This window comes from Pezoporus occidentalis, unplaced genomic scaffold (assembly GCF_034315485.1).
Source record: "Pezoporus occidentalis ecotype Australia unplaced genomic scaffold, CSIRO_AGI_Poc_V1 ctg168, whole genome shotgun sequence".
Classification (NCBI taxonomy): domain Eukaryota; kingdom Metazoa; phylum Chordata; class Aves; order Psittaciformes; family Psittacidae; genus Pezoporus; species Pezoporus occidentalis.
In genome coordinates this window covers 160963-232185 of record NW_026913510.1, presented here as the reverse complement: position 1 = coordinate 232185, position 71223 = coordinate 160963, and the positions used below count along the sequence as shown (strand labels likewise).

Here is a 71223-nt window from a genome sequence, read left to right as displayed (position 1 = left end):
TGTACCAATTACTTTTGTCAGATTTATCAGCATCATCTGCATCAAGCATCTATACTCTCAGCAGTGTTTCAGATGGGTTGCTGACACTGCCCATCACTCTTCCTTGTCGAGTGATGAGAAGTTGCTTGTTATTGCCAGAAGCAAGCTGTCAGGCTCCCCATATAATGAGACTTCAAGAACAGGGGATATATATACTTTTTAAGGTGCACTTTTTATTTGTGCTCTGGTTCCTAAGCCTTAGGACTGTTATGAAGTTATTTAGTGCTCCCTAGGAAAGTGTGGAAGTGCTGGCCACTAAAGCATCAGGACCAGGCATGAGTCTGAGCAACAAGGTCCAAACCACAGTTCAGACCTGGCCTGGAGGTGTCTGTAAATATGGATTTGACCCATCCAAAGTAAAGAAACCACCCTTGGAAACCACCATATGAAAAAGAAAATTAGGAAATGGAGTAGGGAGTTGGACAGTTCTGAGGCTGCTAACAACTATAGCAATTGTTTGGCTGGAGCATGCTGGGAGAGGAAGGTTTGGGGGAGACCAGAGCAGCCTGCACCCAGCAAAAAGCATTCTCATGTCACTCAGGTACATCTTTAGCTGGTCCCGGTAAGGTAAGGCTGGGTTTGTGTCCAGTGTGTCCAGAAAGGTAAAAGAAGGTTGCAGTGTCTTTACCAAGGCAGTGGTGGGCTTCACTTCTCCATCTTAGAGATGGCCCTGACATCAACATCAATGGACCATTTTGCCACCGGCAGCCACACTACACAGGCTCTTGCAGAGAAACCCATGTGTCATCCTTCTGTCCAGGTGCCCCAAACACATGGGGTGTCTCAGGGAACCAAGGCACACAGATACTGACAACCTAATGAAGATGATAAGGGACATTTTCCCTCCTGGACAGCTCAGCTGCAAGGCTGCACACTGCAGGCTGTACCAGACTTAGGTACTTACAGGGAGGCCATATATATCTTGCAGACAGGTGCCAAATCAACACCATTTTGAAGGCATTGGCGCCGTGAGAGATGCTCCCCAGCTGTGCTTGTGGGATAACACACAGGCAGCCGCCGGCTCGCAGACAGCAACTGCTGCCTGACAGCTGGAGCAGCCGTGGCCAGAGGGTTATAGAGCTGCTTTGGGGTTATCCCCCAGGGCACAGTTGGCAGCCAGCAGCTCCTCCTCCTCCTGCCTGCAGGGCAGCTGCAATCAGCAAGAGAGCAGCTTCACCGCAAGGGCTTGGCCTCATCCTGCCCTGTGCAGCATGGACTGGAGCATCCTCCAGCTGCAGCATCCCCATCCCAACAGGCTGCAGGCTCAGCCCATGGCCCCATCCAAACCATATACCTGGGTAGGTCAGATCAGGCATGATGGGGGTAAGCACGTGATGGGCATATGTTCTGTGGCTGCTTCTTCTAGACATGGTGAAGGTACCACGCATTCATGTTTTAAAATGAAACAAGGTAGATTTAGAGTAGATCTTAGGCAGATGCTCTTCCTGTGAGGGTGCTGAGGGTGCCCAGAGAAACCCCATCCCTGGCAGTGTTCAAGGCCAGGTTGGACACAGGGGCTTGGAGCAAGCTGCTCTAGTGGAAGGTGTCCCTGCCCATGGCAGGGAGTTGGAACTGGATGAGCTTTAAGGTCGCTTCCAACACAAATCATGCTGTGATGCTATGCAACAGCCAGCAGTACATGTGGAAACACCGGGTGCAACCATTGGCCGTGCCACGATTCATCCCACCAGGAGGAGCAATGAAGAGCAGTGCAGAATAAAAGACATGGTTTGGACAATATGGAAATCCAAGCAGATGTTATGGGCCCTGCATTTATGTGCCTTTGATATCATAGACTGAAAGCAATCAATTTTCATGGCTTGTTTAACCTTGGTTTTGTTGGTGATGCACCATCCCATTCTTCTCCAGCTTGGTGCTGGCATTTAAACCAGGTGAAAACGGTTTGAAGAGCTCAGATATGGCATCATGGAATGACAGCATCATCACTAAAACAACCAATCAGATAACAGCTAAAGAATTACATGTCTAGGGAACTAAATATGCTTTTGTGTTTTTAGCACCATTGAGACATTGAAGGGACACATTAAGGGACACATTAAGTCAGATCACATTAAGACCATAGCTTAAGAGTTCTTGAAAGACCAGTAGCAATATTCTCCTTTTAGCTGAAATCAGATCAATTGTGTGAGTTTAAATGTATCCCTGAAGCACTCAGAGAGGGTGAGACTGCAAACCAAAGGGGAAACCCCACTGCTGTGCTGGTTGTCCCAGTCTTTGCACTACCCGAGAATCTCACCACGGTGCCTCATCTCTGTCTCATTTATATCACCCACAGCCTTCTAACACCACACAGGGTGGGAAATTTGCTTTTAATTGATTGTTAACCTACCAGTGTTCCTCTGCGTGCCTTTTATTTACATTAGCAGCCTGAAAGAGCAAAGTATTCCCCTTCAGGTTTCATTCTGCTGGAGAAACGGGTTTGCTGTCATCACTCCTCATAAGCACAGCCTGAGACCCGCTTTCCTAAGTCTCTGCCTTCCACTATTTGTCTTTACTACCTCATAGCTGTCAGTTTTTCTTCTTGCTGCTACTATGAAATGAGCACAGGGTTGTTTTGGCCAAAAATCACTCAATAATCCACAAGGAGAGGAGGAGGGGAGCAATTACTGCTGTTCGAAGGGAAAACTTCCCTGGGATGATATCCTTGATACCATAGTGCAACCCCCTGATTTGAAATCATCATTAATCCCACTCAACAAGAAATTCAAGAGAATTATAAGCGATAATTTATTCCCGCATCACCAAAATTCCCAATTACTTCTGTCAAAAAGAAACCTCTCCTGAAACAATTCGATACATGGAGAAGCCCTAAAGTGGCTCTCAGTTCTCTTATTTCAATAGCCACATGAAACAAAGCTTGAAAGCACTTACCCTTATCCAACAAAATTGTCCTTAGGGAAGTTATTTCATCCATGCTGCCTCAGTTTCCCCCTATGTCAAATGGACATAGTCATAGCTGCTGGTTTGACAGTGGGAGATGTTGCCCAAGGAGGAACCATGTTTTCTATGAGCTGGTTGGTTTTGTTTCCCCAGCTGAATAGGTCTTCAAACATAGAAAGTCAGGTGAGAAATACACCCAAGGATCTGGGAGAAATAAATAGCTCATAATACTACAGAGAGCACCCTTGTTGGACCACCCCATGAGAAAACAGAATGCCATGTTCAGGCTCTTTCTGTTGGTGTGATAGATGCTTTATTAGACGATCAGATTAATGCATTTATTGTCCCTGAAGAAAGAAACCTTGTGCAGAAAAGTCTGCTATATCTTCATGTCACTGCAACTTGCACTTGGGCCAGAAAAGTCTAAACATTTCTTTCCACATCCTTGGCTTCCCAGAGGGTGTTTTTCCTAATGGTCAGTGAGAAAACAGGCAAATGTGTCAAATATCACCAGGACTCCAGAATGAAAGAAGCCATCCGTCGAGACAAGGAAAAGAAGGCGCCTTCCTTTACCCTGTTCAAGTTCCTTGGCATCCTGCTGAGTAATTTACCCCTATTTTGGGGATGCAGGATGAACCCTAAGAAGATTTTAAAAGGGAAGGAAGCTGAATTCTCACTTTTGTGTGAAGTCCTGGGTAAGAACAGCCCATCAGATGTGAGGCTGGTGCACTACGTGATTAGATACAACCAATGATAAAACAGCACTCTGAGAGCCAAGCAAGACCCAGTGAGCACTGGTGGTCTGGACCATCACCCACTTATGTGATGCTGGGTGCTGTCACTCGTCTACCTGCCAAGCAGTGAGGATGCTGATGGTGCCGCATGGCAGTAAATCAGTGCCCTTTGCAGTGGAGCCCCCCTGCTGCCATACATCATCCCAGCTGCCCGAGCAGCAACCCTAACCTGGGTCCGTACGTCAGGGCGGCCAGCACGGAGCCAGGCTGTCCCCTCGCTCCCCTGCTGCTGGCAGTGAGGACTTTGTGTCCTAAAAGCTCATTCTTTCCATAGCGTAAAAAATAAACCAGCATGTGCTCCCTCTCCAACGCCTCCCGTCTCCGCAACGGCCCCGGGTGGGTTGTTGTTGTTGTTGTTGTCGTCCGTCTCTCCTTAAATAACAGAATTAACAGCGGGTCTAATCCTGCAAAGTGCTGAGTAACAGCTCGTTCCCAATAAATTAAGCAGGCACTCAGCACCACAGCCTGATATTTGTATCCATGTCCTCCCGGATTATCAGTCTCTCCTCCTCGCTCCCTCCCCGGCCCCTCGGGGAGCAATTATCTGTGAATGAGAACAGAATAACTCTTTTAGCAGAAGGTTTCCACACTGGCGCACAAGGAGCGCTCTGAATGGATTTATCATGCTCGCTAAAAAGGGAGGCGGAAAGCAAAATCCCTCTTCTCTTCTTTTCCTTCTTCTTTGAAGGAGAAATCCCTAAAGCAGCAGCCGGTCCTTGGTGGCTCCGTGCACTGGAGGGGGGGGGGAGGAAGAAAAAGGGAGGAAAAAAAAATGGATATAGTAAAACTGTTTAAGGGAGGCATGAATCGGTTCTTCAGAAAAACAAGGCAGCGGTGCCAACTGGAAATGTTTGCTTTGGGGGTGAGTTAGATGGCTGGCGTCAGCCAGGGCTAAAGACATGCCAGTGGAATGCAATATTGGGGAAGCAGCAGGTCACTCAATCACTGGCAATTTGCCCAGGAGCAACTGGATGCCTTCAGATTTTTTTTCTTCTTGTGTGTATATGTTGCCTTTTTTTTTCCCCTTTTTTTTTAACCCCTTTCCCAGGCAAACAGAGCTCCAGCAGTTCTGGGGCCAGGGAGCTGGAGAATGGGATTTCATGCAGGAATACCCCCATGCTCTGCGCAGTGGTAACATCTGGCAGAGGAAGCTGTATTTCGATGGGTGAGGTTGGATCCTGCCTCCATGCATAAGGCAGAAGTTGCAGTGCTGGGGCAGTGGGCAGCCCCAGGGAAGGGATGGGGCAGTACCAATGCCTCCAAAGATACCCTCCAGCAAACAAGCATAGCTTTTCCTCCAGTAATAAGTACCAAAAACTAGAAAAGAGACTGCTGTTTATATTCTGGGGAGGCAATAGGGTTTTCTGTCAAGGTTAACTTGCCTACAGGAGTGGAGAAAGTAGGTAAAAGAAAAAAGAAGTATTTCTCCACATGAAAAATGTCCATTAACTCCCCACAGCACAGGAGGAGGCATTCTTGTCTGCACATCTGTAGTTTTTCATTGCTGTATTGTTCATGCTGGGTGCCAGGCTGCATACAGAGCCTAAATAACCCGGGGAGGGAGGGCATCCCAGCTGGAGAGGCTCTGAGCAAGCTGGTGACCCGACTCACAGTGACCACTATTGATAGGGATAACCCCTTTTTGCTAAGGAGGGAAATCAGTGTTCAGCCAGCAGCTGAATGCAGCCCAATCACCAGAACATGATGGGCTGATGTCACTTCTCCAGAGATAAAAAGGAGCAATAAAATTGCCCTTATTGTTGCCTTCTCCATCTATATAGGTAAAACCCAATGTGTGAGAGGGAGGGGAGCTCTGGTGAAATCACACCCAGGGACCAAGCTGTACCTGTGACTCCAAACCACAGGGCTCAATACTCTTCAGAAGCATTTTCGCAGTTAAACATAGCATCATGATGCCCATCACCAGCACCCACCCATCTTCCACTGCAGTGTCACCACTCCACAGGGCAAAGCCACCCAAGGAGACTGCCATTGCAGATGGAGAAGAGGTGGCACAGGCAAATCTGATCAATCCATAAAGAAACTGGATAGAAACTATAGATCCTCAGGGACAGATCCCAGCTATGATCTGCAGGTGGGGATCCCTGAGGGGGTCTCCTAGGTTGGGTGATGATTTAAAGATGATTTCAGCTCGACCACTCTTGTCTCTCCATCAACTCCTTTCTTTTTATACTTTCCCCCTGGCTTTGGACCTGTTGTACAGGCGACAACAAAGCAAAGTGCATCCAGTATCCCAGCTCTCCATCGCTCTCCTTTTCTGCGTCCTTTTTCACCTTAAGAGATTCACACTTGGAACAAGAGCTTGGCATTAAATCACTGGACAAGGGCTTTAGTTAAAATGGATTGCATTCCCAGCTCAGTCACCAGTTTCTTGTGTGATTGTGAGAAGAATCCCTTGTCCCAGATCCTTCTAGCGTAAGATAGATATTACTAACTTTTCTTTTCCTTGCTGTGCTTTTTGTAGCCTTAAGGGCAGAAAGAGACTCTGTTTCACAAAGTGCATGGACAGGAAAACAGTGAGAATTATTTGGGTTTATTGTAAAGTATCTCTAACCGTTATTTAATAAAATACCCACATTTCTAAGAACGTCTTAGGGAAAAAAAACATTTCCCCAACTTCTTTTCTAGATGTTTAATCCTTCTATAAAGGATCACATCCAAATGACCAGCCCATGCAACCGTACTAGAGGCTGTAGCTGTCTACTGAACCATAACACCTAATGGCCTGCCCTCAAGTGCCTCTTTCTTCGCTGGAACTCCTTCAACGTGGTTCAAGGGGAGCACTGATGGACAGCGATCACCCTGAAGGATAAATGTCACAGTCAGCTCTCCCACCTAACCCTGTGCTCCAGCACTGCAGCACAAGGCAGGGTAGCCAAGGGACATGGGCAGGATGAAGCCCTTCCCTGCTCTGCCTCAGCGCTGCTGTGTAACTCATGGAAATCAGTTTTGCTTCCCATACCTCAGTTTCCCCATCTGGAACATGGAAATAATGATCTTGGCTTCTTTTTAAAGCCCTTTGAGATGAACAGCCCTTTTAAAGAGGTAAGTAGTATTATAAGCAACAGATTCTCACGTCTGCCAAGAACCAAAAGTGATATGAGGGTGATGAAATTCAGGCCACCTCATCAGCAAAGCATGTTGTCCTGGCCTTCAAGACAAGGTTAGGGCTCTTAGAGAGAGCCCGTTCCTTTTCAGGACAGAAAGGAGGGACGCAGACCCAGCACATGCTTTCCTATTCTTAGTCATTTGTATCCATGTATCGCCGCAAATGCATGCAGCCCTCAAAAACCCAACCGAAGCAAGTGTGTAGCCTAAAGCCATCTGACACAGGAGCTCAACCACACACTCTGGGCTCATTAAAAGCTGCCAGGTAATTTCCCCATGACAGCTCAAGTAGGATGGATGCAACCAGCCCTCAACAAGCCTGCGAGCCCCAGCATCTCAATAAGCCTTATTGTTAGACTGGAGGGTGATAAGAGCAAGCAGAGAGACTTGCCTAGGGACCGCAGCAGGAGAGTACGGCATCTCCAGAGGACCAGGCGAGACAGGATGGTGACGCACAGTTTGGCTGGGGAAGAAAGCTGGAAGGAGGCGAGATGCAGGCACAGGCGAGGTTGGTGAGGACCTCGCAGACAAGGCTGGAGGCACGACTCTGAGCTGCTTTGCACGACAGGGCCAAATCCAACCCTGGCACAGCTCCGCTGCGGCCGCCTCCATGTGTTTGTGTAAGGATCCAGCTCTGTCCACGCTGGGAGGCACCGGCTGCGCGGGGCTGGCGTGCCAGCACAGAGACCCAGACACGAGGACAGCGCCAGATGCCGGGCATGTTTTGTCAGCTGCACAGGCTGCGGGTTGTCACACAGGGCTCGGCGTGCACCTGCGTGACCCTGAGCCCCACTGTCAACAGCCGGACACTGCACTCTGATGCCGTATTGCTGACCGCTCCATTCCTGAGCCGGGGGATAAATCAGTTGCTCCATGGACAACCCTGGGGCTTTTCTGAAGCAGGGGTTGATGCAAATGCTAACACACCTCATGCTATACAAGTCTTTTGATCCATGTGGGATTCGGCAGCGTGTAGCCAGCCCGGCTCCATCATGTCCCACAGCTCGGGGTTGCTGCTTGTGGGATGCGCATGCTCCTGGATCAGCCCCTTGAGTCAATGGGGTTCTAAGGGTCTCTTGATGCAGTTAATGAATGTTTGGGGTCCTCCAAGTAGAGATGAGACCAGAACAGATTTCTGGGGGAGGAGCTAACATGGGGAGTATTAACACAAGCTGGGAAGTCACTGGGATGTGTTTGAGGACATATAAAGCACCCAGAGGCAGGAGCTGGAGCAGGCACTGAGTATCAGGGGACTAAAACCTTCTCAGACATAGGGGATAGCATCTGAAGGGGTCAGGGAAGGAGGCACTGATGGAGAAAGCTGCATTCACCTCTTTCCTTACTCCTGCACCAACCTAAGCACTAGTCCTGTATGCTCAGAAGAAAAGTCCTGCCACATCCAAGAATGCAAGAAACATTCAATGGGCAATAGCCTTCATGTTCTCTCTCTTCTTTCACTGCTGACTCAAAATAAGCACAATCAGACTAATTAAAAGTGCTAGTTAGCACCAGGATGAAACATCCAACATACACTGCAGACTCTTGAGCAATAGATTTCGATGCCTCGGGACACAGAAAGATGATTTCCCAGGCATCATGCGCACAGCACAGCCGGCTCTGTGTCTTTTCCTCTTTTTCCTCATCAGTGTTCGGTTCTAGCACAAAGATGATTTTTAATGCCAAAGCATTGTGCTTCCTCCCTCTTTATTTCAGGCCGCAGGCTCACCACATTCTGGACTGGTTGCAACCCATCTGGTTTCACTAACACTTCTAATATAATATTTATAACTAGCTGAGGGCTGATCATATGACGGGTGTAATCAATAAGTCATGTGCCAATTGTGGTTATTCTACATCTCAAGCCATTTTTATGTGTTTTGCTGTCCATAGCCTGCTGGGGTACATTTATGTGGTGCTGCTGTTGCACCTTTCCTCCTTTGCAGCCTGGCATTAAAGAAGGCTGCCTTGAGTCTCAGTATCTGAGAAAAAAGAAAGAAGAAACACCACTTTGTTTGCACCCAACAAATCAAATGAGATGTGAGAGTCAACCAAAGGCTCTGCTTGCCAGATACCACTTTGCCATCAACTCTAGCTTTGCTAAAGGGACTTGCACTCAGGGAAGTTGTTCAGTCTAAACAAAATCATCTTCTCAACAATCATCTTCTTCCCACTGCCAGAAAGATCACCCAACAGTAACCAAATCCAGGTCTGACAGTTTTAGCTCACCTGTAGCCAGCTGTGGCAGACCAGCTTCGTCTTCAATGGGCAGAAGTTATTACCTAGCAGACCATCAAGTGGGAGAGAGAAAATATCCCCTATATTAAAGGGGGAGTTCCTGTTGCATGCAGATACCTTCCTCTTGTTCTTTCTGCCCTTCCCACCCTATGTGGCTAGGATGGGCTAGTGGGAGTAATGTCTAGATAGATGCTCAGATACACTAAGAGGTGTTCTTGGCCCTCCCAAAAAGTACTTTATAAAATATCTTCAAGAAGCTTTGGTTGAAACAATCTTTGAGAGAGTGTGGGGGAATAAAACAAGCAACACTTTTAGCTTAATTTAGAAAAGAGCAAATATTCTTGATGTAAAACCACTGGAGTGGAACCAGGCTAGGATCTGACCATGTGTGGCTGTGTGGAGGCAGAAGGAGAGTGAAATCTCCCTTTCCACGGGTGCTTATAGCTGGCCACAGCCTGTAAAAGCAGATGATTTAATGATTCATACTGGCAAGCAGGGAAAGATGACTTCAGGTTTGAGCTTCCCACATCACTTCTACCAGCTCCCCCCAGAGAGCCGACACGTCGGTGGCCAAGATGCCTGCATGCCGCAGAGCCAAGTGGTGCTGCCTTCTCAGCAGCATGAAGGAGGGTCCCTCTGTGACACATGGGAATTAAGCAGCAAAACAGAGGCTGTGCATCAGCCCCAGGAGGACAAATTAAACATCTTCTTATGCAGAGGCTTTCAGCAGTGACAGCCACTACCTTGTGAGTCGGTTTATTCAGGCTCTGCACTAACGGATTAACAAGCTCTTTACTGCTTGGATCGCTTCACAGTGCGAAGATCCAAAATCAACTGATGGAAACAAGGATAATTCCTCCTGTGGAGGGAGCAAGATTGTTTGTGGAACCAAAGGATCAAACAATGACTCGGAGAGCTGCAAGTAGGCCATGCATGGAGACACGTACCCAAATGTGATGATGCAGGCTCACCATGTCGTCCCATGGTTGGGATCCTGTGCCCTACACTTGAGTGCAGCTCTGTGGGAAGTCCTGAAATGCTCCAGCACTGCTTCTGCTAAGCAGTCACAAATAACACGTATCCATATCCACCATGTAAAACACTTTTCTTTGCAGAATGGGGTGTCCCCGTCCCCACGCACGCTGCATGGCTTTGTTCCTTGCTCAAACCCTTCGCTCCAGGGAGAAAGATACTCTCAAGTTCCTTCAACACCAGCCTTGCCAAACTAATTTTCTGGTTCATCCAGCTCTCATAGGGTTTGGAACTGAAGAGGGTGAATTGGCTTAGATCAGCACCAGCAGGCACCTAGAGTTTGTGACAGAAGAGCAAGGCATGTTGTGGAGACCCATCAAGACTCCATCATCAAGCATGGGAGTCACTCAACTGGCCTTGTTTCCTGCTCAGGCTGTATCTCAACCATTTGTCACACAGCACAAACAAACCCAGGGCCTGGCCTGCTCAAGGCATCGTGTGTGTGGTCCACTGATCTCAACATGGTACACATGGTCAGAGATGGGTAGGACACCAAAGTGCTACACTTGGGTAGGAATGAGCTATCTTGTCAGCGCCAAAAGCAGCTTGGCATCCACTGTTTAAGAAAGAGGAACAAAGACCCTTCATGATGCAAATGTTTTGCTCTAAAGACAGTCAAACATTTAACATGTGAGGTTTCATACATGCCCTGTTTTCCGTGGGTCTCTCCCATGGCAGGAAGTGAAGCCAAGTGACAGGCATGAGCCAGACCTATCTAGCCAGGACCCTACTAAGGGTTTTCAGTGTTCACACAGAGCTTGACGCTTCAGAATGCCATTATTCAGGCTTTTCTCCACCTGAAAGAGTGGATAGACCACAGCTGGTCTCAAAATGAAGTTTTCTTCTTCTCTCTCAAAAATTCTAACTTTTACTTTAAAAAAAAAGAAAATAGAAACAGCTGAAAATAAACTTCCTGCTTTTAGCTGAAAATCTTCAGTAAACATCTGAAATTTCATGCTGAAAACAGACACTTGTCAAAAAAAAAGTTGCTTAATCCATAATGACATTTTCTGTCAGAAAACATTTGAGAGGTAAACATTTTGCAACAGCTCTTTTGCCTTGCTCAGTTCAGTGCACATTAACCACTTTAAATATCAGTTGAAACAGTCATCTGGAACTTCAGCAACAGAGCTTCATAGTAGCTCCATGGCTTTCCTCCCACCCCATTTCCACCTTGATTGTGATTGTGTTTAACAGTTACCAAGATATGTACCTCTAGATTTGAAAGTGAATGAGTTTCGGGGAATCTGAATGTCATTAGGAGCAATCAGTAGCAGGAAAATGGTTGGAAGTTAGGGTGAATGCTACAATTAAAGGGCCTCAATGCCTTGTTTGTTGGCTCTGCTAAAAGGTGGGTGGAAAGCACAAGAATAAAAATGTCCCCATGAAAACTGGACTCAAGTTCACACCACATATTTCAGTAGGCAAGCTCCCGTTTCAGGGTGGCTAAGGTTAGCTTTCCAACCCAGCCTGGTATCACAAAGAGAAACACTATCAGCTCTTTCTGTTGTGTTAATATCCCGTTTATTTTTCAGCAGTGCAATTTCCTGCCTGCTCTTTGAACAGCTATCAAAGGACAAGACACCGCATCACGGCAGACATTCTTCTAGTGGTGACATCTGCTAAAGTAGTCAGGCTGTTCCTATACAGCCCACTCAATGCATCCTAAAATATTTTATAAGCCACCAGTGGAACAGAGAATGGTAATATGGGTCCCTGACCTTTAATTGAGCCACCTTGATGTTCAGTACAGATGGGGAACCACACTCCAGCAGCCAGAATTTTTGGGTCTATTCAGCTGAGGGTTTCTGTCTTACCTCCAAACCCAATAAATTTCACTTAACACCATCTGGCACTTCATATCCTTCACTGTTTTTCATCTGAGAGCACTGGCAAATCTGCATATGAAGCTTAATCCAAAAGCCTCTGGAAACCAATGGAAAGATGGTTTTGGATCATGCCTGAAAGTGTGAGACTTTATTTAGAAACACGCTTTTGACAGCTTTGCTGGAAGATGCTCCTCCTTTGAACAACCACCCAACCCGCAGTGAACACAGTCCAAGTAAACATCTGGATACCCAGGAAAAGGTTGTTCGAAATTGCATTTAGAGAAGGTAAGAAATACCACTAATAAGCTATTACCCAAACTCTTACGTGTTACCTCCATTGCTAATTTTGCTTTGGGCAACACCACTGATACCATGAGTATCGATGTCTTTCACAAACACAGCCAAGTACTGCTGGGGACTATTCACAGCTAATTTTCAGAGTTATTCATAGGACCTACAGTTTCTGCGTCACTGCCTCTCCTGTGTTCTCTGGCTATGTCCCAAAATGTTTCCCATACTAGTGCTGACTTCTGCCTGAATTTTGTGTTCTGCAGCCAAGAAGAAAAAAACAAATGTGCCCAAGCACCTGAGAGTTTTCATGTAGGTTCCATTGGAGGTTTGCCTCAAGCAGTCACTATTCAAGAAGTCCTTCTCACTGTTCTCTGCTCCTCGCCATCCTTCTGGGTTATGATTGCTCCTCCTGAGCATGATTTCTGCTACGCTTGAACCCTGGTCCACATCCGCCTGACCACACTCCCATTCTGTCTAGTCCTTGTACTGGATCCTCTCCTATGTCACTGCTCTTCCTCATCTGCAACTTAATACCAGGTTAAACTTTCGTTTTCATCTTAAAAGAGCTCCTAGACATACCTTGGCCTTTCATCTCGCTTATCTGGACCACTGTATTCTTCAGCTTCACATCCATTAACCACACTTGCCCTCACTGACTTCTTTTGAGCCTTGCCTGACCCTGACCACCTTGCTGAGACCTCTTAACAACCAGAGACCTGGTTAAGGGACATGGCTGATCAGCAATGCCATTGCTTGTTCAATAATCAGCATGCTTAGTTATCTTTTCTTCCAAACACAAACCAAGCCAAGAATCTATGAGGCTGACTGTACAGCAGGCTGGAGGAAGAAAGAAGGCTTGCTCAAACTTACACCCAAGACCATTCAAGAACAACAGTGAAAACTGCAGTTGCATGCAGAATGATAAATGAAACAGCTAAAGGCCATTTTACAGCTACGATGTCAATTGTCTTGGCATAATGTGGGTCCAGATGGCTAAATGCTACTCACCCAGACCCAAGGGGGAAAAAAACAGAAAAAAGAATGGAAAACCCCAATGTTGGCCACATAAAAATTGTCCATTGGGAATCAACCCTGTTTCAGGCTATCCCCAAAGTGTGCTCAGGCATTGCCTGAGAAAATTCACTTGGCCCAGACCAAACCCGCCCAACAGAGCATACTTGTGATTTAACAGTATGGGTAACAGCTTGTCCTCTGACGTGGTGTGCACTTCTGTGTGCAGGCTGGAGGATTGTCCTGGTTTGGCATCTACCTGCCCTCCTGGGAAAGTTTCAATGGTAGGAAAGAAAGGCTTGGCTGGTGTGTTGACATAGTCCTACTATGAGTGTCCTCACCAGGCTGATGGGACAGGAATGAATTCAACAGCAATAACAAACCAATCCATCTTCATACAGCTGAGAGACCACCACTCCTATCACTAGCCAAGGAAGAAAGTGTCAAACCACAGACATGGCAATAGAGAATCAACCTCTTCACGCTGTCTCTATGTCACCCAGATGGATGGATGTCCAATTCTCAGAACTGAACAGCTCGCATGCAAGAAAGCAGGATACCCAAACCTAACCCTGAAGGCAGAAAAGCTGCTAAGGCAGCTTTGTATTTGTCAACAGGTCATCAAATCTTGGCCAAATCTCAGTCCTTCAGCAGCTCCAGCATTCTGGTCTTTAGAGAGAGACTTGGAACATGTTGACGACTGTACTTCAGCCCACCACTGATTTCTCTTTCCCCATCTCTTTTGCTACACTACCCACCATGTTCCTGATCAATGTAGAAGCTCACAGTCCAAACTGTCAGAAAGTTGATAATATCCACAAAGCATTCATTTGTGTGCTGTGAATCATGTTAAGAGGCCAAAGTGGAGTAATTGCATTTCAGAACTGGCTTGAATATTGGAAGGGGTCATATTTTATATCATACTAAACCTAGGAAGACATTTACTGACTAGTACTAAACCAAGTCGTGCAGCAAACTGATGTATAGGTTACCAATCACATCTTTTATATATTAAATAACAGAGCTTTTTCTGTATGTGTAGGATGCTGACAGGCAATAACCCAAAACTGGAGAATTGTACTGAAAGGAAGTTGAAAGGGGAAGTTAGGAGTTGAAGGATTTCAGGACTCACAGTGTTCATTTCAATCCTAAATTACATTTTCAATCTTAAATATTAATAAAATGAACAACAGAATAAAGTCTATTCAAAAGTGAAATGTGGGAATAAAGTTCAAAAGGGGAATATAGGGAAACCATGCACATAGGTAAGCCAGTGTTATAAAATAATATCAATCTATTAAAAAGCATTCAGAAGAGCAATTTCCTAAAGCTCTGAAAGTTAATAATAAAAACTGCTCCAAAACCCTCAAAGCGAGTAGTTTGCCAGCCAGCTGTTCAGACTACTAGATGATCAATACATGATAGATGAGCACTCAAGACACATTATCTCATGATAGCAAAGTCAAATAAATACTGTAGATGCATCCCACACTACAGCCTTCCCTTACAGGGAGCACATCTGAAGAGATATCTCAAATTGAAGTGTCAGTAGAAAAGATTTTCAAACAAGCTGATAAAGTGAATAAGACAAATCTGCAAGAGCAGATGGTATTCACCCAAAAGCTCAATGGAAATCCAAAGAGGAAGCTGCTGAACAGTTCTGTGGTGCAGAGCCAACCTGCTGTTTAAATCAGCCTACAGCAAAAGAATAGAAGCCGTAAACGTGGTGCAAAATGAAATAGCAGTTTCCAGAGATGGCTCATTGAAGAAATAAATACAGACAAGTGTGATTTTGTATAGGGCAAGCTGATAAATACTCAGCAAACAAAAAGAGTGTTAGACACATCAGGGAGCAAGACATCCTGGGGAAGAGTCCAGTACAGGTGGAAGTCATGCCTCACAAATAAAGATCTTTGAGGGTGTTACTGAGTTTTGGGGGATGGTGTTCTGAATAACACAGTTCTCTTGGATTCTCAATGTGGGAACCTATAGAATCATAGAATGGCTTGGGTTGGAAAGAACCTAAAGATCATCCAGTTCCAACCCCCTGCCATGGGCAGGGACACCTCACACTAGACCATGTCGTCCAAGACTCTGTCCTTGAACACTGTCAGGCTGTTCTTGAACAGTTCTAATGTGGCTCAATAACTGGTTAAAGCTAGGAGATCAAACAAGAAATAATTGGATGAGGTTCTATGCTGCTAGGACCTCTGGTGCTCGACATATATTTATTCCAGAAGAGCAGGGGGATAACTTTTTCTGATGATACTAAACCATCTAAAATAGTCCAAATTAAGTCATGAGCAAAGAAATTCAGAAGGACTTACAGTGCTAAACGACTGTGCAATAAAATGGAAAACAGCATTCAGAATAATATAAGTAATGAGAAAAAAGCAATCATAGAATCATAGAATCATAGGGTTAGAAAGGACCTTAAGATCATCAAGTTCCAACCCTAAGGGCACATCCACAAGAATGAGCACTGAGTGAGCTTCCACTGTTAGGAATAAATCCTGGAGCTACTCTGAATGGTTTCCTAAAAATGAGAACTTAGTGCTCTGTGGGGATTAAAAAAGCAAAGAGAAAATTAAAAACTAGTAGGAAAAAAATTCAGAGCAATATAAAGAGTTTTTGCTCATAGCTCCAGTGCACCAATCTCATACAGGATAGAGCAGAACTACAGTAGGCAATAAAGGGCAACAAGACACCAGAGATGGGGAACAGTTTCCAGACAAGATGAACCACAATGGGCTAAAAACCTTTAACTGGGGAGAAAAGAAGGTAGAGGGGATCTGAGAGAGGTCTCTGAAGTCACGAGTTGCATGGAGAAGGCGAATAGGAAATAATTGTGCACCATTTCTGAGAACATCAGGGGACAGAGAAACTATCAGTGGGTTTAGAACAGGAAGAAAGACATTTCTCTCACAAATGAGATACGGGACTCAAAATATTACAAATGAGTCCAAATGGGCTTAAAATAGTAATGGGGGTGAGCTCCAGCGTAACTACTAAATTGAGAACGTTGGGGCTGTTCAGCCTGGAGAAGAAAAGGCTGCGTGGAGACCTCATAGCAGCCTTCCAGTAGCTGAAGGGGGCCTACAGGGGTGCTGGGGAGGGACTCTTCATTAGGGACTGTAGTGACAGGACAAGGGGTAATGGGTTAAAACTTAAACAGGGGATGTTTAGACTGGATATAAGGAAGAAGTTCTTTACTGTGAGGGTGGTGAGGCACTGGAATAGGTTGCCCAGGGAGGTTGTGAATGCTCCATCCCTGGCAGTGTTCAAGGCCAGGTTGGACGAAGCCTTGGGTGAGATGGTTTAGTGTGAGGTGTCCCTGCCCATGGCAGGGGGTTGGAACTGGATGATCTTAAGGTTCTTTCCAACCCTAACTATTCTATGATTCTGTGATACTAAACACCACAGTCCAAACTCAACCTTTAGTTCAAGAGTTCCCTTAGCTGTTGACTAAGCTGGGATGATATCCCATGGGTAGGACCGCTCTGCACAGTTTCTTACAATCTTTCTACTACAAAACAGTATGAGTTTGGACTCCCATGTCTCTGTTCACTAATATGCCTCTAAAGTAATGGATCCCAGCGTGAAGTTCAAACCTAACCAGAAACAGGCTGCTACATGAAGTTTTGCATGAAAATACCAAATTCAGCCCTTCTGATGAATGGTTAATAGTAGAAAATAATAAACTTTAGCAGGTGATAAGACCTCCTTCATGAAGATAAACCTCTCTGGGAACCCCCTACCTTCTCAAACCTCCTTTTCTGCACCATCATTGTGGTTGCCCACAGGAGATGTAGGCACATGGCTTACATTAATGAAGCTCCCATAGTAGTACTCTTCCCTCCTCACCATTAAAAGCTCTTTTACACCTGAAGCATTTGACTAGAGAGTTTATAATAAAAGTGTCTCTAATTTTGCTCTCTTTATTGTAACCACTAAGAGAATTGTAACCACTTTGGAATTTTTGGGCCTTTGCAAACTACATTCAACAGCCACCACTAAAAAAATCTGGCAAACAAGTGCTTTGCCCTCACCCACAGAAGTAAACTTCCATCCAAAATACATAGGTTTGAACTCAAAAAGAGACTGTACCTGTGTTCTACTTAAGGTCCACTGTCCTTTTTCTAGCCCAAAAGAATATTAAGTGAAAGACTTTGCCACCTCATCCTTTTTTGTTCTCTTTTCTGCCACAATTTCTCCATAGAGATTTTTAGTACTGGTTTTGCCATGGCATTTGTCACTATGCATACACTGTCACTGAAGACACCTTTATTCAAGGTCATGTTAGCCTCTTGTCTATCGGCATTTCAGAGCTGGCCAAGAACTTGAGTAAACCAAGTGGTGCAGGAACAGGGCAGGATTTGTGGCTGACCAGGAATATCAAGTGATGGGGAGACAAGAGGAACAAGCTTGCTTTCACTGACTAGGGAAAAGCAATGCTGGAGGGAGATAGGCTGAGAAAGGGGACCTGACACTCCAAAGAGAAGATCGGCAAAGCTCAAAGGATGCTCAGTGGGGAAACTAAGCAGATGGAAGCCCGAGGCTGTTTGCATGATCCTGTGTATCTTTTGTCTAGATGTAAAGAGTAACTGTTTGACAAGCCTAGAAAATACTACCTACTTCAGCTCTCACTGCCTTGACTGGTTAAAGGAGGAGGAGTTTGAGCTAATGCTGACACTGGGTATCTTGTTGGTGCTGTAGGGCACAGGGACCACAGTGAGGAGTTGGGTCAGGGTGAGGAAGGACAGGGTACTGCTCCGTGCCAGAGTCCACAAGAGACCAGAAGCACCAGAGGGAGCAACCCACAAGAGAAGTTTTGGCAGAGCTGGGACTACCTCGTGTCCACCTCTACACACAACCCCTCTCCTGACCACACGAACAACCTAAACAAACAAATGGGAGGACTTTTACTGGTGTCAGTGATGGATGAGGTCAGATCGGGCTGAAGCCAGACCACCTGGCAGTACAACTGCATAAATCTGTGGATTAGCTCATGGATGGAGAAAAAGTTGAGGGTTTTGCAGGTCCTTCCCCAGCTATCCAACATCCCATCTCACATCCCTGCAATGCAGGAGACCTTATCCGCTCTTGCTGAAGTCAATGGAAGAGTTGTCCTTGGACTTGGTGGCTCCAGGGTCACTGTATAACACATGGCTCAGCCTTCTGGCAGGTTAGAGGAGATGCATCTTTCACCTTGCTACAGCAGGAGGGAGGCATTGAAGCACTGGTCTGGGTAACACAGTCCTTCCACTGGGGCTAGGCTGAGAACTTCAGGCTCTTAAAGATTCTAAACAAAATGGCTCTTATAAAATTGAGCCTCTTGATGTGCAGCAGAGTTCATCCAAACCAACCTGCAAGGCTACCGAGCACCCAATGCCTTCCAACAACACGTGCACTGATGTTTCAGAAAGTCAGACACCTGATTGGGATTCAAGGCTATTGCAGCCAGGGGGATGCCGCATCAGCATTTAGCCCAGCTTTCCACATAAATTCATACCACAACTCCTGCAGCAAGTCCACAGCTTAAACCATAACATACTTTTAAAAGATGTCCAGCTTTTGCTTACAGAATTCAAGCAGCACAGAGTCCTTTAGGTAATATATTGCAAAGATTGTTATGTTCAGCATAACTACATAGCTCTTATCACAAGCCTCATTTGCTCTGCCTCTGGAAATTGTTGCACTTCTTTCTGATGGGCTAGAAAGCGACTGAGCAGCAGCGATGTGAATGGGCCATGAGCACCTCACGCTTTGTTCTTTGCTGAGATACACTGCCAACACATATTGTTCAGACCTTGGATCACTGTTACAGCCCCTCTTTAAGCTGAGGAGAGGAGAGGAGAGGAGAGGAGAGGAGAGGAGAGGAGAGGAGAGGAGAGGAGAGGAGAGGAGAGGAGAGGAGAGGAGAGGAGAGGAGAGGAGAGGAGAGGAGAGGAGAGGAGAGGAGAGGAGAGGAGAGGAGAGGAGAGGAGAGGAGAGGAGAGGAGAGGAGAGGAGAGGAGAGGAGAGGAGAGGAGAGGAGAGGAGAGGAGAGGAGAGGAGAGGAGAGGAGAGGAGAGGAGAGGAGAGGAGAGGAGAGGAGAGGAGGATTAAATGTAATCATTTAGAGAATAACCTTAAGCTGCAGACTGTCATTAGCACTTTTCCCTCTGAGTGCATATGGACTGTGTCAAGTAAAAAACCCAAGCATTTAAAAAGAAATTCAGTTTGAAGTCAATGACAGATACGTCTCCAATGTACACTGGGTGTGAATAATTCTCATTTCTTACCTCATTTCACTATCCTTCCTCAGTTTCATATGATCCAAGAGCACTATCCTATAATCCTGCCCATGCACATTCGCCAAGTCTCCAAATAGCTTTAAAAACCCCCACTGGTGAGAGACCACCAACTTCACTGGTTCTTGCAACTCCCACTGTACATTTTATGGGTACTTAGCAATGCTACAGGGTTTTCCTAATGCTGCAGAAATTTCTCTTCTCTTCACTAATAATAGACATGTGTTCAGCAGCTTTTCCTCAGTTTTTCTCTCCTTTTCTGCCTATATTCTCCAATTGCTGCTTTTTAAGAAGCATTTTTCATAGAACTATAAAAACACTGCATTTTTTTAATTCTTCTTTTTCTCTTTCTTTTTTCCCCAGATTTGGGACTGGACAAACTTTAATCCTGCCAAGCTTTTTCTTGATTCCTTTTTGTTGTTGTTGTTGTTTAAATACTTCACAATACAAGAATGTGCTCCTGATGGAATTTTTATGGCAGAGAAAGAGAAAAGTTCTCCTCTTCTCCTTTCTTCTATCTTCCACGCTTCAAAACACACACTGTGTTTTTTTAGCTCCCAAGAAAGACTCCAATGCTGTCAAGCTCCTAATGATAATGTCAGAGTACACGACACACATTGAAACGTTGAAAGAAGAAGGCTCAAGGCTGTGACTCAATCTCACTTTGATGACTCAACTTCACATTGATATACTCAGCCTGTCACTTGCAATCAGACTTTAGGTTTTTGCTCTTCAACAGTGTTTTAAAGTAATTCCTCTTGCCTGAGGATGTTGGAAAGCGCACAAGAGAGTAGATGTTCCTTTGTACAAGCGCAGAGCTCTGTTTTATCACAGGGGTTGGAAGTGTGCTATGTTTTGCAGAGTGTACAAAGCTGTCACCAGCTGAAGCACCTGTCAGAGATGCTCAGGATGCTTTCCTAGGGAAGAAGTCCTGTCCTTTGGGCTCTGCTTTGGAGACACCTCCCTGGCACCCACCTGCAGCACATCTTTGCCCCTTTCAAACACCCTAGACTGCACCTCCCACTAAATCTTGACAATCTATTGCTACCATTTCCTTTTCCTTTCTACTTATTTATCCTTTTAAAAGGTATATTGTCTGAACATACATTTCTTTCAACCACATTAACTTTTAGCAGAGCAGACTGATACCCACTGAGGTGTTTCACCCAGAGACCAGTTTAGGGCAAGTACCTCCCTGACCTGCATCTATGCTGCAGGACACTGCAGCACTGCTAAAATGATGTAACTCTGAGTGCAGACAGGGCTGACACAAAGTGGTCTGCAGGAAGGAAAGGTCAGAAGCTTCACTACAACTCACAACCATGCTCCTTTACTCTGCAGGCGATTCCCTCCGTTTTCTACCTCATGCCATCATTTTGGTGCATAGAATGAGCTCCTGCATCCATATGGCCCAGAGCAGCCAGCACTGCCTGGAGATGCTGTTGCATTCAGTCCCGAAAGGTGTGCTGCTCCAGTGGCATGGCACAAGGCCATGCTGCTCCTAACCTGAATACTGATGCCAGCACGGCCCCACTTGCTTTAATTTGCAGAGTTAAGGTGATGTCTGTGACCTTAGGCATCACTGCCCACCTCCATTGCGTGTGGAAAGCGTGCCAGTGACTCTGGGGCTACTGTGGCTTGTGCTGTGAAGGGCAGGATTTACTCTGCAGGAAACTCATCCTTGCTTAACTGAAAGAGTAACTTTCAGCTGGTAGAAGAGGTTGTATTGGGCCTTTTCATTGGAGTTTAAACCTCTCCCTTCAGTTTAGTCTCAAGTAAGTTTTATGTTCAACCACCTCTAAGGTGAAAAGGAGCAACTCAATCAGATGATTGGTTGCCAGAGAGAGACTCTTCATCAGGGACTGTAGCGATAGGACAAGGGGTGATGGGTTTAAACTTCAACAAGAGAACTTCAGGTTAGATATAAGGAAGAAGTTCTTTACTGTGAGAGTGCTGAAGCACTGGAACAGGCTGCCCAAAGAAGTGGTGAATGCTCCATCCCTGTAGTGTTCAAGGCCAGGTTGGACAGAGCATTGGGTGACATGGTCTAATGCGAGGCATCCCCGACCACGGTAGAGGGTTGGAACTGGATGATCGTAAGGTCCTTTCCGACCCAAACCAGTCTGTGATTCTGTGATTCTATGATATAAGAGAGTCCTCAGGCAGCTTGCACTAATTCTACTAATGAAATGAAAGCAGGTTCATGCACTCAGAGCAGGTTTGCATCTACTCAGCGTCTGTCGTTGCTGTATTGTCTGCAAACAGGACACAGAGGGGGACGGACTGTGTGCACCACACAGTGCGTCACCCTGAGGGACAAGGACCGTGGTGACTCAGCCTGATTTGGGCCTCCCCAGCTCTCCCGTGATGCCCATAACCACGAGGATACTAAAAGCAGAGAAGAGGAAGGTCTGACAGGCAGTTATGTGACTGGGGACACTCAGGTTTAGGTTTCTTCTTGGAAGCACTCCGTAATACAACCACCGCCAAGGGAGCAGCTACATAACCAGCACCCAGAAAATACATGAGCCTTAAGGGCAAGATGTGAAAAACAAATGGTGTAAGTGGCTGAAAATGATTTTGTTTTCAAAGAGCTTCATCTATTTACCCCCTGGTAAATGGATTTGGTCCATGGAGTCAATCTGGAACAGCAGGAGGATTTTAAGTAGGCAGCATTTAATGGATAAGACTGAAGTTTGGCCAAGATCTTGGGCTTAATCCTCCTTCTCTTGTGAGAAGAGGCACCAAGTGTTTAACGTAGGCTTCCACTGAAAGACAGATGCTGCTGGAGGGCCTAGTGCCACTGCCCCTCATTGGGACACTTGGGAGAAACCAGGATAACCAAAAACCCCTTTGTTGGCTCTCACCCTTGCGAGTTAGAGGAACTTGGAGACAAAAGATGGAGAAAAGGGCCATTAGGGCATGCTCTGTCACTAGCAGCAATAATTCAGAGGCTCTAGGTGAGGATATCAGAGCAGTTTGCCAGCACCACCACAGGCAGGGGGTGATGCTGACCTGGGACCCAGCATCTTCTCTAGTACTATCTCTGGTACCTCTAGTTTCTCCACCTTGTTGTGTCTGCTTTGGGGCAGCCTGGCCACAGTAGCACAAAGCAGAGGACATCAGCCATCAGGCAGAGCTTGTCTTGCTTCATGGACCTCACCTTGGTCACTAGAAGCTCCCTCTGCCCACCCCATGTAGCGCTGGTGGCTGCCAGGGTGACATGCCACGGGAGGAGCAGGTTAGGAACCAACATCCCTTTCTCTTCAGTGAACTCAAGCATCTCAGGGCTTACACCCCATTGATTTTCAGTATGACTTCGTGTCTAAGGGGTTTAGGTGACTTAAGAACAGAAGCCTCAATAACAGAGATACTGTTAAAACTGACAGATCTCCTGAGGTCCTTCTGTCCTGAGTTTTCCTACAACCCTGTGAAATGCAGTTTATCCCTAGACGTGCCACAGCTCTGACTGTGACCAGAGGCAAGTCCCTGCATCTCTCCATCCCTCCCTCCCTCCTGCTCTGCTGAGACCCCTGGCCCTGCCACACTGGGACAGCATGTTGGAGCAAGAGGAGTTAAGGGGGTTTTGGGATGCAGGCAGAAAGCAGCCCAGGGCTGGTAGGAATTACCCACACATCCGGGCTCCCTTGTTATCCCTGTGGAAAACAGGGCAGCCCCTTTGCTGCAGAACACTTCTTCCAAGCAGATCCAAAGCCGCTGGCAGAGCAGCAGCCGAAGGCGAAGCAGCAGCGGGAGGGATATCTGGGAGATGTTGGAGCTGCCCCGGCTCCCTATCTATCCCGCCGGCTGCCCTCGCTGCTCCCAGGGACATTTGGGAAGGCAACGTGAAGTCAGGCACCCCCCGCCTCGCAGATGAGGATCTTGATTTGGGGGGGGGGGGAACAAGCGATAGGAGGGGAGAAACGGGATGAAGACGGGTTGGAAACCAAAGCAAATCACGGATTTCCCTGGGGAGGCAAAGCGGAGTGGGGGGAGGTGGGAGGGAAGCGCACACGGTGGGTCGCGGCGAGTCTCCGGGGGGCAGGATTTCTCTTCCATCGCATGGAAAAGCGAGATTAAAGAAGAAAGTGGGAGTGGGGTGGGAGGGGAGGGAAGGGAAGGGGGGGTGCGGGGGGGATGAACAAAGGAGATTGGCAGCACAGCTGTTTTGGGAAGAGAGAAAAAAAAAAAAAAAAAAAAAGAAGCCCAGCCTTCCTGTTTCTTTAAAGCCGCTCATCGGCGCGGCGGGCCGGCTGCCGGCGCTGGGAGCCGCGGACGCACGGACACACGGACGGAGCCCGCTGCGGCGCAGATGGGCAGCAGCGAGGCGGCAGCAACAGCAGCAGCGGAGCGGCCGAGCGGGCGGCGCTGAGCGCTCCGCGCCATGCGGAGCACGCCGCTGACCGAAGGCGAGCCCTGGCCGCGCCTGTGCCCCGCCGAGCTGGGGGGGCTGCGGCGGCTGCGGCGCAAGCACGGCTGCAAAAGTTTCCGCGTGGAGCTCAAAGTGCTCAGCGGGAGGAGGACGGGGCTCCGCGCCCCGCACCACAACCACAGCCACCCCGCGCCGCCCCCCGCCGCACCGCCGCCCGCCTGGCAGCCGCGCAGCGCCGCGATCGCCGCCAGCGCCTTCCCCGCCGCCCCGCCGCCGCCGCCACCGCAGCAGCCGCCGCCGCCGCCGCCGCCCGCCGCCTCCCCGCGCCCGCGGCCGGGCGAGGCGTCCGGAGTCTCTCCGGAGATCAAAGCCCTGCAGCAGACGCGGCGGTTGTTGGCCAACGCCCGGGAGAGGACCCGCGTCCACACCATCAGCGCCGCCTTCGAGGCGCTGCGCAAGCAGGTACCTGCCGCCCGCACCCCCGCGGGACGGGCGCGTAAAGGGTGCGCGGATGGCGAAGGGCATCGCTGGGCAAATAGCACACACACACACACACCCCCGCCCACCACCGCCTTCCGCCCCGCGTTCCCTGTCGGCGGCTGCTCTGCGCTGAGGTCAGCGTGGGTTAAAGGCAGGAGTCCGGAGTGGACGCCTGACAGAAGGGGAAGTCGGTTCAAAATGCCTGGAAGTACCAGCCCTGCAAGTATGCTAACACTCAAGATAAATAAATAAGGGCTTTTAATTTGCTCGCAGTTAGGAACTTTCGGACTTCCCCCCCATCATCCCGGAGAGAGAACTGCATGGAGGGGTGGGAAATGAAAACGGAACAGAGAAAGCCCTCCGAGTGAAAACAGCGGGTGCAGAGAGGCACTTGGCCACGCCGCGAGCTGGGTGATGCTCTGGTACCGAGAGCACGTGTACTTGCAGCTCTGCTGCTGGGGTGGGCTCGCTCAAGGGGATCACCTGGAATTTGGGCAGTAGCAAAGTCCTGTTGACTTTTGTGTCAGGGTCTTTGAGGTTCCTGCGGCCACCTCTGAAACTTTCTGTGTGTCCTCTGTCTGCTCGGGATAGCAGAGTTCAGTTGTGGTCCCAGTTAGTTTCCCAAGGTTTTTACAGTAGTGTGTGCTTGAAGTATGTGTGGTGCTGGGCTTCCTTGTTGAGAGGTCTTGAAAATGCTTGTGGTCTCCTGTGAAGGGTAATAGATGTGTTCTCACTGGCAGGGTGAACCTCCTGAAAGGTAAATGAAGGTTCTGGACAAAATCCCTCCCTCACCTTCCTACCTTTATGGAAGGTGAGGTTTGATCTGGAGAAGCCACAAGGTTCTTGTATCTTTTCCAGAAGGATAAATGAGTGCCCTGGCCACTGTCATCAGCCCTGTGCTTCCTTCTGTGTGTAGGCACCCTGTAACAGCTCACTGACAAAGATGTGCTGTCACACTATGCAAGCCCAGCTGTCCCAGCTTTTCTGCCTTTCCAGTATGCTGGTGGGACTATCCCAGGTGTGTAGACAGGAGGAGGTGCACAGGGCTTGGAGGCTGTGAGCTGCAAATGGATCTAATGGTGAGTGATGCTGAGCATCACCTCTCCCAGGATGGTCCCTCCAGCCCAGTGGGAGCAGCACGCTTTGCTAGCAGGGGGCTCACACACTCAGACTTTTGGCTACCATCTTTCAGACATTACTTATCCAACCCATTCCCTAGGGGACCTTAAGACTCAATCCTGATTCCTGCTTAGAGGAGCTCTGCTTGTTCCTATCTCCTGCATGATGCCCCTCTCATTGACTGCTGTGTGTTGGGTAGCTGCACCCCAAGAGTTAATCCTTCCCTGTCATCTGCTGCAAACAGACTTCCAGCCCCAACCTCAGCTAAGACTAGGACTGTATGTCAGAAGGGAATTGCCAACGAGCATCTAAATCAGAGCATTTTAAATCACCGCACGGTGGTGGGATCTGACAGCTTCTGTTATAATCACGGTAATCCAGCCCACGCTGGATGCTGTCCCTCTGGTGCTGAGAGGCTGTCCCTTGTAGATGCAAACTCCAGACTTGATATATCTTGTTTCTTTAAGCTGCTTCCATATCTTGGTTGTTTGGCGACTGTGTAACACGCTTGGAAGTGTCAGCCTAATTCTCCATGGACAGACATCTACACCACCAAAACCGCAAGGGGAAGTAGCACTGATTTCCCAAATCACTGGCAATCCTGTTCCAGGCTGAGCCTCAAGCAGAAGTCAGGCAAGCAACAAATTAAAGCAGCACTCTTTTGGGAAATGGGCAACTCTTGAAAAGCCTCAGATTCCTGGCCTTGGCCCTGCCTTCATAAATCATTTCAGCCTTGGACTCAGCTGGGAGCACAAAGAGCCTGGAGAACAAGTTGCTGTCCTCTCTTCCCATGAAAGCCGTTCTCCAGGGTCAGCACAGGAGCATACAGGCAGAGCTGTATTCACGCTGCAGAGAGAAAGGAATCATTCTCTGGGAAACGCTTGCTGCGAGGTCTTCTTAGCAATTTGCTGAGGGGTGGGCTGGCTGTCCCCACCATCATTGGATGACATTTGCATTCATTTCTTGTTGGGCTGCCAGCGGCGTGCTTGGTGCTGTACGTGACATCAGGTGACAGTCAGCTTCATGGAACATACGCACGGCGCTGGCTTGTCACTCAAATCATTCGCACCGGTGCTGGCGGAAGGGGTCTGTGAGGAGCGGTTTGGATCGGATCAGATGAGAGGACGTTGCATTCGGTCATGTCCAGCGAGAAGCAGGGGCGTGGAGAGGTGTGTTTGAGGAGGGAAATGCAATAGGGAATCTTTCTTTTGCTTTGGGTAAGCATTAGCTTTTCACATCCCTGAGCAGGGGGCATGCCTCCCCATGCGGGAGGCAACCCCCGTGTGGCAACAGCCACAGACCTTGGTTTACTTGTTCCTCAGTTAGTCCTCCGTCCCCTCCTTGTCATCATGTATCAGGCCCTTAAGCAGCTGGGAGGCTTTTCCTGAGGCACTGAAACTGATACCTCCCTGCAGACAGGCGGGAGAGGAGCACGGGAGAGCGCAGTGCTTGCACACAGCCGGCTCCAGCCCCTTTGGGAAGGGGTTGGGTGCTGGATGTGGAGCCCTACTCAACCACCGGTACCCAGCACCCATGCAGTTATCATCCCCTTCCCCACCCTGTTTGGATGCGTGGGACTGGAGATGCCCACCCTTGCTGGTATGCATGGGATAAAACCCTAGTGCTTGTAGGAAAGGAGCCCATCCATGCCTGGTGAGGAGGAGGAGAAGGGGAAGCCATGCAGGGCACCCTCCCCATCTCGGCAGCCCACCCCAGGGTGAGTGACTGGCACGCAGCGTGCGGGGCAGATGGGCTGACAGCGGCATCCCTGCGCTGCGCAGCTGTGTACATATGGCACACATGTTTCGGCTTGTGTCGTCTAGCAATCCAGATGGCAGGAAGGGGTGTTGTTTTCCTTTTTCTTCCCCAGTTCTTGATGGAGGAAGAGCCAACCACAGTTGTTTCATACCAGAGAGACTAATCCAGCCATGTCCCTGAGCGCTAAGCTGTCCCCGGCTCGCCTCCAAGGCCAGGGCCACCTCAGAGGTGGGAGGTAGACGGGAAGCTGGCTGCTGTTGGGAGAGATGTGTCATTGCTGTAGTGCTTGCCCTTTGGTGTTATGGCCACTTGGAATGAGGGTTTCTCTCCTTCTCTCTGTATTGAGCTGCTGCCTTCACCATAGGTCTGTAACACTGAAGTGGGACTCAAGGGTAGATGCTCCTGAGATACAGCTCCTTCCTCTTAATCTTGGCACTTGTAAGTGCTCCGTCTGGAAGAGGTTTCCCCTGCTCAATCCAGAGCATCATTTGTCCCTGTGATCCTTCCACTGGGGATAATAGAGTCGTTCCCCATGGGAAACACTCACCGGCTTTTTGACATGGTGGAGATACTTCTGCTATACTCTGCTGTCCCTCTGCTGCTGCCTTTCTAGGTGTACCTCCTGGGTGCTGCTCTGGTCCCCATAACTGGGCAGCTCCTACCTGGAGCACTGGTCTGCCCTCAGATGCTCTGGTAAGTGCTGGTCAGTGAGTTCTTGCTGTCCAGCTGAACTGTCCCAGCTGCGCCTGGACCTCCCATAAGTGACGTGGTGCGTTGTCATTTTTCTCTTCCTCTCTTTGCCATTGTGGGTGGTCAATGAACCCAAACATCTCTGATGAAGAGATGCAGCAATGAGTTCACAAGAGCCCAAGGGTCATCTCCTCCTCCATCTGAAGTGCCTTTGTGGATGTTCCAGTTCATGAAGTGGTGCAACTTTTCGGAGGAAACAAGATGCGATGCCACCACTGCACATCTGCAAAGCAACTGCTACCCAGACTGGGTCATGGTTGCCAGCAACACTGGCTCCGTTCTTTGTTTGCAAATTCCTTTTGGCAACAAGGGTTGCTTACTCCAGTACATCCCAAGTGTGAAACAGAGCCATCTGCGCAGTTATTACAGCATTGACTTAGCCACCAGTTTGCTCCTGGAGGCCTTGGCCAGGAGGAGATAGTGCTCTTCTCCGTTAGGCTGCAGTGGGCACCCAAGCAAGCCAGCTCCCACCAACCCATAGCACTCACAGGGGTTGTGATTGAGCTCCTCAGCTGGGCTGACAGACCCTAAGGTGGCAGCAAACTGTCCCTCGGTGGACAGAGACAACCACAGCAGCCTTCCTCATCTGGAGCCTGCCTACTCTTGCACATCTGGTTTCTCTATGGAGCACTGCTGTCCAGCTCCTCCTCAAGACAGCAAAGCATGAAGCCACAGCGAGCTCGAGTCTGCGCCTGGAGCAAATGTGTCCACAGACATTTATTTTCCCTTGAAGTATATTGACTTTCCTCTAAATCTTTTCACCACTGCATTACCAGGGCTCTCTCAGCCTTAGCAGCTGACAGCCTCGCTCTCTGCACTCATGTGGGTTCAGGGGATATTTTAGGGTTTTAGAGGGCTTTTTAGCTGCTGGAGTAGAGTTTTTTTCCCCCACACCAGCATCTTTTCACTCTTTGCTGCTGGCATGCACGTGGCTGCTGTGGCTTGGTGTTAAATCGGTGCAGAGAAGACCCAGCTCGCTCTCGCTGGGAGCATGGTGGGACATCAAGAGCAGCAGCCTCAAGGCCATGGGAGAAGGTTGCATTGCTGTGGGGTGGCATTAGGGCAAGCTGTCTGCAGGGGTTCGAAGGGACAAACCTTGAGCAGTCCCTTAGCCACAAGCCAGTGGAGGCTGTGACTATTCTGGGAATGCCACATTACGTGCTTGTCCTCTTTGCGTGTCATCCCAAAGGTGGCTGTGGTTTGTCACCTCTGCAGACGGGACACTGTATGTGACCAGTGTCCTTACTGCGTGGTGGGAAGACTGAGAGCTTTTCTCCATCACCTGCTGACATCTCCCAGCCCTCTTCCCAGTGATTCATCCCCCCATGATCCCACCAGCAGGAAGCCCTATGATGCCTTCAAACACAGCTCCTTCAGACCAACCTCCCAGTGAGCTCCTTGGGGGTGACAGCAGGAAGGTTTGGCTCTGCTCCACGGTGGCAGTTGGAGAGATGCTGCTGGGCTTCAGGAGAGTTGGAGCATCCTCCACGTGTTGCTTACAATGCGTGGTGCCACCGCTGTACGTCGTCATCAAACAGCACAGTGTTAACTGGAGCATCTCGGTGGTTTCAGCTAGCCCAGAGTGATGCTTAGGATTATTTAGAGCCTGGCTGGGGAAGAACTGAGTGGCACTGTGGTTTAACAGCTAAAGAAGATGACAAAATACTGGCCCGAGGCAACACGAGGGGAGAGAAAATAAGGGAGAAACCAGACAAAAGGACAAAAATCCTGAAAACAATGCCTGTGTGTCACCAAGAATGGGGTTTGTTTGCTCCCCTGGCCACTGCCTAACTGATTTTATCCTCTGCTACAAATCCCGCTCCTGTCAGGAGGTATTTGCTGTGCCTGCTGCAGCCACCCCGAGTTAACCTCTGTGTTTTCTTACGGCTCCTGCTGAAATCAGAGGAAAGAGCCTGCTTTTCTCCGTCGGGCTTTGAATCAAGCCTCCGCTCCCTGCCTTAATCCGCTCTCAAATTCCTCTCCGGGCTGTGGTGGGGAGGTGGGACACTTTATGGTAGCTCACAGCAGATTCCCTCAGGCTCTTTGTTTCCCTTCCTGCACCTCCTTGGGTCCATGCCATGTGTGTTCACAAAGTGATATATCCCACCCCGGTCCCAGTTTGCACTGTCCCTTGTGGCAAGCAGGGATGCGGGGATGCAAGCAGAGCCATGTCTGTGCTGCAGGAGAGTTGAGCTCCTTGAGCTGGGCTTGGGGCAGCTCCTGAGTCTAAGCAGTGATAGAAAGGGAGCGGAAACCCCTGTGGTGTCCAGCAGTGGCTGGTGACTAAAGAACACCAAGACAAAACTGGTGTAATGCCACTAGCTACAGTGGAGCTTGTTGTCCTATACCCCAGGTGAATTGGACCCATCGGACCTCAGATATGGTGACCACTACTAAAGTGTCACTCAAAGTGTTTCCCCACTATAGTGCTTGAGGGTAGCCCCTTCTAGAGGAGATGCCCTGGGGTTTCTCCTGTGATACTGCAGTAGCCCTTTGTGTAGTGATTTATTCTGGGAGCTGGTTCAAAGAGCCTGCAATAAGAGCTTTGCTGCAGCCCAGCAACGTGGTATTTTTCATGCATGATACTGAGAGTGTGTGTTGCATGCCCCGAGGATCTGCAGGAGGCTTTGACGGTGCAAAACGTCCGGGGATAGTGCAGGAGGACTGTCCAAAATGGAGCAGAGCCAGTGCTGGGGCAGCATTAACCAGACTGCCATTTGGAAGAGATCCCTGGGGTGAACTCACCCAGCACCACACCTAGGTTTTGTTTGGAGGAAGCCAATTCATTCGCTCCAAGGAGTGAACTCATGTTTTTGCAATGTGAGCGATGGGGGAGCCAGGAGCTGGGAGGGAACCGGGAGCTAGGTTATTTGACAGCCTGGACCCACCCAAGAGGCAAAGGCGCCTGGGTCGGGACTAGTGCTCCTGCCTGAGCGATGCTGCTTTTGTTCCTGTTGGCATTTGGAAGCTAGGTTTGGTCCCTGGCTGGATGCTCTGCTGCCTGTGGCGAGGCAGGGATGAGGCTTGCTTTGAAGCTGCTGTGATTGCTTGGCTAGAGCAGGGCTGCCCCTTCCCACCGCTGCAGCCTGGTGGCAGAGAAACAAAAGCCCCACATGCCCCTGGTATGAAATAGCTGCTATCGCTGGCAGGAATAGAGGAGCAACTGGCACAGTGATGGTTGAGGGAGGTGATTGTGCCCCTCAACTCTGTTCTGGTGAGACCCCACCTGGAGTACTGCATCCAGCTCTGGAGACCTCAGCATGGGAAAGACATGGAGCTGTTGGAGAGGGTCCAGAGGAGTGAGGGCCACACAAGTGATCAGAGGGATGGAGCACCTCTGCTATGAGGAAAGGCTGAGAGAGCTGGGCTTGTTCAGCCTGGAGAAGAGAAGGCTTCAGGGAGACCTCATTGCAGACTTTCAGTACTTACAGGAGCTTATAAGAAAGATGGGGAGGGACCTTTTAGTAGGGCTTGTTGTGATAGGACAAGGAGTAATGGTTTAAACTAAAAGAAGGTAGATTTAGACTAGATATAAGGAAGAAATTCTTTACTATGGGGGTGGTGAGGCACTAGCACAAGTTGCCCAGAGAGGTGGTAGATGCCTCATCCCTAGCAGTGTTCAAGGCCAGGTTGAACAGGGCTCTGAGCATCTAGCTGAAGATGAAGCACATCCACAAAGCAGGATCTGGCCTTGCTGGGCTCAAACCCGTGTTGTGCTGCCCCAGAGGTCCAGTTTGGTGTAGTGAGCACCAGTGGCATGGAGGAGCCATCGGTGGAAGCTGACTGCTGCTGTGCCATGGGCAGGAGGAAGGGTGTTTGGGGACCAGGGCCATTCAGCAGCTTCTGGGAGTAGTATTGCAGGCAGCTAAGCTGCAAGTTGCTTGGTGGCTCATTGTGGTTCTTCTGGGTCCTAAGTTCAGTCACGCCATGGATGCCATGATGCCATTACTGCAACCACCATATCCACTCACTGGTAACCAACTGTACTGAAGGGGTCTGGCAGGACTGGGAAAGGACATCCCAGTAACGCTTGCAGGCTTTCCCATCAAACAAAAGTGTGTAAATCATCATGTCCCATCCTTGATGTTAGGAAGACTCGGGGTGTGTAGCTGTAAGGAGCAAGGTAGGGAAGCCAAGTCCCTTGCTGGTGAATCTGAACACACCAACTAGCCCATCAACCAGTGGGTCCCCCAAGAGGTAGGAACTTCAGAAGTAGGAACTTCTCCATCCAGAACTGGGTGGAAAGAAAACGGCTGGATCCAAACCCTTCCCAAACACACTCCACAATGTTAACACAGACAATGATCTTCTGGACAAGGCCTTCAGGCTGATAGAATCACAGACTGGTTTGAGTTGGAAGGGACCCTTAAAGCTCATCCAGTTCCAACCCCACACTATGGGCAGGGACATCTTTCACTAGACTAGGTTGCTCTAAGCCCCATCTAGCCCTTATCATGTCCAGTGATGGGGCATCCACAACTTCCCCTTCTCCACACAGTAGTTCATACACCAGCCATGGAGATACCTTAGGTGGTGAGAGGAAGGTTTCCCCTGTGCACAGGAAACACCAGCAGCCCTGTTGCCTTTCCCCTGCGGTGCCTTAACCCCAGGAAACATCTGACTCACTCTGGAGTGGAAGGAGAGATGTATGAGAGCCAGAACTATTAAGCACTGGACATTTGTATGAACCTTCTGGAAACATTTTTGGCAGGAGGCACAGCACAGACAATGAGACAGTGCAGTTCTATGGTGTTCAGACGCAGGGAAGAGGCAGCCAGATGCTCTCCCAAGAGGGGAGGCTGATGTGTTTTAACTCCCAGCATAAAAATAAACCAGATGGATTAGCAGACAGGTAAATTCAGCAGCTTAAATACGGCATGTTGGGGAGGAGCTAGTTCTCAGGAGGGCTTAGCTTATGCTGTGTCGCAAACACAGGCGTTTCTCTGTCTTGGAGCCACCCCGTCTTCCCTGCTTTACCCAGGAGGGCCTATTCTGCCCTATGTGACCTTCATGTGGAAGGGATCTGTGCAAGTCTGTGCTGCAAAGTCCTGTTTCCAGCAACAGAGAGGTCTGGACCCCCAGCACCCAACACTCTTCTTTCTTCCAACATACTCAGGCAGAGTGGACATAGAAATTGTGTCTTACTGATAAAGACAGAGCTACCCAGCCAACAGCTCAGTGGTGCGAATTGGCTTAATGCTTCTAAAGTCCATGGTATGCCCCTGGTTGTTCCCCATGGACCCGTCATGGTGAACATACCCTGCATCCTTGCATGGCCAGGGTGGTTATTTTACCCTCTCAGCCATCTTTTTCTCTAGTTGTTCCCCAGCCTTATCCCACTGTCTTCTTTCCTGTGTCCTGGTGTGAATAAACCCCAAGACCATGTCACTAGTGGATAACAGTGACCCTCGAGAGGGCTGGCTGTGGGCTGAGCGCTGCTTCAGTCAAGTGTGCAGCAGTCTTCCCATGAACTTCAAGGGAGCATCTTCAGTCTTCCAAGGGCGCTGCCTCTGAATCACAAATGGCAAGGATAGAAAAGACCTGCTAGGTCACATCCCGTTCTGCCTTCCTACCAAAGAAGGACTCTTCTGCACAGGAATACATCTCAAGAGCATTCATCTTCAGCCCCTGCCAGCCTGGGGATCACTGATAAGACGGGTGAGACTCTGCAGAGCCCTTCTCAGACACAACCAACAGACATCCTTTGGCTGAAGCCCTAGCTGCTGCTGGTCCCAGCCCACTATTATACTGATCTCCCAACGCTGAGGATGGTGCCCGTATGCTTTGCTTTCTAGCAGACAGCTGCATTCCTTCGGATCAGTGTGAAATTTCAGTTGCAGTTCCTTCCTAATTCCTTTTAATCACTGCAAATATTGCAGGATAGATGGTGAGCTGCGCTGCCGCTCGGCAGAAAACAGTGGGGTCAGATAAGGGATTGTCATTAACTGCATGGGAACTTGAGCTCTACCCTGTTTCCCTTGGGCTCTGAATGGATCTGCTCAGCCCCTGTCTTCACAGCTCTCCCACCAAAGCACTGGTGTCTGTTCATTTCAGGTGTGATGAGCAAGAAGGTGGTGGAAGGAAAGGGCTTGGTACTCATCAGGAGTGCGATGGATGCCTGCTCACATTACCTCGTGATGAAAATCTGTGTACCATGGAAGCTGGGAGGGTTACACGTGCGTGGCCACACCAGCATCAGGCATTTTTCCTATTTCTGAGATGCTTGCTTTGGTTTGGGTTGGATGTTGAAGACTCTTGGCATCCAGGTGTGTCATCGATACCCTTCACTGCTTGTGCAGATCTATATCCTCTTCCCTATTGGCTTTATAGTAAAGAAGGGATAAAATCAAAGTTCACTTTCTTACACCACCCCCCCACTTGGGGAAGCTTTGGATCTGGATCTGAACTAAGTGGCTCATTCCTCTCTCAATTTCCCATGTTTAATTCAAAAGGAAACATTAAAATGGCAGGAGCTGAGCCAAGACAGGGAGGGTTCAGATGAAATAGTTATTCTAACACTGTAACCATGGCAAAACTCTTATCTCTTAATGTCGGTGCCCCGCACCCATCACGATGCTATCTGAGCTGCTCAAGGTGAACCTCTGCCCATGGATGCATGGGGCAGCTCCAGTTTGGACTTTGCTGGAGCATGTTGGAAGAGTGTTGTGTCTTCCCAGTCAAGGGCTTTGTCAGCTGTGTTAGCACTGAGATCTTTCTCACAATTAGTAGCAAACGTCCTACAGAACAGTTTGTGTTTTATTTTGTTCCTTCTTCTTGGTTTTGGGTTGTTTTGGGGTGGTTTTTTTATAACACACACAAAAAAAGAGCAAAACAGATGAGGAAAAAAAGACTTTTGCCTTCTTGTGTTGTAACTGGACAGCGTCTGTGCATCAGCCTCAAGGATTTCGTGGTCTATTTTCCTTCCACTCGATTTAACTTCCTTCTTGCTCTAATTCTGAAATTATTCCCACATTTCACTGAATTCTTCCATTTCAGTTTCCATCTTGCTTTGTTCTTTTCACGCTGCTGTTTGATCTGGGATCTCCACTGTTACACTGGGAGTTTCTGCGGCCTGGAGCTCTTGCTTTCAAAATAACTCTCAGTTTGTTGCATCTGGGGGCCAGGTATTACGGTCTGAGGGCAAGCACAGTTGGTGCGCACATCGTGCTGCGGAAGAAGTGAAGATGAGGATTTAGAGAGAGATTTTGTCTGTCAAAAGGGGGCCCTTTGTGCCCTTTTCCAGCATGTCCATGGAAATGGACTCCAGCCATTTCCAGCCACCCCACTGATTCACTATAGAGAGATGGGGACAGCACTGAGCCTTGCCTTTTCCTTGACTGCCAGCTTTGGAAAGAGGGTCTTACAGGGTGTATCTTGAATCCCATGGGGTACATAGTGATGTTTCCAGCAGGAGGGACATGGAAGTGGCTCTGTTCCTTTTGGGTTGGTGTTACCAGCAGAGTTTTTGCTTTGTGCAGCTGCCACCTGAGGAAAATGCAGCAGTGACACTGGGTATTCCCAGGGAATAAATAGATTCCCTGCTCATTGCAGGGAGGGATTGGACTAGGTGACCTCCAAAGGTCCCTTCCAAACTATTCTATGATGCATTGCCTCATCAGGGGTATCAGTAGCACGTTGTATGTATAAAACAAAAGACCCTTTGAGGCTTTTTGGCTTGCTTCTGGAAAGGTTGGGTACTGGTGGGCACCTCGGCTGTAGCATACAAGCCAATTGGCCCATAGTGTTAACAGTGTTAAAATCCCTGTGAATAAGGATGATCCAACCAATTGTAGTTGCTTTGGATTTCCATAAGCATTATGGCAGAGCTCCTCCCTAGGAGTGCTTGAAGAAACTGAGCATCTTGGACAGGAGTGTGGGTTAGTGATTGGTGGACAGGCAAGGGATGGAGGGGAAGGGGAAAAGGGCTAGTTCCCACAGGGAGGGAACTCATGAGTAGACAAACTGGGGTCTTACTCTGATCTTAGTGCTGCTTCAAGCAGGGAGTTGGGTTGGAGATCTCTGAAGTCTCACTGCCTGAAACGGTGTGAGCTGTGCTGCTGAGTGTGTTTGCAAATGACCTGGAAAGGTGGGTGAGCAGTGCAATGGGAAGTTTGCTGGCAATACTCCACCAAAAGGTGCTGCTATTTGCTAAAGGTAGCAGAGATAAGAATTGCAGAGGGACTTTATGGCTGTGAGTGACTAGGTAATAATAATATGGCAGATTAAATAAATACAATGTAGATAAAGTGATGCATATGGGGAAAAAAACAGATTCCACATAAGCAGTGACAGACCCCGAGCTGACCAGTATCTCAGAGAAGAGAGACATCAGGGTTTCTATAGATGGTTCAACAGAAGTCTCATGTCAATGCCTGGTGGTGGTCACAAATCAGGTCAGGAGTTATGAATAAAGGACTGTTAAACAAAACGGAGGACATAGCATCTATTAGATAGATGCATCCACAGAGCACCCACAACATGAATACCATGCATTGTTCTGATCCTCTCAGCTCCAAAAGGACTAGCAAAAGTTCAGGGAAGAGCAGCAAAGGCCATCAGAGATAAGGGATGGTTCCACACACCCATCTGCTAAGGTGGTTTGATCTTTTTCTCCTGGAAAAGACGCTGAAGGGATGGTGGAGGACAAAAAATGTGTGTTACAATAGAGGTGAATGAGTCTATTGTCCTCTATTCAGGTGCAGGATCTGGGGGGCTTCAGGTGAAGACTGTAGGAACCAAGTTCAACATGAGCAAACTTTGCAAAAGAATGTTGTGGGTGCTCGAAATTGGCAGGGGTTCAGCTTATCAGACTAAATTCATGGGCAAAAAGCATCTATCATGGGTTGTGGGATACGGGGAAGGCACATCTAGCTGAGGTTAGCTGGAGCCAGGCGGAATACCTGAGGAGCATATTGGAGAAAAGAGAAGCTGAGGCATGGGCATGGCAAGAAGCATTAAAAACTCTCCAACCCTATTGACACCCTCGAGGGATGAGGAGGATGGAGACTGGTATGGAGGCAGATGGTAGAGGGACACTGCGGTATTCCGGTGATTGATGTAGTATGAAAACTTAGGATTGACGGGCGGTCAGACAACACGAGTGGCTAGGATGGATTTCAGATAAATGCCCGGCTCCAGTTTCCCGTAGGCGATAGGCCCCTGTGCGTTAAAGGCTGAATGACCTTTAGCAATTTTGCAAACTAGCAAGCAGGCCCCCGGGCCTATTGAACTCAGAGGAAGATCCCTCTTTAAGCTGGACACGGTGAAGTTGTGTGTGCAAAATTGAGCCTATACGTAGAGCTTTGGTGTGTCACGATGGGAAAGCAGTCAAACCCTGTGCAGCAGGAAATGTATGCTGCTCAGTTATTTAGGCACACACTGTTTAGTTGGAATTGTTTGAATGCTTCACATTACACTAGGAACCTTCAAGGGTAAAGAAATAAATTGCATCAGATACGGCCAGAGCCCTGAACCAGGCTCTGATCTGGGAGGTGAGGTACCATGATGGGGTGTTTTGGCAGGTAGGAATTACAGCCACCAGGTCCTGCTCCTGCAACAGCATTGTGGTTTTGCATGGGCTGGAAGTCATGATTGCTGCTGTTTGAGCACAAAAACACCAGGTTGTGATATATTTGCTCATACCCCCCCTTAGTGCCTTATTCTGCAAGACCTGCAATGGCATTGGAGCTACTTGCAGGGAGTAAGTAACTCAAGATGAATAACTGGATGGCATGGGGATTGCAGATTCCTGAGACAAACAGGGCCTCTGAGAAGCAGCCTGAGCAGCAGGCAGACATCCCAGGCCGTATCCTGCCATCACATTTTAAGCAGAACTGCCCTGCTGAAATCAAGAGGCTTCGTGCTGCTTTCATCCCCATGGAGAGCAGTGGGGGAGTTCTTCTTAAAAACCTGTTGGGACCATATGGCCTTTTATCGCTGGAGTTCCTATTTATGTTAAAAACTGCTAAGAAAATAACCTACAGTTGTTTTGCCATGCTTCAAGCAAGATATTTTGTTTATCTGTCCTAATTTTTAATTAATTCTTCTTTTTTTCCCTGTTACCCTTTCTAGGTTCCCTGCTATTCTTATGGTCAAAAGTTGTCCAAACTGGCCATCTTGAGAATAGCCTGTAACTATATCCTTTCCCTGGCCAGACTAGCAGACCTGGATTACAGTGCTGACCACAGTAACATGAGCTTCTCTGAATGCGTGGAGCAGTGCACTAGGACCTTACAAGCAGAAGGAAGATCTAAAAAAAGGAAGGTATGTTACAGCCTCCCCCAACGCCCCCCAAATAACGGGAAAAGTTACAAAAGCGGGGAAAAAAAAGGAGGAATCCAAAGGGGGTTCCTTCCTTTCCCAATCTCTTGGATATTTCCTGGGTTTTTTCATCCCTTGCCTTTCCCTCTTGCTTTTTCTCCTCCATCTGTCTGATCTTGTAATAACTGCATTCCTCTCTAATCAAAAGCTTTTCTCTCCTCCCTGTCCTCTGCGCCGGGCTCTTCCTCTCGTTAGTGGCCCATCGTGTGTTTAAACATGAGCATGATCCTATTAGAGTCATCTTGGGGCTGTTACTTGTTAAACCAAACCAACCTTGAGCTGCCTTTTGGAGCCCATAAAAACACGGTCGCCTCCTGTGTTTTCTGTTTTGTTTAATCTAACACTTATCTCCGAGAAAAATCGCCCCGACGACAACAAAAAAGTAGCTAATGGAGACGTTGTATGTATAAACACATTAGTAAGATGTATGACCTGAAGGACATGTGGGTATCTTGAGGAAACAACGTTAAATCTAATTATGCCCCACATTCCTTTAGGTTACTTAACACTGAACCAATTAGGTGAAATCATCGTCAAGCGGCAGGAGGAGGAAGCGGAGTGCTCTGCCAGTTTTCCTCTCGGAGAGTGACATGGGTGAATTAAAGGAGTGATTGATGTCTTTGTTCAGGCTTTTATGACAAAAAGAGTTTTGTAAACTTGAATTGAACTTCCCCCTGCATTCTGAGCTTGCTTGTCAGGCGGGATAATAAATCAGCAGGATTTTAATGGATGAATGGGCAGCTGAGCCGGGGAGCAGGCTCCTTCCCCAGTGTCATTAAGATCTGCCTCCAATTCGGGCAGGTTTCCTCACTTTTCGTCCTCTTTAGCCCAACAATTCATCCTACAACAATTTAGTTTATAAATAAGCACAATAGCACACTCTCTAGCGCTTCCTCTCACTGTCATGGCCTGTATTTATGACCCTGGGGCAGCAGTGCCAGGCAGAGATGCAACACTGCTTGACCACAGCCAACATCACTAGGTGAAACTGGGAAGTGCATGTGGAGCTCCTGGGCCCAGAATTTGGGGTTCATTGTGGGGTCCATAGTGCCACAAGCAGTGGTGTCCTAGGGACGCTGATGTGATGCCACTAACCCTAGGGCAAGGTGAGAGTTGGGTCTTGGGTCCCCCCCAAGCCAAGATAGAAGAGGACAAGCATCCTTCCTGGGGCTTCAGCAGATTGCTAGTGGAGTCTTGAGTCACCTCCCCAGGTCAAGATGGAAGAGAAGAAGAGGATGAGCATTCCTTTGGGGGCTTCAGTAGATTTCTGAGTGGGTCTTCAGGCTTTGAGTGCCCAGTGGGCTGAGACTCATTATCCTGGCTTATGTAAACCAAAGCAAGCTTGAAGACAAAACACAGAGCCAGATTTCAAACGGCTCCAAATCCCAGAGAGTTCACATCTGAGGGTTAGGGCTGGATCCATCCTTAATGAAAAAAAAATTAAATTAAGAATTAGAAGCCTTCCATTTATGGCATTTGTTCTCTAAAGTTTGCTCTGGAGCATATGCATGGACAAAAGCCCCAAACCCATTCGAGCAATGAAACTCTAATAGGCACATCCTGCCTCCCAATGGGCCACCACTGGCACACAGATACAGCATCACTAGGACAAAATCTGCCTTATCTCCATGTTCTTGAAGGACACCCACCTTAACCCTTCCCCAGAGGCCCTATCCAAAAAAGAAAGCTGGGCTTTGTACCTGAGGCAGGGTCTTGGTCCCTGCTCTGCCTTGTTTTTCTTTCTGGAATGTGTCTTGCAAATGTACTTCTGCTGCTTGGGAAAATCCAAGTTTAGGGCATTCTGTGGATTCCCCTGGCTGATAGGTGTGATTTTATCTCCAGCTATATTTGCTCAGGTGATTGCAAGAGCACACTCAGCTGATGAGGAACCCAAACACGGTACGTACCAAACCCAGTAGTAATTCCCGGTAGGTGGGAGTGGGGATGCAAAGCCTGTGCTGGGAGAACTCATCTTGGTATCTCCCTTTCTCCTTGAGCCAAGCAACTCAGTGGCATCATGAGCACAAGGGAGGGAAGTCACAGATCCAGGATGGCTGTGCAGGGAAGATCCAGGCTCTGGATGTCAGGTGATGATGTCAGGTCTCTCTTGGGGGGTCTCACACGGGCAGCTGAATGAGGATGCAATGCCTTGGCCCCAAATCACCGTGCCCTCATTCATTTGGAAATAGTCACGTTTTTACTAAGCAGTGTGTGTTTTTAAACAGTTCTCCCAAACCACTGCTCACTGAGCAGTTCCTCCGAGTTACCGACCTTGGGGTGGTTGTTGTGTTTGTGGTGGTGTTGTTTCAGGGGTTTCCTTTTTTAATCTCTCTTAAAAAGAATCACAGCAAGCCCGAGCACAAACCTCTGCTCCTTGAGCTCTACCGCTGGGTCCACAGCACCCTTATCTCCTGTCATCTCCATTTTATTGTGTCTCTGCCTTTATCACTCACTCTCTCAGCTCCCTGATTGCAATGTGCTGTGGCACTGTGAGCTTTTCACACTAAAAAGTAGCTGGTTGGAGTTTGTTTTGGCAGGCAGGGGCTCCAGATGTTGCCTTTGCTGGATCGTGCGTCTCCTTTTGCTTTGTTTTTGAGGGCGGATTATCTGTTGTCCTTAACGTTAGGTTGTTGTTCAGACTTTGCTGTTGCAATATGAAGCATAAAGGGGTGGTTTTTCCCCCTCTTTCCACTCCATTTTGTTAAACAGAAAAGTTGGCTTTAGCCTTTCAAACTTGACTAGGGGGAGAAAAAGCCCTCCCTTCCAGCCCTAACTATAGTTATACGGTGATTTTAGTTGTTGCAACTGAGACTTGACCGAGGGTGTTTGGTGATGGGAGATCTCATTTATAAGCAGCAAAGGGGGTAATTGAAGGGCTTCAAATGCCTTTTCCTTTCAAACCAAAAGCTGCATGGGGGGTGGTGAATTCTGATGATAGTCTTCATTTTTTAAGGATTCCTTTGGCTTGATTATACAAGTGATCTGAATTAGGCTTTGCCCTTCACCATGCTTGCAGGAGTCGTGCCACATTGGAGATGTGGGTTGTGGCACCCTCAGCAGAGCCCTGAACCCTGCTGGGGCCACACTGATGTCCTGGGAAGAGGGGGGGACCTGCCTTTGGCTCTAGCCAGGAGTATCCTCCAGCAGCACAGAGGACGCACAAGGGGAAGGATGTGGCTCAGAAAGGGGCATTCAAGTTTCTTCATCCCTGGTGTACCCCGTTTCTGCATGGGACATGATCCTGAGTGGCAGGAGGTTGCCTGAAAGCCTCGCACAGATTTTGTGGGGGTTTGGGTCCAGCCTGCTTTTTGCACACTCTCCTTTTATAGCCTTTTCCCAGCAGACCCAGACTCTGGTGCCCTGCAGGAAGGCAGCGCGAAGGCTTGGGGTAGGATCAGTGTGCGTGGCCGGGTGCTCTCCCTAGACACCAGTATTTTTGTGGGTGCACAGCTGTGTGCCGCAGCCCCCCACATCCCACGGGATCCAGGCAGCACAACCACAGCCCTTCACAGAGCAGGATCCGACTGCTAATACCCTTATAAAACACCCCCAGCACTGAACAGACCCCCCCCCCCTCCCCAGGTGCTAAAAAGCCCACCCCAGTCTCTCATGGCGAGGTTCACTTTCTTTGCCTTCCCCTCTCCCCTGTTTGCCTTTGCTTAGCCCCCGTGCTAGGCAGCAACATCGCCGTGGCCATGGGAGCTAAGCCGGAGCAGGGAGCGACGGGTGAGGGATTTTTTCCTCCTCATCCTCCCCCCGTCCAGGCTCTTCTGGCAGTCGCAGACTCCAGATGTTCGGAGCGCGAGCTGGGAAGTCCTGCTGGCGCCACTTGGGGCAGAGGGCAGGGGAAAGGCACGCGAGCTGGAACCCGGAGTACTCAGTCACTGCAGGACTTGGCGCATTCCCCAGCTCGCTGCTGGCACATTCCCCAGCTCTCTCCTGGCCATCTGTTCCAAAAAAACACTTTCAGAACCTCATCATCACTCAGGATACAACACTGCGAGCAGCTGTTAGCGAGGCAGAAGGGAAAAAAAATAACACACACACACACACTGCAAAGAAAAAAAAAACCCCAAACCATGCTAAAGGTCTCTTTGTGAGAGAGGAAACTGGGTTATGAATAACAGGCAAGCAGTTGGAGCTCAATAAAAGTCTTCGGCTGGAATTTAGTTTCTTGGGTTGGTGCCTGTGTGTGTGGATGCGCACAGACGCAAGGAATTAAACATTAAAAATGCTCTTTATATATACATATGTATTCCCTGATAATTAAATGATAGAGGAGCGTATATGGAATGAAAAGCCATTCTGTTGGTTGCGCTAAAAGGGCTCGCGCTATGTATGTAATTATTGCATTATATAAAACAGTTATTGTGGTGTTCTGCCATGCCTTGATGCTGACTCGTTGCCACTTTGCTAAAAGCAGAGCTCCCGCTGTAGGTAACACTTATTCCCGTTGGAAAATTCAAAGGAGGGCTTTCTGGAGGCATATTTACTTGCAGGAGTGACCAGGTTTTACGTTATAGATGAGAAATGGAAGTGGCAGGCTTGATTTGTATGGCACTGAAACCGTTCGCCTGGAGCATATTTTTTCACTAACAGGGTATCATGGCTCGTGATTTATTTAGACAGAGCCCAGAGATAAAGCCACAGCTCCCACCCCCTGGCTTGAGCAGATGATCCTGGCTGCCGGGACTTGCTCTTATTGATCATCTGATATTGATTATTAGAACATATTTGGAGCCAGCACAGTAAAAAAGTCTTGATGATCTGCACGGCGTTTCTTTCCCGTCCTGTGTGGGGAGAGGGGGGTCTGATAATGAGGTTCGAGCTCCCTTTCCCTGCAGTTCGACTTAGCAGAGGTTCCTCTTTAAAAATAGCTTCATTTCCCTGCTAGGACTTGCAGGCGCGAGCGGGCAGCCAGCCAGTCTGCTTCCCCACGGCCGCCAGCTCCATGGGCCCCGGGGAGGAGCTGGACCACAGGAGAGCAGCGTCCCGCTTTGGAGCCGTCCGTCTGCCTGCAGGACAGTGGGATGGCAGCATCCCTACCGGGGGGGCCTGATCCGCCTGGCTATGGGTTATCCCTGCCCTGTGCTGCCTGAAGGATTCCACACCCGGGGAACAGACCTGCTTAAAAATAAGATGGTGGGGCAATAGTGAGGTTGTGTAAGAGCTGTAGCGGATTCCTGTGCTTATTCTTTGTGTTTTATATGTCCCTGCAATCTGAAACAACAATTGCAAATGGGACATGAGTGTGAGGCTAAGGGCTCATGATAGAGCCCTTTCCAACCCTAACTGTTCTGTGATTCTGTGTTCATCCAATGCTGGGCAGGGAGGCAGCATCAGCTACATGCTTCCCTGAGGGCACTGCACACCCTGTGTTGGCCCATTTGGGGATTGAGCATCGGTACCCCAAAGAGAAGGGCTGAAAGCTTTTCCTTGCAAAAGGGGTGTGATGTGGGACCCCACTGTTGTGTGACAGCACCCCAAAACCCTCTTTGATTTAAAAGGGGTGTTGGAGCAGCCACATTGCAGCATGCAAAGGCTGGGGCATGGAACAGGGTCCCAGCGTAGGCTCCGCTCCCTTTGTAGTGAGGGTATTACCAAGAATAGGGTAAGATCCACCCCACAGATATCAGGTAACTACAGCAAAAGGAAAATGTGAGTAGAAGAGACAGGAGAAGCCCTGGAACAAAGGCTGACTCAATTCCAGAAGTGCTTTGATTTATAGAGGTTGAAATGCTCCGGGATGCTGCAAACTCACCAAGGTCATTGGGCCAGTTGTCAAATTCAAGAGCCATGGGACTTCTGATATTATTAGTTTAAAGCAGACCCTGGTTAATAAATCTGTCTTCAACACTCCTGGCTGGAGTGGAAAAGGGTGGAGGGGGAAAGAAAGGAGCCTGTTCCCACCTAACATAACCCATGGCCAGCACTGGGCATAGCCCTGGGACCCATTGAGCATGCTAGCAAGGTCTGCTGAGCTCCATCTCGTGTTGCAGAGGGATTTCTCCATTCCCTTTCCATTTCATCTGCCTGGAAGGTATGGTATGGCTGCCCTTACCCGCCCTTGGCTGGTTTGTACAGATTCCCTCTTGCGCCTCCATGGATGATCTTCCCCAATTGCAAAGACTTCAGAGCAGAGACCTGCCACTGAGGCTCCTCTTCCTAAATGCATCCTGCTTCCCAAAATGCTTTTTATCAGCATTGAGCACCTTGAGCTAAAGGGTAGGGTCTCACTGAATGAATGCAGGAGGTGTTAACTGCAGTTCAGGTCCTATTTGTTCAGCACTTTAAAGAGCACCAGAGGCACAAGAGAGGGGACCAGGCGCCTTGTGATTCCGATGGCTTTGGTTTAAGGCATAAGGCTGCTATTGCTGGGTAGTTCATTCCTGCCGTGGAAAAGGTTTTTCTTGCTAGGACTGCTGTTCCAGGTGGGAACAGGGGGGATTTGTCTCTGTACTGTCTTTTAATATTAATGAGAGTGGTCATTTCTTCCCTCCTTTTTCTTCTTTTACATTTCTTTCCATGTGGGATAAATTAAAGCACTGACTTTTTCTATTACAGCTTATTAATATATGTTATTTATTGTTGGAAAATGATTTCAGGGGTCTCCAAACAGAAACAGAAACATTTGCAATACACAAGGCTGTTTGTTGTTCTCCTATCTAAACCTCATTTATTCAAAATCCCAAATCCCAATTAAAGCCGTGAATGAGGGCAATAGTTCATATGTTCTCCTGCTTCACACAGCACTAAGTAGTGTCTTACAGTCAGCAGAGGTGCCTCCTTATTGATAATAATTGCAATAATGAGCTCTGTTTTCAGGTTTGGTGTGTGCCAGATGTGAAGAGTTCATTATTGCTTACGCAGGAGAGGAACCAATTTGCACTGGGACTTTGTTATTGCTGGGATGTGCTGGGATGCAGCCAGCCCATGGCTCCATCCTGTCCTTCAGCAGACTTGAATGGCCAAAACCTCCTCCATGTATCCAGATGTGTTGACCCCAACTCCAGGATCCAGGGTCCAGCAGTGACCTGCATTTCTTGCATGGAGGTTGACCTAGGCCCTTTTGGAGCTCTTATTGAGTGAAATCCTGATGGTCCTGGGGAAATCCTGTGCTTCCCAGGGTCTGTACTGTGCAGGAAGGGATGGCAAGGTGGATTTTGGGCCTCTCTGCCCCTTAGCTTGGCACGGATGATCAGCTGTGGTGGTTGATCTCCCTAATGATAGTAATCAAATAAATAAAACCATAAAATAGGCATCAGTCAGTAATATTTTATACCTTAATGTTACTGTATCTAATAATAGAAAAGAAGAGGCAGTACAGAAACAAAACAGATTCAGGAAAACATGTTTTTCAGGCCAAGCTTTAAGGAGTTTGACCTTTCTGAGGTTGTCAGAAGGATGGCTGGTCTATCCAGGGAATTGATGACTGTGTCCAAAGGACCTTCAGAGGTTGTAGTGCACCCTGAAGGGCTCTTAAATCCACTGGCAAAAAGCGAGAAACAGTGGTTGGACTCCACAAATGGGATCTCGTTTCCAAGTTTCTAGTTCTAACTTACTTAAAGAAGGATTTAGGAGCCCACGTGATGAAGGCAGTTTGGACAACAGAGATGTGATCTCATGAAAGAGCAGGCCCTGAGGATTTTACCCTGTTTTGAACTACACTAACGACTGTTTGTGGGGTATTCACAGAGCTTATTTTAATGTTAAAAGGGACTTAGATGAGGTTTTTCCCTGCCTGGAGCTTCTGTGCTTTGGAGTTGTGTGTTTTCCAATGGATGTGGCAATAATACTCTCTAGCCAAATCCTGTTATCCCAGTACATCTGCCACAGCCATGACTTGCAGTGGGATCACAGACACAAGGAGCAGGTTGCAGTCCTTTAGGCTGAGAAGCCATACATGCGGGATAGTGAATGGGATAACTAAAATACAGACATAAACCCCATCTCCTGCACAAATCCCCTTTGCTTTCTAAAATCGGCTTCTGAAGCTGAAAATAGACCCCAAAAATCTGCAGGTATTTGCCATCATTTCTAATTGTGGCAGGAGCTGCAGCCCACACCTTGTATTTCCACCCTAAGCCTTCCTCACCCCTCTCTTTGCTAGTCCTTCTGCTCTCTGTGGGCTCTGGCCACTGTTGCGGCACCTACAGGGGGTTGCTCTGCAAGCCCAACTCTTAAAGGTCTTCATACCCATGGCCAATGGTCCCCAAGGACACCCCAATGGTGATCGTTGGTGCAAGGAGCCACCAGGACACCATGTGTTCACTGTTCTGATGGTGCATCTTTCTCTTTCCAGGAGTAATAACAAGGAGGGGAGGATCCAGAAGAGCTTCCCAGCCAGAGTTACATCTGTTCTTGGCAAAGGTTGCACGATCCAGATGAAGACTGCAAGCAGCATTTTTGCTGAAACCCCTTTTCGAGCTGACAGTTGGCGAAGGAACTTTCTTAATCTCTGGAACAGAAAGGAAAAAAGGAAAAGAAGGAAACAAAAACCAAACAAGGACAGGGATGCTTCTTATTGTTGTTAAGCCAGCCACCTTTTAGTACGTGCAATTTATTTAGCACTTTTCCCTTTGCTTAATTGGGAAATGTTACCCTCTCAGCTCATGTGTACAGTAATTTGTTGTTGTTGTTGTTGCTGTTGTGCCAAAGATTTGATGGAGCTTCTACACTGTGTCTTATTTTTGCCTTAACGTTAAATCTTTGAGCCAAAGAAAAGTCAGAGGTGCCATTGAGGTGGCAGCGAGCAGGCCGGTGACACATCTGGGTTTAGGAATCCTTCTGTCAGTCACCTCTGATGTCTCCTGCCCGCAGCCCTGGAGCCAGAATTTGGTGCAGGCAAGAGCTGGGACAACACCAAGTCATGCTTTGGCGTTTCAGGTTTGCTTCTTTCTTTGGGCTAGTTCTGCCTGTTGGGCAATGTCCTGATGTTCCTGCCTGTGCAACACATCCACAGGGTAGAAATAACTGACACGAAGTGAGAGCTGAAACAGGAGATGCGAATTTCACTCTTTTTTAATAAATAAATAACAATAAATAAGCAGCAGTTAAGTGCCATGTCAAGCAAAAAGAAAGGAAATCAAAAGGAAGTTCATCAGGCAGGATGGAATGCAGCAAAACAATTCAGCGGGCGTTTCAGGTTTGTGAAGTTGTTCTTCTGTGGGGTTTTTCAAGTGGCCAGAAACCCATGTAATGCAAAAGCATTTGAATCCTATACTGTACCTTTCACTTCAAATTGAAGTAAAAAGAAAAGATTGAGAAACATTTGCTTGGAGTAAGCAGACTTTATAGGTAATGCAGTTCGTATGCAAGACATCTGCTAATGATGGGGGGACAGAGCTCTGTGTGCACATACATGCAGGTTACCAAACCAAGGGGGTGTGTTTTGTTTCCCACTCAAGGGGAAAGGTTATTTGTGAGGCCAGGTTCCCATCCTGGCGACATCAGCGTCAATCAGGTTCCTGGGTGTCTGACTTACTCCAGTGTGGATCTGGCCGGGCATCGCCAGGTGCTGGGGAGGGCGAGGGGCTGGGGTGGGCAGGGGAAGGGGAAGGGAAGAGTCTGTTCTGCTGACATGAATACAAAACTTTAACTCCTCAGTGCCTGCCCGTTTATTTCCCAGACACACACACACAAAACATGAGCTCACCAGAGCAGGGGCTGGGGTGCCAGGCTGAATGGTGATGGTCTGCTCACTGCCAAGTCCTCTGGTCCCAGCGAGGACGGGCGAGCTCCCAGTGAGGATGCTCCAGATGTCTTCTATGTGATTTCTGGGACGCACAGAGGATGGCTGTGTCCAAGCCCCCTCCCAGGAGCTCCTTATACTGCTCACCCCTCCACCCTCACCGCCGGTCATTATTAGCAGCCCAATAAAGTGCGTTTTTAGATTGTCATTTGTATTTCTTTATTAAAGCACAGTTTTGAAGCCTGTCTTTCATTGCATACATTAAAGCCAACCTTTTAGCTTCTAACAGGTAGAGGGACTGAGCTCGCAGACTGCAGGAAACACTCCAGAACTGTTTGCACCCATTGCAAGGGGTTGGGTTTAAAGTCCATTTGCTTTCAAGAACCAGCAAGCAGTTGGACCTTGTGAATGCAGCCCAGCCACAGAACGCAGTGAGAGAAAGGCAGCTGGAAGGCAGCAGAACACAAAAACAGCATCACAAGATGACCTGAAGGGGGAACTGCAGGTTTTGTATGGGGCTCTGCTGCAACTTTCCCATCTGGGTTTTCAGCAAGGGCAATGGAGGCAGCTCGGGGTTGTTGCTAAGGAAGACCTGTGGGCATTTCTTTCTTTAAGCAGAGTCAGACAGTCACTGGGCATTTTTAATGTGAGAAATACCACCGTATTTTAGTCCTGCAGTGGCTCTGTTTGTGGGAGTTAATAATTAGCAGGCAGGCAAGGTCTGCAGGGAGTCACAGAGTCAGCGATACAATACTGCTGATATTCTTTATTTACTCTTTTTCCCTTCCAATGCCAGTTATAGATAAGGCATTTGCTGTAAATACGTAAGTCCCAAGCTGGGCGGCATCACTGGGTTGTGACTGGGGCTTTAGGTCATGCGATATTCTTTGTCCTCCTGGTTAGGGAAACATTAACCCTTGGGATCAAGTTGCTTAATTACAAATTCCCCAAATTCACTTTGCTTAAACATTCCCTGCTATTCCCACCCTACCGCTGCCCTCTAGTAAATGCAGGCAGAAAGTCCCTAAAAGTTAAAGGAAATAAATTGGTTTGCTTGGTTTAAGAGAACAAGGCTCTGCAAGAGGCTGCGCGGATGCTTTTTCATCCCCAGTGAGGCAAGAGGAGCAGCAATGGCCATCCATAACATCCATAACTCTGTGCTCCCCAACCTAGTTCAGCCAACCTACTCTGACAACGAGGATAAATCTCTACTGAACACATGAGTTTGAACACCACCATGGAGCTGACACTGCTTTCCTGGCCTCACGTGCACCCAGCGCCAGCCGAGGCACAGAGCTGACCTTGCCTCACTCCTCCCCAGCAAACACGCCGAGCGATCACTCTCCCCTGCAGATAACAGGGAAATGATGTTTGTTATCCTGCTGGAAAAGCAAAACAGCCCTCGTGCTGTCACCTCCCTGGGGTCAGCAGACGCAAAGCCTTTGCTCCCAGTTGGTGCCAGCCCCCAGCTCCACGCCTTGGATGGGAGGGCACAGGAACCCTTGTAACGTAGCCCCCACATAGGACCATGTGCAGGACCCACTGTGGGACAGAAGGGAGATGTTCATTATGCAAAGGGGATGCGGAGAGGGCGGTGGGATTTGTGTTTTTCCCAGATGCTGAATGCCATATTAAACTAGAATGGCATGTATAACCACAAATCACACACCAAACCAGTAACACCACCTGGAGATGGACTTGGGGGTCTTGGTCAATGAGAAAATGAACATGAGCCGGCTTCAGTGTGCGCTCGCAGCCCAGAAAGCCAACCGTATCCTGGGCTGCATCAAAAGGAGCGTGACCAGCAGGTCGAAGGAGGTGATCCTGCCCCTCTACTCTGCTTTCGTGAGACCTCACCTGGAGTATTGTGTGCAGTTCTGGTGTCCTCAACATAAAAAGGACATGGAACTGTTGGAACAAGTCCAGAGAAGGGCCACGAGGATGATCAGGGGACTGGAGCACCTCCTGTATGAAGGCAGGCTGAGGAAGTTGGGGCTGTTCAGCTGGAGAAGAAAAGGCTGCATGGAGACCTCAGAGCAGCCTTCCAGTATCTGAAGGGGAGCTATAGGGATGCTGAGGAGGGACTCTTCATTAGGGACTGTAGTGATAGGACAAGGGGTAACGGGTTAAAACTTAAACAGGGGAAGTTTAGATTGGATATAAGGAAGAAGTTCTTTACTGTGAGGGTGGTGAGGCACTGGAATGGGTTGCCCATGGAAGTTGTGAATGCTCCATCCCTGGTGCTGTTCAAGGCCAGGTTGGACGAAGCCTTGGGTGACATGATTTAGCGTGAGGTGTCCCTGCCCATGGCAGGGGGTTTGGAACCGGATGATCTTAAGGTTCTTTCCAACCCTAACTATTCTATGATTCTATGTAAAGCACTGCACCCCATTGCTCATACCACATCCACTGCTCGGCTCACAGCTGTGTGGGGTGAAGGGCATTAGCATTTCCCCTTATTTCTAACAATTGATGAAGGCATTTAGTAGCCAGGGAGGTACTAAAGGTGAGGACCAAGGTGAGGATCATCTTGTGAACATGACACCACAGACTTGTTCCAAGTATTGGAGAAGTCACCATCTACCTGCTTGTTAAATAAATGTCCTCGCAGCTGCCAAGTCCTTCATGCATGAGGAGTCCTGCCCTGCACAGACACCTCTAAATCCAAACATCTTCAAGACAGGTTTTACATCAGCTTAAGTTGCCAGGGGTTGAAAGGATGTCCATGGAGTCTCAAAAATACCATGTGCAGTAATCTGCCCCTTAAAGCCAGCTTCTTCTTTCTTTCAAGGGTTTTCTGTTGCTCAGCAGAGCAGCAGGAAAGAAGTAGGAGCTTTCCTACCATTTCTACACTTGAACTCTGAGCTCCAAGTAGCTTTCTGTATTGGAAGTAGCCCTCTGTAGACCAACACAACCACATTTACACAACTCCTGCCATGCCTCCATCTCTCTCTGCCCCCCATAAACAGAATCACAGAATGGTTTGGGTTGGAAAGGGTCTTAAAGCTCATCCAGTTCCAACCCCCTGCCATGGGCAGGGACACCTCCCACTAGAGCAGCTTGCTCCAAGCCCCTGTGTCCAACCTGGCCTTGAACACTGCCGGGGATGGAGCAAGTATTTCCTCTCAGGCTGACCCATCAGTATTTCCATGCCAGATAAAATCACTTGGGCAGGCTGGTGTTGGTTCCCATTGTTCCTGTTAATCATCCCTGCTCTAACCGGGATTTCTCCATAATGAAATAGGATGTCACAGGCAAAACAGAGACTTCTGCCCAAACCAAGTTGGCCAAGTGAAAAACTATGTCCTGTTGATAACTCCCAGCAATGTGCCTCTGAGGATATGCCCCAGCATATGTGGTTTTCTCCTCATGCAGTCACTTTGAGGTAAACAAAATTCCCATTAACCTGGGTGAGGATGTCTTATCCTCATCCTGCTGCTGTGGAAAAAGGGACTTGATGTTGCAAATCCAGGTTGGTGCTGGTGGGCTGCTGAGCCAGAGCCCAGAAAGCAGGTTAACCTGTCAGGAAACAGCTTTGAGCCGGAATCATGCAGCAGATATAAACAAGTAGATGTTGAAAGAGAAATCACCACTGAACTTTCTGATACAGTACTATAGGAAAAAGAAGTCCCGTTGCATCTACCCTCCACCTACCTGCCTTTCATACCAAAGTCTGAGATAATGCATCCTCGAGTGCCAGGATGCAGTGCCTAAATCAACCCATTAACCAACATGCATCAACCCAGATTACTCATAAACCCATATGCATCAAACCGAATCACTCATAAAGCTGCACGCAAAGGTCAGGAATGGCCTTGCACCCTTTCTGTGTCCTTAATGCACACCCGGTGCTGCCTGACTGATACCAGCCCTAACCTCTTTTCCCTACAATCTACCTACATTTGGTGGGGATCAGCAGTCACCTTCCAGGGAAGGTTTAAAGTGCCTCAAAGCACTCGTATTGCAAATCTTGGGCTGAGCCCAAGCTCTTCCAAACTGGAAGGTGAGACACATCATTTGCACTGCTGGTGACCTGCTGGCCCAGCTCCGCTTGCTGCTTCCATTATAGGATTTACTCCTTCCGCCTCCAGCCCTGGGGCCTGGAGAGCCATCTGCCCCCTATAACTAACTAGGATACCCATCATCTAAGCAAGACAAAGTGGATCCCTCTTCCTAGACGGCTGCATCGATGAATACAATTGTCATACACATGTACATCGTACACACAAAACTGCACGGAGAGGGCTTCCATTTTGGTTTTTGGATGTGATATTTCACCAACTCAACCAGATTTCAGTGGGAGTTTCCTGCCCCTGCCTGCTCCATGTCACAGTGGCACCAGTCACACTGCAGCTGTAAGATGTGTACTGTAATTATTAGTAATTGTATTCACTTGCTCCATATAAAAATATCAGCACAGTAACATGAATGATTTGTGTAATGATATATTTGCTGCTATTAGGACCTAATACTTTATGCCTGTAATTACACACTATGTCCCATATAATAGGCCTGGAATTGCTGTGTAAATTTTGGGTAATTGCAGAAAACTATGCTACAAACAGGTCCCCCTAGACTAAGTTGAGCATTCACTACCAGGAAATAACCATTATTAAAGGCTCTGCAATAGACAAACCAATAGATTGGAGCCAAAAGCCATCTCAACATACAGCTGTAATGATGGAGACAAAGAAAGCATGTGAGTGTATTAGGGGGAGAAATGAGCAGGGGAGCAAGAGTAGTACAAGTCCAGGTAGTGTTATCCATGAGGGATATTTCTTCTAACTCTGATTGTGGCAATACTCTGGAATAAAGCCGAAGAACCTCGAGTGAGTGCAATGTAAACTCCAAGTAGCACAAACCCGTTCAGATGCAACTGTTTCAAAGCATTTAGAAGCCGTGGTCGTCATTAAAAGAGAAAGTTATAATGTTTGCATCTAAATTAAAAGTCTGCCAGAGGTCATTGCAGCTTAATGCACAGGCAGGCTTTTCTAAGTCGGCTGGGAACACTGACATTGATTAAGATTTATCCCCTCCTCCCAGATCCAAGAGCTTTTCCAGGTTTCAAAGCACTTTTCTTTGGGTGAAGCTGCTTCTTCCCCTCCTCACTGCAGTATCGGCACATATTCTATCTAAAATCAATAGCAGTGCAGCGTGTTGCCCCGTGGGCTTCTTGCCGTTGTGAGTGTTTCTCCCAAGGATGGGATGTGATAGGAAGAAATGAGATCAGCCATTTCTATGGCTGAGTGAACACTTATGGGCTTTGAGGGCTTTCTTATGGTCGTGAACCTCAGAACAACTTCTGATTGTTCTAATTTCACTGCAGCCTTCCAGCTTCGTCATCTATGCTGCCAGCTTCTATTAAGGTTCCATTAAAAGGCAATGAAACACGGGGCTTTTTACAATACCCTTGACAGAACAATTTCCCTTTCTGGATACAGTAAAAAAACTTCAGCCAAAAATACATCTTTTTGGCTTAAAAAAAAAAAAAAAGAAAAAGGAAAGAAAGGGAGACAATTTCAAGTAGATCAAAATATTCCATAAAATGTTGTCTGACTGTCTCAGCCAGAAAAAACAATCCAGAAAGGCTGATTTTCAAAGCAAAACAATGATTTTTCCTCCCTGCCTATCATAATTACATTTGCTTCCTCTTGCTTATGAAAAGCCCTAGATATCAGACAGTATTTCATTTCGTGTGGAGCTAAGTGTTTTGTTGAGACCAAAACATTTTCCACAACACTTTGTCATTGAGAAATGTTCTGTAATTGAATTTTACTGTTCTTAGTTTTACCTTTTCCTTCAAGGATCCTAACAGCTTTTCACTTTAAGTATAACTGCACTTAGCAAGAGAAAGAAGAACAAACCCTGCCCTCAGATACAACCAGGTGAATTCATGCAAATCCTCATTGAAACAGAACATGTTATAAAAGGGAAGAGAGTATAAAATCTAATCTTAAATTACACGTAGAATAAGCTTGCCCACTGTATTGAAAGTTTTAACCCAAAATATACCAATCAGTTATCAGATCTGTGTCCTATCATGTCAGCATTGAAACAAGTCTGATTTGTGGCCAACCACATATGCACTTGATCTTCCTGAAGTCCATGGGGTATCTCGTAGTGTTAAGCACAAGCAGCCAGTTTGGTGCCCCAGCGCCAGGGATGGGTTTTGTGCAGTGAAAGATCACGTAGCTTCAGATATTGGTAGATACTAAGTCCCTGTCCCCATGAGCATGTTCCTTCTCATTTGGCACAGTGCACTGAAAGAGGTGATTAGGGCTGTCCCCCATCCCACTTGCGTAAGAGAGTATAAAACATGGGCTTAAGTATAGGGCTCTTTGCAATGAAGCAGAAGATCTCTTTGCTCTATCCCTTTCCATGGCATGCATTATAATAGTATATAGCTCATGAATCAGACCATAAATCACTCCTGGAGTTGCTGTGCAGAGGAAAGCAAGGGAGCTGTTTGCGAGGAAGCCTGAGAGGGCTGAAAGTGAGAAGTTGGCAAGACTCGAAGACAGGCCTGAGCCCCTGATTGAGGAGCCAGCAGAGGAGAGCAGGGCCCTGAGCAGCCAAGGCTGATGAGGGGAAAGCTGTGATGGACTGAGATCCCCACCTCATCAGTAGCATACATATTGGTGTAGCCATGGGGCTGACACAAAATACTGAGTGAGTGCTTCTGGTGAGGGTGAATGGAGAGCATCCTGCACAACAATACTGTGTAATGGTCATGAGACCTTCATGAGATGTAGACTTGTGAAAGCTAAATGAAGATGGGAGACACAGCCTTCATTCTGGAAACTCTTAACTTCCCCATGATGGAGTTATGAATCAGCGCAGTTTAGAGGCATATACTACCTATACACTGAGATTTACAGACTGCACGTTTGCATGTCTACAATTCAAACTTGATTGTGATGACCTCACATAAAATAGTAATAATCAGCTGTCAATAATACTTTGGGAATTGGGGGAAATACAAAGGGAAAATGTTCATTCTTAGTAACTGGTGCTGACGGTCAGGAAATTGAACCTTCTGCTAGTATTAGTCACAGGAGCCAAAAACATTGCTGCTGAATGTTTCTGGGGAGCATATGCTTTATACACTTGAAAGATGCTCTTCTATAGCAAGTCTTTGCAGTTGACTAATAAAGGCAGAAATCATAAAGATTCCCTTTTCCTTTGGTAGTTAATCAGCCCCAGGTCTATTGCTGTTCAAGCAGAGAGCTGTCTTCATCCCAGGCTCTCTCCTTCGCTGCATCCCTAGGATGCAATCCTATGTGCAGTTAGCTGGTGGTTCCCTAATGAATCAAACCGTTTGCTCCAGAAATACAAGATGAAGGGCCAATATTTTCAAAAGCTGCCTTTAAAACTCTGGCAGCAATTTAGTGTGGTCATGTTTCCGAGTGTGAAGTTCTTCATGTATGAATGCTTGCACTCAGGATTTATTTGCTTGGACTGCACTCACATCCGCGCAGGGAGCGTGACCGTGAACCCAAGGTTTTCCATGTGCTATCTACTAGATGAGGAAAAATGGGTTTAAAGGATTAGGAACCAGCTAAGGACTGGAAACCTGGTAAGGATTTGCAGATGTAGCCTGGTATTTAGGGCTATAGAGCAGGGAATGAGTTAGAGGAGAGGAAAATGAAGAAGAAAAATACATTCATGTGAAGCAAACCCAGACCCAGCAGTTTTGCTACATTCACTATTACCTTTGTTGTCTCTCTTTGCACTTCACTAAGTGCCTTTCTGTGCACATCTGGGATCACAACAACACAAAGCATGATGCACAGATCCCAGAGGTGGCCTCAGACCTGGTAAAGCTCTGGCCACAAGAGCATCATCCAAGATGAAGACTAATTAGTCCTTGCGGGAGCCTATCAGCTCCAGTGCTGGGGTGCTAACATGACATGAGACTTCTATGAGGACCTGAATGGGGGCCTACTGTTTGGGTGTACTAACCCTCACTGGCCTTGCCTGGAGACCCCTAATACACCCCTGCCTCACACCCCATCTCTTATCCACCTTGCTCAGAAGGGAAGAACCGTGGCTCAGCCTGAGCAAGAGGTTTCAATACATGTTTTTGAATGGTTAGTGATCTCCCCTGTCCAAAATGCACAGGGCAGGACCACGCCATGTAGTGCTCATCATAGGGCACACCAGAAAGATGCCACTCGCCCGAGCCCACACACACACAAATCTGCCCCAGCTCTTTATCACCCCCATTTTTAGCCTTTTCTGCTTTAAAAGAAATGCTAAATTTAATACAGAAATAATATAGAAATAAAACCAAGAGTCTTTCAGCTTCTAGGGAGGAAAGTGTCCTTGCTCAGGAAGCGTGAAATTAAAAGCTCTCAAGCATGCCTTCACCCAGCGCCACACCACGTGCACCTCGGGCTGGGAGCAGCAGGCTGGGAGCTCACTAATTCGCTCCATGGCCTCATCCTGCAAACATGCACCCCTGCAAGAGAGGCTTACTCATGGAAACACTATGCCTGCATTCCCCTTAGGGAGGAACCTGCTCCGCGGGCTGCCCAGGGGACAGGGCTGGCACCCTCGGGAGGGCTCCAGCAGCACAGCAAGGCACCAAGCCTGGCCGGGAGCAGGAGATACCACATACACTGAAGGACACCCTCTGGCCATGCTCGACATGACCCAGGTTCACTGTGTGCTAGGCTGCATCAAAAAGGAGCGTGAGCAGCAGGTTGAGGGAGGGGATTCTGTTCTGCTGTGCTCTGGGGAGACCTCCCCTGAAGTGCTGAACCCAGCTCTGGGGCAACAACACAAGAGGGACGTGTACCTGTGGGAGTGAGTTCAGAGAAGGGCCAGGAAGATGCTCCAAGGGCTGGAGCAGCTCTGCTCTGGAGCCAGGCTGAGAGAGCTGGGCTGGGGCAGCCTGGAGAAGAGAAGGCTCCTGAAGGGGAGACCTTAGAGCAGCTCCAGTGCCTAAAGGGGCTGCAGGAAACCTGGAGAGGGGCTTTGGACAAGGGATGTAGGGACAGGCCAAGGGGAATGGCTTTAACCTGCCGGAGGGGAGACTGAGATGAGCTCTTAGGCAGAAGCTCTTCCCTGTGAGGGTGCTGAGGCGCTGGCACAGGGTGCCCAGAGAAGCTGTGGCTGCCCCATCCCTGGCAGTGTTCAAGGCCAGGTTGGACACAGGGGCTTGGAGCAAGCTGCTCTAGTGGAAGGTGTCCCTGCCCGTGGCAGGGGTTGGAACTGGATGAGCTTTAAGGTCCTTTCCAACACAAACCAGTCTGGGATTCCATGATATGGTTCTATGCTCAAGGCCACACTTGGATGTTTTCTGATAACACGGGCTCAAAAATCTCTTCTGCAACAAAATGCCTTCAAGCAGTTCTCAACAGACTCCAGAGACATTCCCATGAGTCTTACAAATAGCAGCCTGCCTAGAGTTTGCTTTGTGGCATGTTTTCCTTAGGAAAACGTGGGTGCTGTTGTTTCCCAGCTCTCTCCAGCAGCCTTCAGGTCCTCAGGGCTGGGCATGAGACACACAAGATGGGCTCCTGCCAGTTCCCTCCTAAATCATGATGGTCCCTCACGTTTGCAAGGCTGTGTAATGGTCTGTCTCCTGCTCCTCATCCTCACTGGTTAGATAGAGCAGGGCGAGCTGGCCTCCAATACACAAACCATGCTTTCTGGGGCAAGGCCAGAAGCTCTGTCATCTCCCAAGGTTCCAAGCTCAGGTGGTCCCCATGGAGGTTGCAACCATGTGCAGTGACACATGTGCTTCTGTCCTTGCCATGCACCCTTCCATCCTGCTCAATGTATGTGAGGAAGAGAAGGAAGCCAAGGGACCTGCTTTTCCTTAAGAGATGGGTATCAAATAGTTCCCTGCTTGCTTTCAAACTCAACAAAATTGAAAGGCTTGGTCCCCCCTTGGGAGAGCCCCATCAGGGTCTGAGGATTGTTCCCATCATGACAGAGGTGAAGGTACTCTCCCAGGACCTCAGAATCTCTAGAGGACCAGTGTCTTCACATAGCTTTGGGGAGCACTTTCTGGGACCCCTTCCTGCACAGCTGCAGCTCCATTGGTAACGGTGCACCAACCCAGCACATTCCAGGCTCCTTTGGTTTGAGTGATGCATATTTTGACAGCTCAGAGAAAACATTTTGCAAGATGCACAGTCAAAGGCTCTTTCGAGCCGAGATGCTGTGGAAAAGCCACATGAGCTCTCCAAGGCACTATCTCTCATGCTCTGTCTTTGCCAGCTGCTCTAATGAAAGCTCCCTGTGCAGGCCAGAAGATACAGCAGGGAATAATACATTCCTTTAAATAGCATCCTCGCCTGCTTGAAGAGGCCATGAACATTTTAACTCACTTATAATTATCCTGTGGTTCAACCCTCTCTCCTGCAGTCTGCACTGGGCACCAGGGCCAGGCAAAGGCATGGGAAGCATTCAGAATGGCATTAGCTAACCCATGACCATTCAGAGAGCACTTGTGGTCATGTCCTTTCCCAAGCAATACTGCTCACTGCACAATACCTACCCTGTAGTGGGTTCTCAGACCTTGATTACCCAGAGGTAATTGGCATATGAAGATGCAGCACTGAGGTCAGCAGAGAAGACCTTGTTGCACCAAGGACTGATCTCAAAGAGGTGATGACTTCAATAGTATGTGATGCTGGCCATAAAATGCTCCCTTAACATCTTCCACGTGATATTTTCCACAAGCAAAGCCAACTAAAGAGGTCCCTGCATGTCCTCCTCCTTCTGCCCCATGCAACCATCTGTAAACCACATCAGTGAAAGAAAACGCATGGGGCCAAGGGGGGAAATAAATTCATTGAGGCTTTATAAAGTGCACGGACCCCATTTGCAGCACGACCCACAAGCAATTGTTTTGGCACAGCAGTGGGACAGCAAACTGCCAAGCAACAAAAGATAAACGGGGCTAAGGAGCATTGGGCTCCCTTAAAGCAGCTTTGCTTAAGGAGGTATTTGAAGAGGACTGTCTTCTAGATGACTAGAAGGAGCAGTATGAGGTCAGTGTTGAGAGGTTTGGAATTTCTATACAGAAAGAATTATTTAGGTAATTCCCAGTCTCCTTCCCCATAGGAAATTTCAAACAAAATCCTTAAGGTTCAGTGGCAAAGAGCAGTTTCCAGCCTAAATAAAAAATTACACGAGGAAAAAATTGTTATGGGAAAAAGTACCAAAAGTATCATTTTCGCTGCTGAAAGCTGAAATTCTGCCACAAAAAAAAAAGGTCATTTTGCCACTCCCCAGAAAACCAGAGAAAATATTAGCATTTTTCTATGGGTGATTTTTAACGGTTGCCTCATTGTCATTGACTTCAATGCACTTTCTGCAGCCTCCCAGCCCTGCCCTTGCCTCACTGTGCCTATGTACATGTACAGCCTCTTCAGGACAGGACAGGTTTCTCTCTCACGCAACCCCCAGCACACCCAGTGTTTTAATCAGATTGCATTACTGATGGCAATACTCTGATAGAGTCATAGCTTTATGATGATGCAGATGTGTGCTGCCAGAGCACGTCAAAGGTGCTGGGCTTTCTCTCTGGTTTAATTTCTCTGCATCACCTTCTGCTTCTTGTCTTGCTCTGCCATTGCCTCAAAATGCCTTAGCACCTCTCCTATGGAGCCAGGCTGAGAGAGCTGGGCTGGGGCAGCTTGGAGAAGGATCCTTAAGGGGAGACCTTAGAGAGCTCCAGTGCCTAAAGGGGCTGCAGGAAACCTGGAGAGGGGCTTTGGACAAGGGCCTGTAGGGACAGGCCAAGGGGAATGGCTTTAACCTGCCAGAGGGGAGACTGAGATGAGCTCTTAGGCAGAAGCTCTTCCCTGTGAGGGTGCTGAGGCGCTGGCACAGGGTGCCCAGAGAAGCTGTGGCTGCCCCATCCCTGGCAGTGTTCAAGGCCAGGTCGGACACAGGGGCTTGGAGCAAGCTGCTCTAGTGGAAGGTGTCCCTGCCTGTGGCAGGGGTTGGAACTGGATGAGCTTTAAGCCCCCTTCCAACCCAAACCATTCCATGAGTCTATGAATATACAATTGCTTCTTATCCCAAAGGCTTTGATGCTATAGAAGTAATTGACGGCACAGTAATACTTCTTGACATTGTGAGGCAAATGATGTCAAACAGCCCGAAGAAAGACAAGTGCCCCATGTTTTTCAGGGGCATTTTAGGGACTATCCCTAAATTTTATCAGGTGTTTTCCTTTTTTATGCTGCTCTACAAAGCCTATTTTAAAACACCCATTTGTCATGGGTTTTTTGCTGGGCTAAACCATTTGTGTTGCATATGTCTACCAGCAATCCATTTAAGTTTATCATAGAATATAAGAAAACCAAGTTGCACCCTCATGGAAGTGTCAGCAGAACCAGACCTCCTCTTACGAGCCTTTACTGTGAGAAAAGAAGCTCTTTATATTTGCTGTGCAGAGCAGAGTGGCGCAGCGGAAGCGTGCTGGGCCCATAACCCAGAGGTCGATGGATCGAAACCATCCTCTGCTAATTGCTTTTGGGAAGTTCAAGCTGGATATAAAGAAGCTTTTTACTGTGAGGGTAGTGAGGCACTGGCACAGGCTGCCCAGGGAAGCGTTAAATGCTCCATCGCTGGCACTGCTCAAGGCCAGGTTGGATAGAGCTTTGGGCAGCCTGGTCTAGTGTGAGGTGTCCCTGCCCATGGCAGGGGGTGGAACTGGGTAATCTTAAGGCCCTTTCCAACCCTAACTATTCTATATGATTCTATGCTTTACAATGAGAAATTTGGCCTCTTGGGGGCTGAAATTAACTTTCCTCTCTTCCTTCCAGTGTTCAGGAATGGGTTAATTTGCACTGAGCCAAACCATGGTAAGCGTTCCTCCAAGCCAAAGAACCACTCTATTTGCTACAGATTCATCTCCATGCAGTATTTCCAGCACAAGGAGGGGGCATCAAAACAGCTTTTCATGGGAACGAACTGCTTTCACACCTCCAGCTGCAGCTGTGTGGGAAAGGGCAGTCCATTTTAGCCACACTGGAATACCCCGGCTCTCCTGGCAATGGTGAGCTCAAGCAGCCTTTCCCTGCTTCCCAAACCGCAATTGCAGCAGTTGCAGCTCTCCACTTTGTGAAGCAACCCTTTGTTGTGTTTGCAATGAGGGTATGCACCGTGCCCTGTCACCAGCCTCACACAGTGGGGACCAGAGCATGCTGGCAGCACACTGCCTCTGGGACAGGACCTGTATCCTGCACACCCTGCTACCAAAGCGGTGCCAGCATCAGGCATGGACCTGCTGCTGCAGATATTCAGTGACACCAAGTGGGATGCCTGCCTTTGCCCTTCTGCTCTGGACAGGGCTGAGCCTGTATTCAGATAGAGAGTAACTCCATGTTTAGGGAATATGAACGCTGAGGGTGTGAAGCAGACACTTGGGGAGATGCAAACCAGGCACCAAATCTGTTCTTTCATGAGCTTTCCCACCTCAGGTGTCTCATACAAATGCTGACCATAGAGGGTCACCTATATTACTGTTCTGTGCCCCATTCCCTCAAGTTACACATCGATCCCAACACCTTAATACCTGCTTAGCTCAATGCCCTGCATGGAAAACCTCCATTCAACACAAATCTTTCAGTTCTTTCCTCACCTTCCAAATAACTTCTTTTCTCCCCCTGTCCCACCATCACCCATGGGGGAGTTCAGCCCCTCTTCTTCTGCCTCTTGCCCGAGGAGGGGAATGTCAGAACTGATGTCTCCAAGAAAAGGAGCCAAGAAAAGGGTATTCTTATGGTACTGCATTCAGACCCTTATCAACTGCACCCAAGCCACAGGGAGCTTCAAAAACTCACTGGTGTCTCCATTTTAAATGCATGAACAAACCAAACCCCTGCAGAAACATATGCAGCGTATTTCTTGCACGTCAGTTTATCACACAAGGAGGCAGCTCATTTCTGGACATCTCCTCCATGGAGAACACATGATAGAGTGCTTTGTCTGAGATCAGAACTGATTCCACGTTATCATCACCATCAACAGTTCACTGCCTGAAACACCCCAAGTTGGAAATCTACTTCATATGAGCACCCAGCCCCTATATGCCAGCCTTTCCACCCAGCTATTGCTCTTGCTCTCAGTCCTCCCAGTGTCTCAACCAGCTTGTTCAATGCAGAGACACCACTTCCCCTGGTACAGCAGGAGGGAGAGGAGGAGCACTCACCCTAACCCTCATGAAGATAAAGGCTGGTACCTGCAGAGGTCACAACCAAGGACCCCACCGGTGTTTGCTGCTCCCCAGCCAGGAAGCAGCCGCCTGCGAGCACATCCATCGCAGCTGCAGGAGCCTGCAGCCCAGAGAATTAAGCATTCAGCAGCCACTAAACTCAAAAATAGACAGTAGGCGCCAAAATCCTCAGCTGTGGCTCCTTGGACTACACTGTATTTACACTGATTTAAGCCAGCTGAGGATCCGCGTCACCGGGCCAAGTCCCACTGGCCTACCTCAAGCTGATGGCTAGTTGACGTGACTGATGACTAAGATTCCCATTTAGCCTAACTGGAAGCATGAGCAGAGCCTGTGTAGTGCTACCATTGTTGACTCCAGCCTTTTGTCTCAGGCTGTAACCGATAGGCCTAATAACCGAAATCATACTGCATGCATTCATTCACCCTCTTCACAAACAGCGTGTTATTGAGCTCAGTGGTGAAAAGGCATGCACAAACACAATGGGGCTGGGATTAAGCCCAGCTGCATTACCAAAGTAAATACTTTTGCTGCTGACAGTTTGTCTGTAGGGATTTGGAGAAAAGTTTTGTGCATCTACTTAGGCAACATATGGTTTTATTTTCCCTGTTAACAAAAACAGTAGTGGTCAAAAGTCAGCACCCTCTGATGACTGTTTGGTGGCCAATGTGGAAATGGGCTTGGTGGTCTAAGTCCAGTTCCTTACATGTCCACATAAAAATGATCCTCTTCCTGCATTCCTCTCTCACTTGGCACTGTGGTTTACAGTCTCCACAAGGAAGCCGAAGGGTTTTTGAGGTTAATCTCATCTGTCCTCCTTCCTGATTGAAAGCAATGGGAGACATGCTATGGGTTAAGATACTTTGCTAGCTTCTTTAATACCTCTTGTGATGAAAACCCCTCCACGATCTGCATCCTTGAAGCCAGAAGAGAGTCAGAATTAATCCGCATTAGCCAGCGGCCAGGGCATGTCAGCCAGTCAGACTTCTAAAGCAAACACAGAGCCAACGAGGACGAGCATCATGCCAAGAACACAAATGGTCTGAATTTAGCCCTTCATCTCCAAGCCGAACGCACACAGTTCTCCAAAGATCTCTGCAACACTCAATCATCAGCTGGTCACCTTCACATCTGAAACCGAGAAGAAAATCCCCAAGGGCCTGGCTTTATATTTGGCGATGACTTCAGTGGGGTAGTAAAGGGCAAAAAGTTGGCTGAGCTTCCATGGGTACCCATCTCACAGTGAAGTAATTGGCAGATGCTGGCACTCAGCATCGTTGGTCAGGAAAAACCCTACCACCACCATCATCACCCCCTTCATGGCTGATCCCCCAGCAAGATTTTAAAGCTTTCAAGGTGCAAACAGGTCTTGTCTACACTGGGGTAATGAGAATTACAGCAACTAGAGCGCAACTGCTAACACTTAGCATGTGCAGGGTCAGAGGCAGCTCCGGAGCTGCTGAGGGGTGTTAACTAGAGCCGCCACATGAAGTAATTGTTTTTAAGGGAGTGTATCCAAGCTGGAACACAGCAATGCAGAACATGCACATTAAGACAGGTGTAATCCCAGGCACGGTGGGTGGGAAGCAAGGCTGGAAAATCATAATTAAGAAGCCAAGATGTGCTGCATAATCCAGATTTTCCTCTAAGATGAAGGCTGTTTTATTGATGGCCAAATCCTGTGTGATGCCCAGCTACTCCCTTAATGTGTTTGCCATCCTTAGGCACTGCTGACATCTCTGGAAGCTGGAGGTCCAAAGTATTTTGCAGAGGATGCTCAAACCTGCCCATGGACAGCCAGCAACAGGCAGGCAGCCAGGGCTGGAGGAGCTAAGCCAGGAAGAGAAAGTGCTGCAGCTCAGGTTGACATGCAAAAAGAGATCTCAAATGGGCCATCACAGTCCCATGGTCACACATTCATCCATCCATGGAAAGAAACGGTGAAGGCAGAAATAGTTCCTGTTCCAATGGAAGGCAATCAGTGAAAACAAAAGCTTATCTTAACCTTTGTCTGCACAAGTTGAGGGGTTTTCATTCAAAAAGCAAAAACTGTAAGATGTTTGGTTTCTGGCAACCAAAAACTGGAAACTTTCTGGCCACAAACCAAAACAATTTGGGGTTTCTGCGTTTTGGTTTTCTTTTGGGGTTTTGCCAAACTCCTTTTGCCAAAAAAACTGCACGTTTTTCAAGCTTTTTCTTTCTCAATGAAAACCTTAAAATTGTTGTTGAAATTGGACGTTTCCCACTGGGGTTTTTTGTTTTTTGGTTTTTTTTTTAGGCATTTTCTGCAAAAAGAATGTTTTGAACGAACAATTCCATCCACTTCTGTAAGCAGATACCTTGGAGGGACCATCACTCCCTCACTTTTACCTCCTCTCCCCAGCTCATGGGGACTCAGGGCTGTGACCATGATTTTGACCACCACATGGTCAAGCTTTACATCAGTGGAGCAGCCACGTTGACCCTCCCAGGGACAGACAACACTGTGGTTAAAATGACTTGAGCTTATTCCATGGAATACCAACTATCTCCGTGGAAATTAAGATGTACAGCAAAGAAAACAAGTATCTGGAGTCCAGATTCAGCAGTTCTTGGACCACATTTGGGCCCATGGTTCTGGGAGATGAAAGTGATAGTACATGTCTTCCAAAGCTCCCAAGTGTCATTTACCCACTGGCTCGATAGACATGCTGACCCTGGGTCCACTATAAGCTCCACAAAGTACATGGATGATACAGTCTGCCTGATACATGGATGAAGTAATACTCAAGGTCTGGCACCGGAAAAGGGGACATGAAAAATGGACAGGGAAAATTAGATATTAAGGACTTCTGACACAAAGACAGTGCTGGTAACAAAGAAGAAAATTAAAAGCTTTAATACGTCTCTCCCCCAAGCACTGAACTCAGAGACAGAGCTGAAGAGCAAACCCGACTCGTTGCACCCTGTCTCCAGGGATAACGATGACCTGACTCAACACTGAATCCAGAAGCTGCAGAGAAATGAAGGAAATTTGGACTGGAGTCTGATTGCCAGAGTTTAGGAATGAGGTTCTATGAGGCGGATCCAAACTACCATCACAACTCTCCACTTCCTGAAGTTCTGTGAATGTGAATTTGGACTGGGTTTTGAATTTCACTCTTCCAACCAATCGCCCATTAAATGGCCATTGAAAAAGCCATTCGTTGCTTAGTTGGAACTAAGAGATCTTGGAATCGCTATAACAAAGTAGAGCCATCTAATGGCTACATTTTTCCTGGAAATATCCTTTTCTTGCTTTCAAGGTCTGTTTGGATGCTTTCTCTGCTTTGAGCACGGAACTGCGTCTTTGATGACCTTGGCAAAGCTAGGACTTCTGTGAGGAAGGCCAGGAGAAGGAAGGCCAACACGGAGGGTCAACAATGCATGTTGGTAGCAAGTAGGAAAGCATGCCAGGAGACACAAAGGAGGTGGAGTCTCAAATTTAGGCAAAAATAGGATTGGCACACAGCAAAAATGCCAACTTGGAGGACTTTGTGAAGGATTTTTGGAGGGATCAGCCAAGAGAAAAACTGATGACAGGAAGAGATGGAATCAGGGTAGGTTGGAGAAGAGAAGGAATAAGGAACAAGGTGAAGAGGAGGCAGGTCAGGAGCTGGTTATGAGGATGAGGGTATCAATCAGGAGCTGGGGACAGATCAGGGATAAGGAGGGCTCAAGGGGCTGGTATGTTCTCGCAGGGCAGGTGAATAGAAGAGGGTAATGAAGGATGGTTATTGAGGAAGAGGAGCAGATGAGCTTTTGCTTCTCTTTTATTTGGGTAATAAGGATCCCCACGCTGTTTTCAATCTGATTTTCAGCAAAGTTTATTTAAGCCTTGACATGGTACACCACCACCCATCAGCCGGCGCATGGTTAACAGTGTTGTCCCCTATGCCCAAGGCAAGAAAGGCAAGGAGAATAAATGAGTTTAAATCGCTGCAAAAGGCTTCCCAGTTGCAAGAGGGTGAAAGCACAGGCCCTGTAGATCACTGTGATTCAGCTCACTGTTAAGTCGTGCATCTGAATCCTCCAAGTACAGAAGGGACACTGTCATTAGAACAAACCTAGCAACAAGCTAAAATACCAGCACAGGCCAGTTTTAGAGGCCCTTAAGTGAAGCAGTTAGCTTGGGAGGCAAGCTGGGGCTGCTTGTGATGAAAGCCTCACAAATGGAGAGGTGGGTGAAATGCCAGACAGCCCTGGGAGAGAAGGAAATATTTATATTGATTTATTCTGACATTTGCAGTGTAACGTCCTTATAACAAACCGTGCCGCAGGAGCGGGTGTTATTTGGATTGTCTCGACACCAGAGAGTGAGAAACCCAAGAAGGGGAAACCGAGACAGGGCCAAGGGTTTGACACCCAGCTGCGTAAGCTCCCTTCGTGGTCCTTTATCGGGGCTGTTTGCACCCGTCGCGTACTCACATAGTTAAGAGGATCTAGGAAGCCTGCGATCCCTTTGCTTTTCCAAAGCCGTTCCTCAGGAAAAGACTAATTAAGTGGCGGTGTTATTACAGCAGGTCCTCGAGTCTCGGAACACAACCAGCGGCGATTAGGCAGGCGTCAGCTACTGGGCGGGATTTCCCACTGCCCAGCTGTGTAATTATCACAGCAGCTAAGCCAAAATCGCTTGACAAAGAAAACCAGCTGCAGGCTGTGGGTCTGGGAGATAGCACATGTCCAACGGAGACAGAAACAATAATCTCCTCTCCTCTCTATTTCTCTAAGAGGAAGATCAATGAAGACAAGCACTCTGCTGCTCCTGCGGAGGAGCGATAGCAATATCGATTTCTGGGGAGCACCTGGAATAAGAATCAGAAAAGAGATTTCTTGGAGAACTGGATATTCACTGCTGCCTCCCTCACCCAGGGACATGGAGGTGGGAGGTGAGAGATGCTAAGGAGAGAGAATGTCTTGCATTGGTTTGAATTATGGACCCCATGTGGCAGCATCAGCCCTGCAGAGAGGGAACGAGGGCTGTCTGTAGTATCCCCAATAAGGCACCAAAGTGAACTTTGAGTGATGGAAGAGCTTTAAGTTTGTTTCCAGCAAAGACTTCTGGTGTCTGTGACCTTAAGTAATCTCCTGCCTCAGTTTCCCCATCTCTAAAGCAATGTCACCCATGTCAGCTACCTCACTGGTTGTCTTTGCCACATCATTGATGCATTCAAACAAACCAGGCAGAAGCCGGTCCACAGCTCAGGAGCTTTCTCCTGCCTGTCTGTGCCACCTGATGCACCTTTAAGAGGTGTCTTCCCTGGCTTTGGATTGCATGGGCAACGGCTGTTATCATCTCCAAAGCTGTTCTTCCCTCCTAACAATGAGCTGCCTTCCAGCAGGGATGGCTGATGCACAGGAGGGAGCAGTGAGCCAAACACAGGAGAGACAAACTGGGCTGTGTGGGAGAGGAACTGGAGCTATTTGGAAGAGTGCACGCCACTCCTTTCCATGGATCAGCAATGTATTTAGTGATGCAGCAGGACAAAAGCAGGATAAAAGAATGAGGAGAAGTTGCAGATGGGGAATATACCACTACCAGTGCAGGGTCATCTCCAGTCTCCAGGTCCAGCTGACCAGTTGTGTTGGGTTTGGCTAGGACAGAGTTAATTTTCTTCATACTAGCTAGCAGGGGGCTGTGTTTTGGAGATGTGATGAAAACAGTGCTGATAACACAGGGATGTTTTAGTTACTGCTGAGCAGTGCTTATACAGAGTCAAGACCTTTTCTGCTCCTCACCCCACCAGTGAGCAGGCTGGGGCTGCACAAGGAGATAGGAGGGGACACAGTCAGGACAGCTGACCCCAGTTGACCCAAGGGATATTCTGTGCCCTGTGATGTTCAGCATATAAAGCTGGAGGGAGAAGAAGGAAAGGGGGAAAGTTCAGAGTGATGGTGTTTGTCTGCCCAAATAACTGTTATATGTGATGGAGCCCTGCTTTCCTGGGGATGGCTGAACTCCTGCCTGCCCAGGGGAAGTGATGAATGAATCCCATGGTTTGCTCTGCTTGTATGCCCAGTTTTGCTTTGCCAGGTAAACTGCTTTTATCTCAACCCACATGTTGTCTTCTCACTTTTACCCTTCCAATTCTCTCCCCCATCCCACTGGAGAGGTAGAGCTGAGCAGCTGTACTGTAGTTGCTGGCTGGGATGAAACCACACCGCCTGTGTAGGTAGAGTCTTCTCCTGGTTGTTTCTGGTATGTTGGTGTCCCAGCACATCACAGCATGGTGTAGATCTGGCTGTGAGGAGCTCAGCATGAGTTGCGCATTCAGCACACGGCAATGGCCAGAACTGGACACAGGATCCACTTGGACCTCCTGGCATGAAGGATGGTGTGAGAGACAAGATCCTTGGAAAAGAATAACAAGGACAAATGCCAACATTTTTCAGAGTAGCAGCACAAAGACATCTGTTTCCATTTATAAGTAGTAATTCCCAACCCAATTCCAGTTTCATATCACCATCCAAAGGTATCTCTTCACTCCCACCTGAATTTAATTGGAGCAATCCTTTTCCTTCCTTCAAAGAGCCAGACAGGACCTTTGCTATGGGTCCCTCACAAACACTGTTTGCTTAGTGGAGCCCGCAAGCAGAGACAGATCTCATTGCTCTGCTGCATGAGGAGCCCATTCCTTACGTGAAGATCCCAGCCTCAGCCTCTAACTACATTCTCAGTGTCTGTGCAAATCTGCCAACCATTAGCAAATGCCTTCTCAGAGAGCTCTTCAACCTGCAAATCCATTTGCACTTAAATTGCCTGCCACAGAGCACTTGCCCTAGATGAGTAACGAAGTGTGTGACCTGCCTGCGACCAAGCATTGCTAATATCTCAATTATTTCCAATGTTTAATAATTGAATGCAGTGAGAACAGTTTGACTGACTGCATGCTATCTGTAGCAGCTAATTAACCACAGAGGCCCAGAGAGTTCTTGGACTTCATACAGCCTTTCACTACATATACAGATATATAACAGGAAGATGAATTTCAATCCAGCCTGACATAGCAATGCATCTTCATTTCCAAATGAAGGGTAGCACACATGGTGTTAACATTTAAACAAAGCCATGGGCAGGGGGGGAGACAATGAGGAGTGGATGAGTGCATTGCATTGAACAGGTTGGATTTACAACATGGCCACTCACTTTGCTGTCTTTGCCTGTAATCCCTGAGTTTAGACCTTATGGCAAAGACGGGACCCTTTATATCCACCTGTGTCTTCTCTGGAGGACCAGGTATGTTGTTACTGGCTCATCCTCCTGTGTGTGCAGCATGGCAGACACCAACAAGCACTGGTGATCACATCCCTTTATTAGAGCTGTTTCCCAGCACATCCAACAAACTCCCACTCTTCTATAGAGAAAAGAAAGTGTCCCAATGACCTTCTTGCTCCCATCTTGAGCACCCCATTGGAACTCACTACCCTCCTGTAAGCCACAGCTGGAGCTTCTCCAGGAGATTTCCTCCTCTCCTATCTTCCCAGACATGGGTTATGTGTCGTTGTTTGCAGGCACCTGAGGTACAGGGCTTGCAGGGTCAAAGTTGGACCACACTTGCTATAGATGGGGGTTAAACTGGTCTTTAGGATGCTAGGTGGGACTTGTGACACCTATTGCAGCATTCTAAGTAGTTCAAGGCTGTTGGAGATGTCTGTTCCTCTCCACTGGCTGTAAAACACATCAGACATGTGATTCAGGAAAGGAATAGGTTTGGGTCTATCCCACATGCAGAGCATCTCTGAGTGCAAACTGTTGTTGGCATTAATCAATGCAACAAGCGTGGTGTGGGACCACTTCCTTGCAAAACCCTGACGTTCAGCAGTATCTGACCTGAAAACTCAACAACCATGAGACACCTTCCCAGCCACAACCCAAGTAATAATAAGGGGGGAAGAACACATTTGGAGTTTTAATTTGCTTTCTTCATTTGAGCCTCTCCTAAAAGTCACAAAGGTGAGAAGCAGATTTTAAGTGAAAGGTGAGATTTGCTCTCCAACAAGCAACCACCTGCCCTCAGCTGCTTGGATGAGGCATTTTAAGCCTCTCTGGAGCCTGTTCTGCTGTAAAGCCAATGAAATTAATTTCCATGGAAGTGCTCCCAATTTAGACTGATGTAAAGAAGAGCAGGATTAGACTGACAGTAAAACCAACAAAATACAATGAGAATAAACCAGACATCCTATGATCATGATAGCGAGTAGCAATAGTGGATATTAGTAGCTCAGAATAAATAAATAGAACATAAAGGAACTATTTGTTCTTACTGTTAAGGACCTTCAGATTCCTACTTAGCCTGTATCTGTCAAAGACATTTTTCCCCCCAAGAGTTTGTGAAGCATTGCCATAAATCTGTCCCATGTACAGTTTTAATTGCAGAGTTCAAAACTCATCTGGCTCTGCCAAATGTGATAGCATCAGCCAGTGGCGTCGTTTGTCATTGTTACAGGCAAATAAACCAGAGAGTTAATCAAAGGGCATGAAAAATGAGGTGGCTTCGCTTTCGGGAGTCCTGAATCCAAATCCGTCTCTTTTCTTCTCACCCGTCTGCACCAAAATGCCAGCAGCACCAGCTGGCCAAAAGGCACTCATTCAAAAACCCATTGTAGACAACACACAGGCATATTCTGAGCTGATAAAATCAAGGACAAAGGGGAGAAGATCATAGATAAGTAGGAGACAAAGAGAAAAAACCCTTCTCTGGAGAGTGCAGCTGAAGGAGATGAGCAGATATTCAATCACTGCTGCTCAGACAGCACTTCAGTCCAAGGCCCTTCCGTATCAAACTGACATGGGGTCTCTCTGGAAGGAGAGAGAGCCTCTTGGCCCCTTGGACTGCTGCATAAAACAAGCAGAGATAAAAATCTGACTGAGTGCAAGTGTTTGGGAATCCCATTTGTCACCAGTCAGAAGCTCAGGTCTGAGCGTCTGCTAATTCTACACAGACCTCAACCATGAGG

General features: G+C 48.0%; 1 protein-coding gene and 1 non-coding gene across 4 annotated transcripts; both read left to right on the top strand.

The window, feature by feature from the left end:
* The first annotated feature begins 23729 nt into the window (after positions 1 to 23729).
* Positions 23730 to 48252, top strand: ATOH8 (atonal bHLH transcription factor 8). Of its 3 annotated transcripts, none has more exons than XM_062613523.1 (3): positions 23741 to 24388; positions 38105 to 38296; positions 38851 to 41253. In XM_062613523.1, exons 1-3 carry the CDS (start codon positions 23939 to 23941, stop codon positions 38857 to 38859), a joined length of 651 nt encoding a protein of 216 aa, XP_062469507.1. In that variant the 5' UTR covers positions 23741 to 23938; the 3' UTR covers positions 38860 to 41253. The 3 variants fall into 3 exon arrangements, with proteins under 3 accessions (XP_062469509.1, XP_062469507.1, XP_062469508.1); XM_062613524.1 differs by lacking the exon at positions 38851 to 41253 and adding an exon at positions 46656 to 48252 and having other exon boundaries at positions 23743 to 24388; XM_062613525.1 differs by lacking the exons at positions 38105 to 38296; positions 38851 to 41253 and adding an exon at positions 25323 to 25834 and having other exon boundaries at positions 23730 to 24388.
* A 12211-nt stretch (positions 48253 to 60463) lies between these two features.
* TRNAM-CAU (transfer RNA methionine (anticodon CAU)) lies at positions 60464 to 60535 on the top strand. Its single transcript has one exon. It is a non-coding gene; the product is annotated as a tRNA-Met (tRNA).
* Positions 60536 to 71223: the final 10688 nt, after the last annotated feature.

Excerpts from the sequence above, each read along its gene's own strand:
- ATOH8 (XM_062613523.1), top strand. The coding sequence starts at position 23,939 with ATGCGGAGCACGCCGCTGACCGAAGGCGAGCCCTGGCCGCGCCTGTGC. Across the intron at positions 24,389-38,104 it reads TCGAGGCGCTGCGCAAGCAG|GTTCCCTGCTATTCTTATGG; the intron begins GTACCTGCCGCC and ends TACCCTTTCTAG.